Genomic DNA, 72,089 nt, shown 5'->3' on the forward strand with positions numbered 1-72,089 from the left:
AGTTTCATGTAGGAACCAGGGGCGTAAATATAGACAGTGCAGGCAGTGCGGGGGCCTGTAGAAAGTTGAGAGAAGAGCAGGCTCTTTCAAGTGATTTAGATTCAGACTACAAAATGATGTGCTTATTCTACATGAGGTATAAAAACCATTAATAAACTATAAAACAAAAACATTCAATTAAACAAATCATTTCTTGTTTTCAAGGAAATTTTTGTCACCTACAGATAATAGACTGTAAAAATAATGGACATAGCTACCGTGATGTCACCCACTGGATTGTGACTCCCGTTTTGAAGCCTCTAATTGAGTATTACAGTCCTCGCCATCTTGGTTTTTTGGAGCCAGAGGTGAGCCAGAGGGCCAGCGGCGACCGGATCTTTGCTCTCAAACCACAAAAAATGCTTTCTTTTGATTTTCATATTGGCTTGTCATCCTGTTTAATTTGTCTTCTGATTAAATCGGAACCATTGAAACAAGTTGTAGGAAGCCTCTGCAAGTAATTGGTTGCTGGCAGACACTCTGTGCTGCAATAAAATGGTTAATCAGCAGTGCCGTGCACTGTAGAGCCGATGTGCTGCTGGTTCTGCTGGCCTGAATAGAATATAATGTCTATAGCCTTACTGTTGTGTGTAAGCCTTTATAGACTGAGCTGAGTAGTGATGCGCGGGTCGACCTGTAACCCGCGGGACCCGCAAATGGACCTGCGGGTCGGGCAGCAGTAATCGGTCTGTAAATGATATTTTGACATTATTGGCTATTACTGTCATGGCATCTGAAGGTACTGATGCATTGACCAGGTGACAGTCCGCGGCCATTTTTAAAACACACTTGTGTCACGCATTCCAAAAGAAACTTGTTGAAACTCTAAACAATAATTTATTGTACAAAACAGGGGAAACAAACGTTGACAAAAACGGTTCTATAATTCATATTAAATTCAAAAGATAACGAAAAAACAGCTACAAGTTAGAGGGAATAGTGATAAAGTGGTAAAACTTGGCATTGATCCACAGCCTCAGATGGACGCGCTCAAGCGTGCCGTGCGCACAAGCTCCATTGTTAGGATATGCTATATTTTCACATTTTTAACAATGCAATTTAAAAGTTTTGATTTTTATTGATAACCTACATTTACCAACAACAAAAAGACTACATTTAGCACCAAAAAAATGTTAAAAAAAAAAAAAAAAGTAAATAAAAAAACAATTATCGAATACCAAATTTTCATAACAAATACCTACCCATAGAAACGAATATTCGAATATCCAAATATTTGGGTACAGCCCTAAAAAACATGTTTATTTCTGCTGTAAGGCTAGACATTTTAACATGGGAGTCTATGAGGATTGACTGGCTGCTGGAGCCAGCCTCAAGTGGACATTAGAGGAACTGCAGTTTTTGGCACTTCTCCATTGGCTTCATTTTTTCACTTGGTACAGATATGCAAAGATGATTGCTGGGTAATATGTATGTTGATGCTGTCCAATGTGTCTATTTGACCATTTAATGACATGATACAATATACAGCAGCTATTTAAGTGGCAAAATCAGGTAGTAGGGCCCGTAAAAGGGGCCTTTAAAAAAGGAGCTATCTACTTTTTTGACTGAACTACACCTGCCAACCACACCGAAGGAAGAGTGCATCTACTGCTAGCTCACCTAGTACCACTGAGCCAGCTAATGTTACAGTTCATTCGAGAAGGACACTAATGATGTTTATATCTCGCGCTGTCACAACCACAAGCCTCTCATCCATGAGTAGATGCACGTTTCCCTCTGCGTGGTAATCCGGTTGGTGGGGAAAATAGTTCCTTTATGAATCTGCTCACAACAAGGTCTGTGGATTATCTTCAGTAACCAGGTCATGATTTCTGTACAGACACATTGCTGTTGGGTTTTTCCAGCTCATTCGCAGGGCATGAAATACCAATGCTTTGTTACACCCTTCAGCGTGTGCTATTGATACCAAAGGCAGCCTTTGCCATGTTTATGAGACTCACTGGGCTTTCAGCTAACTCCAATATAAACCCTTCTGCGGCAATACTTGACGTTGAGATCAACTAACGTAGTATAAAGAGAGAGATACTGTGTGTAGGGCAGGAGGGAGTGAAGGAGGATGGGTCAAACAGAACCGGACTGTCATCCATGAGACCAGAGTTTGTGTCCCGTGTGAAACCAATGTAATGGTCATTGCACACTGACGTCAGTCATGTGACGAAATCTATCCAAGTACTTTTGTTGCCTGAACCTAACCACGACTGTTTACAACATTTACCAAATGCTACAACATGTTTCAGCTGTGCGTCACTTACTAGATATCCTCAAGGTTGCCCTTTGAGTCGCTATGAGATGCTGAGGGGTGTGACAAAGCATCGGTACTTGATAACCTGGGAGTGAGAATGGGTTAATTTTTCTTTTTTTCTTTTTTTTTTTTTTTTGGTGTTTTGAGCACCACCAGCTAAGTGACATTATATTTGAGAGAAGGCAGACAACTCTACAAATGATATCCCCAACCCTCGGCAACTCACACCAAACAGTCTAGATTGATAAGTAGCACTACAGGTAAGAAGATAAATGTGTATTTTTGAACCTAAAAGGTACATATAAGTCTGTGGGCCGAAAAAGTATCCAAAGTTTTCATGTTTTAGAGTCAGGACAGTCAAAAAAAAAAATTTTAGCTACAAAATCTCACACCCTCTCTGGATATTTCTATCTGACCTCTAACATTTATGTGTTTGCCGTTAGAGCTCAAGCTTCCCTCAGTGAGTCTTGGTGGACAGGGGCCAGATTTACAGCACAGGTCTGTGATGAGGAGGCCGAGGTATAAAAAAAAGGTATTAAACCTGGGCAGCAGCACAGAGAGAGGGGGTTGGAGGGGCAATCTGATATGGGGCTTCCTCTAATCAGCCAGAGGCTCCACACTCCCTCAGGCAAACAGGATGCAGAAAGTCTTAGAAATCACTCCCGATACACTCAGAAAAAGAAGAGAGAAAAAGAGAGGGGGACGGAAAGGGGGAGGGGGTTGGTTAGACAGCCAGAGGCATCTAAATAAACACAAACCAGATGCAGAGCATGTAGAACACGTGTGTGAACATGAAACAGGAGTGTGTGGATAAGTGCTTTTAGTAATATGTTTACTGCACATGGGGCTGACAGGTCTGATGATATGGGCTGTGTGCATGTCTCTGTGAGCATTCATGCTCTTTTATCTTTGTGAGGACCAATTGAACTTAGAGACATGTTTGGTCTTATTTGAGGGTTAAGAGGTAGTTTCATGGCTAAAGCTACAGTTGGTTACTTTTATGAAAATAACTTTTTGTCATAGTTGCTGAAACTGTCACTACAACCACATAGGAGTACATGAGACAGTAAGTTGATAAAGGAAATGATTAGGGCTGCCCCCTAATAGTCGACTAAGTGTTAGTCGACCAGAAAGGGCATTAGTCGTCAAGATATCATTGGTCGCTGCCTGCGGTTATTCCACAGGCTACTTGATAACATGTCGGGCAGGAAATCCAAAGTGTGGGATCATTTTGAGAAGGTGAAGGACGAACCCAAGGTGATATATTAACTCATCTTCATTGGTCGACTACAAAAATGACGTATCATCTGAAACATGGAAGTAGCTACATGCCCATTAGCCCACAGCGTCATTAACAGGCGGCTCGCTCAGTGTGTGACGTGCACTTGTAGATAAAATATAGGCCTATATTAATGAAGGTTCATTAGTACGGTTTTGTATTTCTCTATAATGTAGCACAGTGTTAACAATATTACTGATACTATTCTTTCTCACACCTTCAACTCAAACCACTGTGTTGGCCCGCCCAAAATATATCATTTAATACATTAATATCGTAAACATGCAGGCGACTAGTCGACTAATGGCCCTAAATGATGACTCTGGGATGACTGGGCAAATTCTTAGTCGGGAGCAGCCCCAGAAATGATGTTCCTTTGCCTCCTTATATTGCTTATGACGGCATTACCACACGTGAATGAAAACAACCAATCAGAGCAAAGTCTCTAACACAGATGTCAATCAGATCTTATGAAATGCTGTCAATCTGTCAAACTCGGCAGCGCTGATAAAATATGAATCAAGATTTTGTTACTGCATTGCCTATTTCTAGCCTCAGATGTTTTCAGAGACTTATTTTGGTGTACTGTTTAGCTGTACAATGAGAAAGTTGGTCCTGCCAGTGGGTGGTGCCTGGTGTGTTGCTCAACTTTTTCCAAGATGGTGGCCGGGATCGCAAATGTCTCTCAATGTCTGGCCATCTGTAAATGTCTATGCCCATAGTTCTGCAGTTTGTCTCTCAATGTTGGCCCTTGTCGGCTATTTTTTTAGCAGATTCAATCGACGTCGGAAATTGTGTTGGCAGTTCAGCTTAGTGCACAAGAAGAGAAACGGAAGTGGGGAAAGCAAACAAACATTTTATGTCAATGTAAATGGGCGTGAAATCGAAATCAATTTGTTGTATCAGGTAAGACTGTTATTAGTCATTGAGCTGGGTTTGTGTTATTGTTCGCTGGTGCACAGTAAACTTCCTTTGTTTTTTCAACATCGGGCTGTGTTGTTAATATGCTAAGTGGCTAACTAGCATCTGGAATCTCTCCTGTCGGCCTTTCGGTTTCCCTTTTTGAATAACAAAAATAAAAAATTCTTTCTTTTCACACAGGCGCAGAACCTAAATGCTAGCTGGCAGTTGGTTGTAGTCATTGTGGTGTGCTCAAGTGCAACTTTTAAGCCGAGACAAAGGTGACATCAGGCGATGCAACAGTCAGCCTTGGTCGCCAATACTTCTTTGATGTTGGTTTGGTGTGTCTGGGCCTTAAGACTCTGTCATCTGCACCCACATTGCAGTAAGCATTTACTTCCTCTTCATCTCCTCAACCTTGAGTGACTTTAAAGCCCTTTATAGTTTTCCTAAATCTCAATTCCCCAAAGGTTGCTTGAGTGGCACGAGGCCTAGCGTGGAGCAAAAGAGCAGTCGGTTTATTCTAATGTGACGCTGAAGCCTAATCCCGTCTGCCCTTTGATATGTGATTTAAAAAATGTTTGCTGAGTGATCTACAGCAGGGATCGAGGCCACAAGGGCGACTGCTCCTCGCTGCTGCTGCTTCAGTCCTTGTTGTGGTTCCAGAGAAGATCTGAGCCCGGCTGACGGAGCAGAAGACACAGACAGATAGAAATCAGAGTCATCACTGGCCTGAGCCTGTCTCGCTTGAACCCTTTCCTCATTTTCCTCAGAGGTTAGCTTGACAGCTAGTAATGATGTCACTGGTAAAGTAATAGCTACCGAGCATTTAAAGACAAATCTCCTGATAAGTGCTGTGACGACTGAGCTGCCATCACACAGAGGTCCTCGCAGGTCGTTGAGCGAAGGGTGTGGTGTGCGTGTGTGTTTTGAGGCACATGTTTTCTACCAACCAGCGAGCCAAGCAACCAGCCGGGCCCCACCCATCACCCCTCCTGAGAGGCCCGTGGTAATGGCTCTCAAAAGTGTATGAAATACTTGGAAGGATGACACACGCAAGGAAAAGAATGGCAGCGCCAAAGTAGCATGAAATAAACTGGCTTCGAGGAGAGACAGAGACCAGAGAGCAATTTGTTTCCCCTTCTGCGAATTACAGGCCGGAGCCAGCCACTGTCTCTAAATGGGAACCAGCTCGGTTCTGCCCAGACACCACTATTTGGGCACAGTAAGTGATTTGAGTAGAGAAAAACACAAGCCAAAACCCCACGTCTCCTCTGGGCTATGAAGCCTGCCTGAAAATTCTTGGGTGTTCCTTTTAAAACAATCTCTGAAAAGACTTATATAAGTGTACAGTGGAAATATCTAATATGGTGTCAAGCCTCTGAGGCGTCTGCTTTGTTTTATCGGTATCATATTTGTATAAGCAGCCACGTGTCATCCCCGGGCACTTCTGCACTGTCAGACAAAAGGTTCAGCTACATACACATACAGTACAGGAGTGCACAAAGCTCCTTCAGTTTCCTTAAATTCTTTTTTTTACCAATATGTTGATTAAAACCAGATTTCTCCTGGCGCTTGCTGATTTACATAAAATTGTGTAGATAAACAGTTTCTGTCTCTGGACGATTACACAACATTTTCAGCAACAACTCCACAGCTGAGGAGACTTCATTCCATCGCAACAAACTTCTTCATGCAGAACAGCATTGACGAGTTAAATCCCTTCATTAGCTGAGCCTATAATTTGTGCAGACGTGAGCCAACACTCTGGACCTCAAGATGAGAACACAGAAATGCTCTTTTCCCAAAACTCTCCTACCTTTTTCTGTGAAGTTGGGTTCGGCAAACACTCTCGCTTGCACAAACTTGTTGTAAATTGCTCATTTACCTTACTGAAGGCTACATTAATCAAGTTAGTTGGATGTTGGATGTTGGATGATAGAACAGAGGATGTTCCTATAGACAGAGACTTGAATTGAGACCCTGAGGCAGCTGCTGGAGTAAGACAACTACGAACTGTTGCCATGCCAAAATATGCCAATAAAATCATGAAATATGCCATGGTCCAGACCTCTGAATCCACCAAGTCGAGTTGATTAATTTGATATCAAACAGCTGTTTGATATCACACTGCCAGGCAGGACTAATGCCATTGTCAGACGGTGCCACAGAAATCAGTTAGAGTGGACGGAGTGTAACGAGTTGATAATTCAGTCTGATATTAAGCAATCATGAAATCTCAAAAAAGTGACATGTAGAGTTTGTAAATTTTGCCGAATGCTCGATAAAAGACTGCAACAAGATTTCCTGAAGTCCCCCTCCACTCAAATATCTGTTTTTTGCAGTCCAAACGTGGGTCCCGGGTCCATTCTGATGGGACCACAGGTGACTCACGCACGTGTCTGTAAGTCTTGTAAGTTTGCAAAGGTTTGCAAAAAACACTTTATTTTAGAGTACAGTGAATTTCCAGCACAGATCTTTTATCGTGAAGTGCTGTTTCCTGCTGTAGAGTGAGTGACTAGCTAGCTTGATGACATGTCCACACACAAGTATGATGCTGAATATTAACCTGTGTGGACCGAAAACTAATGACTAAGGAGAAATCTGGACCCTGTGGCTGGACCAGATGGGAACCACTGCCCTAAAATGTCTGACCTTGACTTTACTGACTTGTATCTGTCCAAAGTTCGTCACTAGAGAGGAGTTTTTACATTCCTCTACTGAAGGGGGCGATGTCTCTGCACTTCCATAAATGTAAGATTCAACCATAGGCCGGGCAGCTGGATTACATCACTCATACGAAAGTCGATTGCAGACTTGTCAGTACAGAGAGCAGAGTTAGCATTAGCATGGTGAAAGTTTTGACTTTGCATATATGACAGAGTTGTGCAGTTTTTGGATGTAAACCAGACCCTGGAGCTTCATTCAATGATCTACCAAACACCCCATCAGAGCAGGTATTACTGTATGTTTCACAACCATCGACGCTGTGTCAGCCACTGCCAGCTAACAAGCTAACAAACAACATAAACAAATTAAAGATGCAAACTACCCTTACCTTTCTGATTCATCTGCTAGTCAATGATTTTGGTGCAGAACAAACTCCTCAGCTGAGTCATGGTTTGACTGAGTCTGACGGCTGAATCTCTCCAATGTTCCCTCAAACGCTGACGCTGGCCATCCTGATGCACACTGTTCCTTCACTGGTCAACCTAGCATGAGTAGTGCTGAAGAAAGCAAATATGCCGGAGAACCATGTTAAACAAAGTATTAGTATTAGTAGGTACTTTAAAACATGTCAAGAGGGAGACTTTAAATCTCTCATGACAACAAATCTGTTTGTACGAATGGTTCGTACATGAGGCCCTTTGTTCTATTTGAAAAGTACTTGTTTATGGTGCCTGTAATGACACTGCAAATTTGAAAAACCCAAAACATCTTCAGAACACAGCCCAAAATCTGTCCTCATGTAGTACTGCCCTAAAGCTTTGAAAGATGTCATCATCCACGTTTATAATACAAACCTGTTTCAGCTGTTTTGACCCAAAAAAACATTAACATCATTTTAAAGTCCCAAAGTTGAGTGTTTTTAATTCCCTGCCCCCTCTGGGACGGACCTCCAGTCTGTCTTGAAGCCATTTCCATGAAACTTTAATTCATGCAGGGACGACAAATGTGCTGACGGCCTGCATCTTGTCTTTGAGGTTAAAGACCTCATCGCATAAAAGCAACATTAACGTTGTTCCTTATGAGGCTGTTATATGTTAGACACTGTTTTCTATTATTTCCCACACGCATGACGAAACCTGTTTGCTGTGGCTATTGGCAGATGGGTATTAGATGAGTCACTGGCTGGACGGACCAACTCAACTCCAGCTCTGCTGAGCGAGCATATCAGTCTGCACATGTACTACAGCATACATGTTGAAATAAAGCATGTGCTCATGTGCTATGGAAGCATATTAAGGACATAAGAATTTGGATTTTGAAACAGAATATAAGTATTTGAATTTAAACAGCTACTAAATACTTTGTATTGAAAATTTAAACACCAATTAATTCAATGCATTCAAATATTTTAATTTTTTTTAAAGCAACGTACCTGAATTTATTTTTTTCTGAATTTACCTCTTTGAACTTAAGCTATGAAATTTCTTGAGTTGCAATTTCAAAAAGCTAAATTTGATTGTATATTTTTTTTCAATTTTCACAAATTCAGATCCAAAAATTCAAGTTAAAAAGTGACCTGGATGTTGCGTGAAATTTTTGGTCTTGAATTTTTGGATCTAAATTTGATCAATCAAAACCGAGCAACCTGAGTCATTTTTGTTTCAATTCTGAAAGTTGTTCAGGGTTCTGGGGTGGCGTTAAAACAGAATTTGGCATTATATAAGGATATTATAAACTAGTATATTAGTATATAGTATATATTAGTATATATATAGTATACTAGTATATAACAAAATATATTGTTTACCTCTTTTTTTTGTTTTTGTTTTTTAAAGATATCATTTTTATGAGGTCCTGGGATGTCGGGGAAAGTTCTGTTATTTTAAAAAATTAAGCACTAAATAAAAGTTTGTAAAAAATCTGAAATTTGATTTTTATTTTATTTTTTTTTTTTTCAATTTGTGAACAATGGGAAAAAAAGTCCTATTCAAATTCGGCTTTCGAAATTGCAAATAAAGAAACTTCATATTTTGATTTCAAAGAGGTTAATTCAGAAACAGGGTTTTCAAAGTAAAAAAATATTTCAATGCTATAATATCAGCGGTGTTCAAATTTCTCACTTCGCTAACTTCTCACTTCAGCAACATTAGCTGCTCTGTTTCAACAATGTTCAGCTGGAAAAAAAAACGTGTATGTAGGCGGAAATTCAACATTACTGTTCTGTCAGGAGATGCGGTGACTTAAACCAACAGTGAGTAAGAAAAATAATAATGTTACACGTAATTTGTTAAGCACTGAGAAGAGAGAAAAAAGTCCTCTAGCTGCTAGGCTAATTTATGCAATGTAAACATGCTTAAGCTAATAATGGTGTCTCGCAAAAAAACAAATTTTTTGTCTGTGAACCTTTACAGTTATTACTGAGTTGAATTTAATACCTTTGTTAAACAATGTTGTTGTTAGTCCACATTTTTTGCTGTTGGGAGTTTGCCCTCAGGGTTTTAAACCAGACAGACCTGAAGTTTTAGAAAAAAGATCATAGTTGAGGTTAAAATGAAAATGTTATTTTAGAGAGGTCTTTCTAACAGAAAGCCCTGAAGGTTAACTTATCCCATGTCTTGTTTTATGTGTTAGTGGAGTCAGTTTAAAGTAAACTTTACTGCACTTATTAATTATGTGTTGTTTTTATCTTTTATGGCCAAAAGGAAAGAAAGGGGTGGCAGCTTCTTCTCTAACTGACTGTGTTAAATGGGTAAATCGTCTCATTTTGATCGCAGGCCCTCAAATCAAATGGAAATCATATCGTGGCAGACTTCGTAATATCGGCAAATATTGTATCGTTATCCAAATAATTGATATAATATCGTATTGTGATGAAACCAGTGATTTACACCCCTATTAACAACAAGCTTACAATTTGTACTGTGGTAAAAGCACAACAGTCACAAGCAACATTTAGTGTCCGGATAATCTGCTCCCAAAAATAGGCTTTTCTGGCTTAGTTGTGACAGTAGCCTATCAACAAAAGCTGCCTTTTTAACACCAGTGACTCTCTGAAAAGCTCAGAGAGTCTAGCTAGAGGTGTTAGTAGCAGCAGGAGCACAAAAAAAGCTGTAGCGCTCTGGGTGTGGCACTTTTTTCTAGGCACATACACTCTGTCCTCATTGGGATTAATTGAAAAAGGATGCAGGCGCTGAGAAAAAAAAAAACGCTATGTGGACCCTTACTTGCTTCCATACATGCAAAATGAAGTTGTGGCCGGTCAAACGAACACCAGCCGTGCCGATGTCCACACCATCATGACAGAGACAAAGCTGTGCAGTGTCTGGTCAGTGATGTCAACGAGCACAAGCCACAGCATCAAATCAAAGATATTAAAATGGGTCCCTGGAGTCTTTTCTTTCAGCAGCATGGGTGTTTTCCTGCATGTGGACGTGCGAGGCATGGCCAGCGTCTCTACTTTAGGCCGGTTTCAACCAATCACAGCCAGTTGGTTTGGTTTTCCACTCACATCTTGTGCCCCTGTGGCCACTTAGCTCATCTTGTCCTCTGGAAAGAGATACTTATTCAAATGGATTAATCACCGGAGGGGTCCACTTTAAAGAGACGCACAGAGACGAAATGAAGGGGTACAGTAGAGAGACGGTTGGAGGGAAGTGGATGTGAGGGGATAAGATGCTATGTCGTAGCCAAGGCAGCAGGGAGGACTTCAATAGCAAGCTGCTGGCACGACTGTGTGGCTTAAGATTCCTGGCATTGCCTGCATGTCTTCAGGGGGCCGTCTTTGCGTGCCCACCATATTAAGGTGGGCCAAGACCCCTCAGAATTCAGCCCATATGCTCCCCCTCTCCCTACCCAGCAGCACCCTGCGCCTCAGCCAAAGCACACAATCTGTCCTGATTACCCCCCCCCCATCTTTGATACTGGCCTCATCTAAAATATGCATGTGTCTGGTTGTCTCTGCTCGATCGTAACTCAGCTGCACCACAGACCCCACAGACCCCACCTGTCTCCACCACGGCCTTTCTTGATCTTTGACAAATTACGTGTCCAGCAGCTGATGTCAGATCAACAAAGTCACCTTGTGGTGCTGCGTTTTTAATCAGATTTACAAGAAAGGAGAATTTCATCATAAAGCTTTCATACGTTGGTGCCACAAACTATCTTCCCATGTCCTTGCTTTTTAGATCCTGTTTCCATGTTGGCTGGTCTTACATCCATCATCCATTCAGCAGGGGTGTGACATCACCACGCATGGCCCGGCTGTTTCATGCCAGGCCGAAGCCAGGGCCAGACAGACAGTAGCTGCACTTTTCTGGTGCCTACTGGCTATATTGGACATTCTTGGCTTGTCGCGGGGACGAGTGCAGCTGCAGACGACCCAGTCCGCAGCGTGCTTCTGATGGCTGTTTATTCAGTCAGAGTGCCCCGCTAATGGCCTGCCACATGTAACCAGGACGAGCCAGACTCGCACTGCGGTGGCCACATGTCTCTGAAAATACTGATACACCATATACAGCATCGAATGTGCACACACACAGAAGACTTAGGCTGCAACTAATAAATATTTCATCATAGATTTATCTCTCTATAATATTTTCAGTCAACTTTTGAGTCTATAAAATGACAAAAAAATGATAAAGGGTCAATTTCCTAGAGAGCACGTTGACGACTTCAAAATCCGAAATGTACAGATATTTAATCAGGCTTCATACATATTTTTCCTTAACTTTCATGGCCATTCATTCTCTGAAATGCCTGTGTATAATGTTACAACAAAAATAAGAGTAAGAATACATGTCAAAATTTACTGGTCTGTTTCCGAAAATGAGGAGTCTGTCCAAAAGTACATATCCTGTATATGAATATTTGTGTTAACCGCACAGAAATCTGGGAGCTGTCTGGCTCTGACAGGGAAACCATGACCTGAATAAGCTGGCCTGTGTCTTCACACCACTTGTATGAATAACATTAATCAGAAGTAGCCACCATTAGCGCCCATAGCACCTCTGCAGTTAGGGCTTCCTCTCTGGGCTCAGCACCTGAAATGGACCCCTATTTGATGGTGGATGAGAGGGAAGCGCTGCAACCAGCCTTAACATTAGCTCCTTTAGCACGTTTAGCATGTTCGAAATGTCGAAGGTTTGACTACGCAGTCCATATTCTGCACATCCTGGGTCCTGGTCTTTCTCATGCCATGCCTTATAGACCCATTAGCACCGACGTCACAATTGCGTCATTTTATTAGCTAGAGGCAAAACAGGACTCTCCACCACAGGGCTGTAGGCTACATAGGAGTCTTAAAATGTCATCTTGTTATGTTATTGGGAGCCAGAATAGAAGGAGTCATGGCTCAAAACTTAAACTTTATCACATACCAGCCGCCACTGCCCGTCATCAAAAACAAAGGACGGAGTGTGTCAGTCCAGTCAGTCGGAGGACGGACTGGACGGAGGTGATCATCTAAAATGCTCACATGTGCAGCGCACACTTCATATCAAGTTATGGAAAAAGTATTTCCTGTTGCAGGGATGAATAACTTTATGTGTATTAAGGGTTATCATGTCCACCTCATCAGAAACTGGGGAGGTATTAAGAGGAATATTGGAATTCTCTGTAACGCTGACTTTTTGGTGCATTAGCTAACGTTAGCTTCGTTAGCAAAACAAACTGGAGGAAACCGTTCAAGTGTCGTCCTCCTTTGTAAGATTGGCATAGTAATCAACCACAAAGCTTCCTGTGACATCATCCATCCACTGAGTGAGAGCATACGGGTCGGCCAGTCTGGTCCCGTTGGTCAGTGTTTACTTATTCAACTAACACTCGTGGTCCCGGAAAGCGAGTGACCTGACATAGTGTGTTCGTAAATTTCGTCTGACGCTCTACACTAAAATGTGAGCCCTGTTGGTGGAAGAAACAGCGCAGTATATTTCTATATAAATTAAAGGTTGGTTACGTTAATCAGGCATTCACTCTGCTAAGCGCTCTGCTGCTCCGTCTCCCTAAAGAGAGTGACCAGAGTACTCTCTGCTACTCCAAGAGTGCGGTACTCTGGATAACTGAACGGTACATTCAGGCAGCGCTCTGAATTTACAAATGGTCCAGTTTGTTGCAGAGTGCACTAAGAATGAGTATTTCTGAACGCACCACTCACATCATCTTCCTCCATTGTCTAAAACAAGCCAACAGAACTTGCTAGCCAGCGCTACCTAATGTCTGTGGACAATTGTTTTGCCTCCAGCTAAGCCCCGCCCACTGTAAAAACATACTGTTCACTAACACTAAAAGGGTCTATACTTGTCCAAGTGAAGCCAGACATTATATAACCTGCATTTTCCTGGCATTACACGAATTTATATCTTGATTTAAAAGAAGCTCTAACTCGGGTCGGAGTCTGGCAAGAGATCAACATAAGGTCAGGTGACTGATCTGCCCAAACATTAATATTGTATACTCTATTATACAATTATTTGTGTTGCAAATTTCCATGACTTTTCCAAAACTTTTATGCTTCTTTGTCAAGCCTTGAAATTGCTATTTGTTAAATTGACTTTTCCAGGTTTTTCATGACCGTACAAACCGTGCATAATTTATTTTTTAAGATAAAATGAGTTAAAAGCAGCAAAACGTCACATTTGAGAAGCTAGAGAAAAACAAAAACGTGGCACTTTTGTTCCATAAATTCTTTCAAAATGTCCAAAACGACTAATAGTTCTCACATTTGACAATCACACACATTCAAACAAACGTCTGCCCTCTCATTCAGGCACTAAAGTACACAAAAGCACACACACATATATAAAAAAGTATTTTCCTTACTTCCCCATATTTATACTATAAATGGGTTTATTGATTACATTTCAAAGCAACACGGAAGAAAACTCAGCACCTCAGAAACTCTGCTGACATGTTTACTCATAATTAAATTCTATTACAGTGCAAACAGCTGGAGTAATACAAAAGAGTAAGTATGACAAATATACCTTGTCCAACAAACCCAATACCACTTCTCTGTTCCTGGGGTTGTTGTTTACCTCTGCTGAACATAGCAACGCAAGACATGTTTGTCTTGCTTTGGAGATGATTATGGTGGCATAATAGACTCCAAGGACAACAAACAGCCTCACAAAAGCCAGTTGAAAAGGGCTAATGAGTAACTGCAGGTCAAACACTGGGGAAATATGGGCCCAGAGAGAGTGCTGTGTCAATTTTTTTTCTTCAGCTTGAACACAGCAGCCCGGTCCTGGCTCCCACCTTATGCCATGTTGAAATACTTGCTTTGCTTTTACATGCTTTCATTAGACTGTGAGTGGTCATTAATCATAGCACTCCTGTTGGATAAGCCTCTGTGAAGCTGAGGGAGAGACTTAATGATGTTTTATAGCAAGAGGAACCAGCACAGTCACCAGAGGAAAATGTTGCCTTTGTGTTCTTCTGCAAACTATGGATACGTTACATTTGTACGTTTCATACGTATCAATGTTTCTAAGGTGAAGCAGTATATGAGCTGACTGTTATCAGGAGGGGATGGTGGATGAAGTAGTCTGAGTGGGCGGAAGTTCGCTGCATAGATCAGCCTCTCATTGGGCGGAACGAGCCACCAGCTGAAATCCCGCCCTACCACCTCCGGTTGTGTAGCAGTTTTCAACACGTCCTTTACTAACTTTTGCTGTGTTTGATCTTGTGGGGATGTAGCCATTTTTCTGCCATGGTTCGCGTCCTGTAGGCGATATTTTTGTGGACATGTTACACCAAAACCTGTTTCACTCCAGCAATATTTTTGCAAGCGCACCGTTGCTGTGGCACCACCCAGAACGATTGTGATTGGTTGAAAGAAATACAAGCAGCCAGGGCGTTTTTTTCTCCAATCTTAAAGTGAGTCAGCCCAGCCAGACCTTTCTTTTCTTGAGAAAGGTCTGGTGAGTGAGACTATGGATGAAGTGACACCTCAGCGAGACGCCTGTTTGAGACCAGCAAACAACAAACCAGTTGTATTTAGCAGAGCATCACTGCATTTCCTGCCAAGATGGTGCCACAAAAGATGATTGCTTTTTCATGTCTTAAGGCTGTTATGAAACTGCGCCTACCTAGGGCAACAAAAAAGTCTATCTTGGGTGCATCTGTACAACCAAGAAAAGACAGCAGAGGAGATACCCACACACCAATACAACTGGGCTGGACAGCCACAACAAAGGTTCACAGGCTGAGACAATGCAAAAAATGCCTATGTATTTAGAACAAAGAGCACCCTGCTATTTGTGCAAGGACGATCTAAATAAATAGACATTTTTTTTGCATTGTCTCAGCCTGCGAACCTTTGTTGTGGCTGTCCAGCCCAGTTGTATTGGTGTGCGGGTATCTCCTCTGCCGTCCTTTCTTGTTTTTAACCAAGACATCACTGCATTTTCAGGTGGGATGGGATGGTGCCACGAGAAGCAGTTGTTTTATTACCTTGACATCACTGTGTGTCATAGCAGTTGCTTTTTACTGAGATATTGCTGTGTTTCTTGCCAGGACTGAACCATGAAAAGCCATTGTTTTTTTTACTGAGACATCACTGTGTTTCCTGCCAGGAAAGTGCCACAAAAGTGGTTGTTTTCAGTGAGGCCTTGCAGCATTTCCTGCCGAGATAGTGGCATGAAAAGCAGTTGCTTTTTCATTGAGACGTTGTGTTTCCTGCTGGGATAGTGCCATAAAAAGTGGTTGATTTTTACAGATGCATTGCCGTGTGTCTTGTCAGGATAATGTCATAAAAAGACATTGTTTTTTGCTGAGACATTGCTGTTTCCTGCCAGGACAGTGCCGCAAAAAGCAGTTGCGTTTTACTGAGACACTGATGCATTTTTTACCGAGATAGTGCCATGAAAAGCGTTTTTTCTTTTACAGACATCACTACATTTCAAGGTAGGATAGTGTCATGAAAAGTGGTTGTTTAATTACCAAGACATCACTGTGTTTCCCACTGGGATAGTGTCACGAAAAGCGGTTGCTTTCAAACTATGCATCGCTATGTTTCTTGCGGGAATAGTGTCATGAAAAGCCATTGTTTTTAACTGAGACATGTGCCATGGAAAGTGGTTGGCATTGCATTTTCAGGTGAGGTGGTGACACAAAAAGCAGTTTTATGTCTGTCTACCACTGTATACTTATTTCATTTGCTACTTACACGTTTGAAATAAACTGCTACTAACTAACTGACTAAAATTTTATGTTATTAAATAGAATGGATGTCAACAAAGTTTTCCTTTAGAGACATAGGCCTAATTAACAGTTGAAAAAATGTAATAAATCACAACGTATAGGCTATTGCAATACTCAGCATATCGCAACACATATAAAATTGCAATAATATTATTATGTTGTGACTTAAGTATCATGATAATATTGTATCATATCGTGTAAAATTGTACTGTAAAACCTCTACTTTTAAGCCAACAAAACTGGATATTTTTAATCCAAAACATGATCATTTCCTAACCTTTACAAAGTGTTTTTTTGTGCCTAGACACAGCATTGTTGAAACAAAGTTTCCATGTATCTGTTATATAATAATGAACAAATGTAGTGTATCTGTGGTTTACAAAAATGTACAATGCCAACATTTATTCTTGCAATTGGTTGGAAGAATTCCATCTACTTTATAAAAGAGGCAGGTACACACATGCATGCAAACTCTGATAAACACACTGTAAAAACACATACAAAATGTTGCACTATAGGATCTTTGCGTATGCTTCACAGCGCAAAGTCTTATCAGTGATGATGAAATGTCAAAGGAAAGATCTTTGTATCTGTGACAGACATCTAACCACCGTATCTGATGTGAAAGGTTCAGGTTTCAGTCTTCTGGGGAATTTCCTCCAACTCTTCCAACAAAACTCAAACAATGCTACAAAACCGACCGGATCAATGAGACATAATCGGTCATGATGTGAGCTGAGACAACATCTAGAGAGAAATGGCCAGACTCCTCAGAGCCTGACGGTGAAGCTTATTTCAAAGCCCAGAGATGACTTCTCCATACGTTCAAGCTGTTTTTGGGAAGGAATTCAAAATGAGCTTGTCTGTGCATCACGAGAAGGAGTCTGCGCTCATGCTGACACACCACGCCATTTCAATTTCAAACAGTGTGTTGTTGAGTCTGACGTCAGCTGCAGCTAAACCTTTTATGTGCCAAACCTGATGAAGTAGTTTTTTTATACTACACCCTTGTCCAACGCATTATTTAATGTTAAATTGTCAATTAAACTTTTATGCTCCAGCGGCAGAGAAAGCCACAAATCTTCAGCTCCATCTTTTATTCATCTGGCCTAGTTTGTGAGATACATAAAGACGTGCGGTATACAGCGCCGCTGAGCTGTCCGCTCATCACTGCAGCCATATTTTTTAACAGTCTGCAGTAATATCTTAATGTCCACTGATTGGATGGCCTCATTTAAGGTGAGGTGCTACATTTAGGTCACCTTGTGTGTACTGTAGGTGTGTGTTGGTGTGTGCAGAAGACTGTGGATGGATTACTGAAGGGGCCTACTGGGTACTGGCCCAGGGGCCCAAAGTGTCAGGGGCCCCAGCTTCAGCTGAAAAATGTCACTCACTTTAACACATACCCACCGGGAAGAGTCTCAAAATGACCACAAAGAGATGCAAAGGAACTACTAAGAGACACAATATAACAACAAGAGGGATAAAACATCTAAAAAGAGACACAAAAAATACCCTCTTAATATAAAATGTCACAAACACAGACATTTGTGTCAAATCTTATTGAAATTTATCAAAATCAAAGAAAGATTCTAATCATATCATCAGCGAGTCCAAGTGAATGTTTATGCCAAATTTTAAAAAATTCCTTAAGGCGTTCTTAAGATATTGCGTTCTTAAGAATGAGATCCACACAAGGTCTCGGGGACCTTGACCTTTGACCACTAAATTCTAATCAGTACATCCCTGCATCCAAGTGGATGTTTGTGCCAAATTTGAAGGAAGTCCTGGAGGCCTTTTTGGAACATCGCAGTCACAAGAATGAGACAGACATGAGGTCACACTGACCTTGACCACCAAAATCTAGTTAGTTCATCATTGCGTCCAGGTGGACATTTTTGCCAAATTTGAGGAAATTCCCTCCAACTGTTCTTGAGATACCATGTTCACAAGAATGAAACGGACATAACGTCACCGTGACCTTGACCTTTGATCACCAAATTCTAATCAGTTTATCCCTGCATCCAAGTGGATGTCTGTGCCAAATATAGGAAGAATCCTGTGGGCCTTTTTGAGATATCGCAGTCACAAGAATGAGACAGCAGTCACGCTGACCTTGACCTTTGATTAACAAATTGGAAGAAATTCCCGAAGGCCCTCTTGAGATATTGCATTCACAAGAAAATTTCAGGAAGTTCCCTCGATGCATTCCTGAGATATCGTGCTTAGGAGAATGAGATGGACCCAAGGTCACAGTGACATTGACCTTGATCTTTGACCATGACAATCCAATCATTTCATCACTGAATCCAAGTGGACATTTTGACGAATTTGAAGGTTTTCCATCATTTCTTGAGATATTGTGTTCACAGGAGTGGGACAGAAAACTCAACAACCTGACAAAATAAATGCCTCAGGCCACAGCTATCACCCACACGGAGGCATTAAAAAATAAAATAAAATAAAAAAGAGAGAGAAACAAAAAAACTGCCAAAAACAGACACAACCAACTATGGGCACACAAAATGAAGACAAACAAGAACAAAGGTAAAATCAGCACAAAGTCTTTTTGTGTGTTTTTGGTCCTATGTAGAAGAGGTGGTGAGGCCTTTAACACATCTGTGCCCAGGGGCCCACTGTCTCACGATCTGCCCATGCATAAGAGCGCTCCAGTGAAATGGAACAGAACCAGTGAAAAACTCCAGAGACAAAAGGTGGGAGAGAATCCAAAAAAACAAAAATCCCACAGAGGGTTTGGGAGTCACACCACATCAATTCAGAGCCGAATCTGCTTCAAAGCTGATACCTCACAGCTCATTTACCTCCACAGTCATTTTTCATTCAGGGAATCCATGACAGGCAGCGAGGAACACGCACGATACACACTCACAGATGGACATCCTCTGGCATTAAAGGAATCTAAATGTACTCCTACAGTATTCATTTTACCTTCCCCAACATTTAATAGCTGCCAGCTGTCACATTTATAATATGAAATGATTCTACCCAGATTCAACCGACCATAACGCTGATAATAAAAAATGCAAACGTAACCATGTAAGAAACATGGGCGCTTTCTACTGTACGAGAGTTTGTGTGGAAAGATTTTCAGTCTGCTAAATCTCCTGAAAATGAAAACACATTTGCAACATCGGAGGGTAGAATCAGTAAAAAAAGAAGAGAAAGAAGTTTGTTCATAGTTATTGGCACAGTAGGCCACAGGAAACAGAAACAGAGAAGTTCACATTCCCCATTTGGAATCCACCCGAAAGCCCATATCCATCCTTTATGTTGTCCAGCCATTAAAATCAAACTGGGAAATAAAATCCAGAAGCATTTTTGGAGAGGAATTTGAGAGCAAGAGCTGAAAAAACCTCTCCAAATGTTCCATTTAACTCTTTTTCCCCCTCTCTGAAACAGGAAAATAAAATCTTTATCACGCTTTAAATAGAAAGACACACATGCACAACATCACAGGAGGGCAGTTAATACCTCGGGGAGCTTCTGTCACCTTTCAAACCGCGTGAGACGACCAGAAAAATCCGTCTACTGCTAGCATATAGCACGTCTGTCAAAAAGTATGAGAAAATAATATGTAGGTTTTTTCCATCAGGACACTTCAGATCATATCAGATTAAGTTTTCAATCAAAAAACAGTCAAATAAATTGATTTTCCAGGGCGAAGCCTTCTGGCACTGTCGTTTGTGGCGAACCCCGTTCTCCAAACAGGTTAAACCAAAATCCATGAATCGTCTGCAAATACCATTTGCCTGGGCTCAAACTCACGGCTATATAGCACATTAGTGAAAAGTCTCCAATGGGATGGATCAAAAAGAAACACTAAAACATAACGGCTCATGTTAAGTGCAAGGTGCATTAAATTCTCCTTTTTCCCCCTTTTGTCCATCCATGGTCGATGTTACTTAGCTTATGCGTCACGCTTTTAGTGTAGCGTACGTGTGTGTGTGTATGAGGAGGAGAAAGCGCTCCTTGTGCACTCTTCATGGCCGTGACATTTCTTCCTCTAAAACCGTAGGCCGTATATTACTGGAACCATTAAAACCTGCAATGTAACTCAGGAGATGATCCAACAGCATTACATCCAGGCCACCCAGCAGAAATACCCCCTTTAACGATGGAAATGGAAGAAAAGAATGATCAAACTGCCATTGGGTTTTAGAGCATGCAGCGCCTTTGATACAGGCCAGTCGACTGTAGCGCAGACTGAAAGATCCCATTTTGCTCTAAGGAGAAAATAATGCAAACCAGCCACGGGAAGGAGGGAGGGAAGGAAAGGAGGAGGGAGGGACAGGAGTTCACATACGTATATGGAGATCTGCCACAGTGGAGAGAGCTGTCCATGCCTCAGTGTGATGAAGACGTGGAGATGAGGTACGGAATCTGGGAAGCGTCAGTGATGACGAGCAGCCACAGGAGCGGACGCCACGTAATTCATCTCTATTAACTCCTATTCACCTCGCCTTTGAACTGTCATTTGACTGGATAGAGTCTGTGCATGCATCACCGAAGCACCATGGGTCTGTGTATACAGCATCTACTCTGTGTGTGTGTGTGTGTGTGTGTCTGTGTGTGTTTGCCCTGTGAGTGTTACCAGCCATCTGAATTTAATTTGATAATGACTGCATGGATCTTCCTTAGAAATATGTTGTCTTAGATGCGTTTTCAGTTTTTAACTATTAACTTCCTGGGTACTTTTCTCAACAATGTATATTTTATATTGTTTTGTTGCGTTAACAATGGGCGCGAACACAACAATGTGTGCAAGTGACGCGACTTTCCGCAGGACAGCATGATGTACGCAATGCAAGTGACAATGATGCAAATAGTGTGATTTCATGTCATACACTTATTCGCAAGTTAGGAGAGAGTTACTGCCTCAAGCGAGGGCGTTCAAGTATCTCAGGGTCAGTGAAGGTGCTGCGCCGGACCGTCATGGTGAAGAGAGAGCTGAGCCAGCAGGCAAAGCTTTCAAATTACTGGTCCATCTACGTCCCAACCTTCACCTATGGTCATGAGCTCTGGGTAGTGATCGAAAGAATGAGGTTGCGGATTCAAGCAGTCAAAATGAGTTTCCTCCGTGGGGTGTCTGGGCTCAGCCTTAGAGATAGGGTTAGGAGCTCAGATATCAGGAGGGAGCTCGGAGTAGAGCCGCCACTCCTTCGTGTTGAAAGGGGTCAGCTGAGGTGGTTAGGGCATGTGATCAGAATGCGTCCTGGGTGGAGCTGTTCTGGGCAAGTACTACTGGTTGGAAGCCCAGGGGCAGACCCAGAACACGCTGGAGGGACACCATACCTCATCTGGCCCTCCTCTCTTGCAAAAATTCTTGTCTTTTGGGCACTCGTGTACACGCAATCTCATGCACGTATGAAGCAAGTCAACAGAAAATATTCTAGCGTTCAAACTTGTGCAAGGAATGCAACGCTAAAATTCACATCGCGTTTGGTGTGAACACAACATAATGTAATAAATAATCACAAAATAATCTACAGCTTAATTTATAACAAAACTAATCTTAAATTGCAGCAGTTTCATCTTATTATTGATAAGGGTGCTCCAATCAGTCAACCACCCATCAGTATTGGATGATATTTGTTCTAAATAGTTCAATTGATGGTCTCTATAAAAGCCAATCAGATGACTCAAAACATGCAAGACCATTTTTCTAATCGCAGCCGATATTGCTTCACTGGTCTGCTAGTTCAAAAAGACAACAAGTGTTCCACAGAAAACTCTCATGAACGAACGCAACCCAAACACCACTCAATCTATCCATCCATTTTCACTGCCCCAGGGCCAGGTCGTGGTAGTGTTGCTTTCTTCAACGAAAAGTATGACTAAATATCGTCGTCAACGAACCTTTATCACGTGACGAAAACCAGACGAGACGTAAATGGTGGTCAGCTTCCACTCTTCCTCATCCTCATCAGTACCTCATCAGATGATCATTGATAATTCCTGACCGTGTTTGCTTCATTTTTGCTCCTCTCCAGTTTGTCGAGGTCGGCTGATGTTACACAAACACACCTGGAGGTCTGCACAGAAGAGTCCTGGCTTTCCTTTTCCTCGTCCTCTCCTGACGACCTCTCATAATTTAATTCAAATGTAATTTTGGGGAAAATATCCATCTTCTTGGTGTAACGCTATAGTGTCCGTTTGCATCAATGTAGCGAGTGTGACAATTGGTTAATTAACGGTTGTATTTATATTTATTACACGGCTCTATTAAATGCTGTATTCTGATTGGTCAGTCGTGGCATTCAGAGGTCTGATATTACTGGCGTGTAATATCAGACCTCTGTAATATCAGCGCGTCAAGGTTCTATTCCCCTGTCGGGAGTTATTTTCCCAGTATTCACCGGCTCATTATACATTATCCCTTACTTATAACACCTGTGAGCAGAGTGATTTTACTGTTACAAGTCCCAGTGATGTTATACTCTGTATCAGCACTCACGGAATGCCTCTCGTCCAATCAAATTACTCGGTCGGAACTAACTGTTGTATAAATAAATATATATGTAGCTCTAACTAGGAGCTAATTTAGAAAAGAAAATTTTGGTTTGGTTATACTATACTAGGTACTTATACTATATTGACTGGGTATAATAGAACTGCATTACTAAAAAGAGACTAAAATACAATTTTCATTGATTAAAACTAGACTAAAATGTCATCAGTTTTCGTCGACTAAAACGAGACGAAAATAGTCATGGATTATTCTGACTAAAATAAGACTAAAATGCTCAGACTTTTAGTTGACTGAAACTTGACTAGACAAAAAAGAGTATGAACTAATGTATGACTAAAACTGATAAAAACTAAAATGACAAGTTTGACACAAAGACTAGACTAAAACTAAAATTAAAACAGGCCGCCAAAAACAACACTAGGTCGTGGGGCCCAATCACATATATAATATACAATATTGTTAAGAATAGTTAAATAAATAAATAAACAATGCTACATGATAAATAGTAGACTTCAAATAAAACCCATGATTTGTGATTGTATCTGGCAATAACAATTCCAGATATCAGTGATCGACCCTAAAAATCCTGACTGAAGCACCCTTAATTATTTCATCAATCCATCCATTTTCCACCTATCCAAGGCCAAGTTGTGGGGACAGCAGCCTGAGCAAGGCATTCCAGACGTCGCTCTCTCCAGCAACGTTTTCCAGCACCTCCTGGTGGATGCCGAGGTGTTCCCACACGAGATGATATATACCATCCCCTCAGCGTGTTCTGGGTCTACTCAAGGGCCTCCTAGCAGTTGAACTTCCCTGAACAACCTCTAACGGGAGGATCCTGATTAGATGCCCAAACTGTTTGAATTGGTCCCTTTCGACACGAAGGAGCAGCAGCTCTACTCCAAGCTCCTCACCCTATCTCTAAGGCTGAGCCCAGTCACCCTACATACACCCTGCAACTCATTTCGGTCACTTGTAGCTGCGATTTCATTCTTTCGATCACTACCCAGAGCTCATGATCAAAGGAAAGGGTTGGAACACAGATGGACTGAAATATCAAGAGCTTTGTCTTTCAGCTCAGCTCCCTCCTCACCATGACAAGGCGGTACAACGCCCACACCACCGCTGGCGCCGCAACAAACTGCATGTCTATCTCATGCTCCATTTTACCCTCACTTGTGAACAAGACCCCAAGATACTTATACTCATTCGCTTGGGGCTGTAACTCACTCCCAACCCTCAATTATTGGTTTCTTAAAATGTTAAAATTCAGTGTGTGGACCACTTCAGCCTCCATTGCTTGAAATACTTGCAATCTAGGAATTTCCACTCATTCAAGTCACTGTAGAGTAGAAGTCAACAGAACAAACTCTGATGTAGTGGTGCAGTATGTCAACCACAGTGTCTGCAGCCAGAAAGATGATGACATGTTAGTTGGATCAGTAGTTAGAGCGAGTGATGATCCCTGTGAACCATAATGGCCTCTTTTTCCCCCAGGACCCACTGAACAGGAGCCTAATGATCTCTGAGACCAGATGAGACTCATCACGCTCAGGCCTCCTGTGTCTGATCACACAAAACACACGCGTCAGCAAACACACAAGAAAAAAAAAACAATTAGAAGCATATGTGCATGAGAACACAACCGAAAGCTCATATCATAAGGGCAGTGAGCACTCAGGCTCTGTTATTTTGCACCTGGGTTATGCACAATTCAAGTTACATAACTTAGATCTGACAGCCGCTGGTCCCACCTTGGGTATCTGAAACGATCAGCATCAGTGGCGAGCAGAGGTCTGCAGTGCCAGTAGGAAAGAAGATAGATTTTTAGGGGTCCAGTAAGTAGACAAGTGCCCCAACTCCAGACATCCACCGTCTGTCTGCTCATCCGCTCCCCAGGATGTCACTCCATTCATCATCCTACTGCACGCCACACAGCTACGCTTAGCCGCATTCTTCAGTTACAATCAGGCTTTCATACTCATCCTCTGATGACTAAGCCAGACACTGGAACAGACAGTAGCTCCTCAGTTGGCTCTCAGTGGCAGGAGATTCGAGGAGGCAGATACTTTATCCTGCCAGCATCTGCCAATTCATGCATGCGAAAGTATATCTGCAGAGACTGTATGAAGAAGTTATCTGGTCTAATCTGGAGGAATCTAAAATTACTGTGAAAAAGTTTTAATCATACAATAGCCTGAGCGAGAGAGTGAAGATCCTCTGATAAAGTGCATGAGAAATCGGTGTTACAGAGAAAGAGGGAAAAGGCCTGAAATGCAAGTTTATGACTTAATGGAAGTTGGATTGATTTCCAGCTGAGAAAAGCTCGTAGGATAAAATGAACAAGACGCTTTTTTAATTATATCTAGGAAGATGGACGTCTAGTTGATCCTGGGGGTGTTTTCAGTCCATTTAACTGTATGATTCTCAGCAGTGAACCCACAAGGCCTGAACAGCATGAGGAGCTGCGTGGCTGCTAGCATTAGCCTCCTTCACATCTTCCACTCAAAGTAAGATCTGACTGGATCTGCCTCTTGGCAAAGATGAGTGAGGGCAGCAAACTTCGAAAGCTTAACAAGAGACAATTCATTAATTATATACTGATAAATGTTATTGTTTGTTTATTAAACGGCCCCTGGTTGTCTGTCAATTTGCAAAAGTGGCCCCCAGGCAAAGCAAGCTGAGTATCCCTGGTCTATAGGGTGATTTTGCCACTCTTCACTGCACACCAACTGGGTCAGGTGGGAGCTAATTAGCTAGCGTCACTGGCCATTCAGCAAATACCGCTACCAACACCACCCTGACCCATCAGTTTTGCTGTGAAAACGTTGTGTCCACCTTCTAATCTTCCCCCAGGTCGCTCTGGTGAGTAAGTGGCTTCATTTTGAGCCCAAAACCACCTTCAGCATCAGTTAGCAGTGTCTGCACAGCTACAAGTGCTAACATAGTTTACAATACTAACAGGGTTTTACAGCTCAAAATCAAATTGCTTACTCACCGGGGCGACCTGGGAGGAGACCAGAAGGTGGCTACCATGTTTTCTGCAGCAGCAGTATAGGTAACCAACCAGGTGGTGTGCAGCGCAGAACAGCAAGGGCTAACATTAGCTCATCAGCAGAGACCGGAGGGTGTGTTTCCATTGGTTTCTGCTTTCTGGCTTTATTGATTCATATTTTAGTCTATAAAATGCCAGAAAATCCAAAATCCAAGGATGTTTATTTACTGTCCTAGGGGATGAAGAAAGCCAATTGATATTCACTTTAAATGACAATAGTATGCCACTTCTTTTTGGTAATATCGCAAAAAAAATCTTTAGCAATGATCTGATTATTAAACAGGATGCAAGTTCATTTTCTGTCGATCATTCCTATGCCTCCCACATTTTGTTTATGCTGCCATGCAGTCAATTCAAGGTGAATTTAGGCCAGACTACCCAGTCTTCATCATGCAGTGCTGTTGTCTGATGGTTCGGTCTTTATTGTTCTCACTACCAGTGCTGTCACTTGAGCGTCTATGTTGCTGTGTTGTACTCTCTCAGTGGTGGACAGTGGTTGTCCCAAGTGCAACATGACATACAGTACAAATTGGTAAACTCCCCTGTTGACTAAGCTACAGAGTGCTCCCAAAGGGCCAAAGAAGAAAACCAGACATATTCTCCTTGCTGTTGTTGCGCCATCCATTGACAGGCAAGATGACATCAGTCAGTGGCAGAAGTGCAGAAAACACACAGGCGAGAACACTGTCAGAATCTGTGGTCATTAAACATGCCTCCCCTGTGATTAATAAAAAGATGAAAGTCAGCAGTTTTCCTTTAAAAAGAAGCTCTGTAGCCCACTGAGTCCTCAGAGCTCTGAAACAGAAAACCTGAGCAGAGAAAATCCTTCTTTGGATAAATCATTTTAAAAAATATGTCATCCAAAATTATTGTGAAAGCATTTTAATGATAGCCTGTGTAAGAAAATCCTTTGATGAAATACCTGCTGTGGTTCCTGGTCTTTCACACAGTAAACGGAGAAGGGAGCCGAATCCCCCTACCTGTCACACTAAGAGCCCTCAAAGCTCTCAGGATGTGTTTCTCAGAAGGTGATTCAAAGTTACAGAGCCAGCAAGCCTCCCGCAGACAAACCCAAACAAGAAGAAGATTTACAGATACCCCCGTAGCTTGGGTGAAGTTTCACATGAAGGAGGAGAGAATAAAGAGGCTGGAGAGGAGATTATTTCTCTCAACACTGATCGAAAGATTAGAGGAAGAGGTCTGGGTTTGAAGTCACGCGCTCTTTGTGCTGCTTCTCTCGGTGTCAGCGCCACATGACAGCCTTTGGAGAAATATCTGCGTTGGATCACCAAACCAATACAAGCTCTGACATTTCCTATCAAGAGCTTTAATTGATTGATTCTTCTGGAAAACAGGCCCCCAGTTTCACAAAAGGTGGAAACATTGAGTTTATTCCATGCAGCAGCACTCCATTCATATGACAAGAGTGCCATGATGATAAAAGACTCTGGAGCTTGTGCTGAAAACACTCCAGGAGTGCAGAGTAGGTCAACAGCTCCACGCTACCACCTCAGGAAAAGAGATTTTTCTCCCAAAGTCTTATTTACCTATGATTATTCATATATAGGACCTCAGCCGCTGGGAGGGGGTGTGCAGGGAGTCGGAGATACAAGGTGAAAAACAAGAGTAGAAATGGCCGAGGGAAATAATTACCAGCTTTGGCTTTAGAGGAGAAAAGGGAAATCCACAGTAGAATTCCTCGACTGGAAACTTTGCTCAAAGGGCTGTTCTGTAATTAAGGAATCTGCAGGAGAGGACATGTCTCTGAAAACATGGAGAAAATAAAAAAAATAAAATAAAAAGAAATTCCATCTCCTATCCTGACTTATACTACTTCTACTATTAGAACTACACTTCTGATAATAATAACTATAATAGTAGCCCAAGCAATGATGGATTTTTTTTAGGTCAACACTTGTATTGTTATCAGGTTTCCATTTTGATATATCTGCAGGTATTTATTTTTTTTTTTACATTAATCCAGAACTAAGTAAATATACATTAAAGCTCAGGTAGATAGTTTAATTTTGGCAAAAAGTCCATAATAAACTTTGAGTATATTGTAATTTAACTGATCTAGACTTCTGCATCTCCTCTTGGTTCCATTTTCAGGCTTCAGATTTCAGACTTTGGCCAATCACAGGTCATTTCCTATTGTCCGTTCTGCAGATGCAGATGTGCGTGCACGTCCCTTCGTGAAAGCCTGATTAAATGGCGGAGAATCCAGCAGAGAAACTTGCTATTCCAGCATTGGTAACAACTGCCTACACTGCAAAGCAACCCGAAAAAGGCAGATGGACTAATCAAAAAGTCTTAAAAAAGGGGTCTGATTATAAACTAAATAAATCGTGTCAGTATCGGCAAAGTGTTAAAAAGTTGAAAAGAAAATTTTGCTTATAGTTTAGCCTTTTGCTAACTGGAGCAAAAGGGTCACAGCTGTGGCTTTAAGTTCACTTTTATGTAGCTAATGTTAATTCAAGTTGCTACAGACACTGACTGAAGGTCTGTTTCTAGAGCTGCTGCCCGGTCTACTCCTGGCTAGGCAGCCCACAGTGGTGGGGGGCAAAGCAGAGGATGCTGGGTGTGGCTCGTTAGCTAATTCTTGTCTCATCTGTGGTCTGATAAACAGAAAGAGCTCTACCACGAAATAAGATTAAAGAAAATTATGTAGGCATTGATTTAATGTATGCACCAAGTGCATATGCCCACGTTTGTCTGCTCAGGCTTTTCCCATGAGCTGTTAGTACCCTTTTCTACGAAAAGTAAGGCACCAACATTCACACATGCCCCACTTAATAATGAGCCAGTAATTCATGTGTAACCCATGTATTTTAGAAGGCTGCGATCACGTGGCCAATGTGCTGACAGGAGTAAAGAAGAAAATAGTCCCAAGCGGCCCAGTTAGGAGGCAGGTTGGAGCAGTGGATGGGTCACAAAACACAGGACTTTCCCCCAGGAGGCTGGTGTTCAGGGCTGTGTGGACTTTGAGACATTTTAAGGTATGTTGTCACCATGTTTCTTTTCCTAAATCCAACCACAGTAACTTTTACACTTACACTAATTTCAACATTTATGACAACTGTACGGGGCTGAACTAATTAAGGGCTGAGCCTCTTGAGTGACAGCTGGGTGCCATCTGTTGACAAATTGCTAACAAGGCGACAATATCAGTTAGGTATTGTAACCATGGTGTAATGGCAGATTAACAGAGTTTAGCCATAGCTGTCTAGCTATTTCATTGTTTCCAGTTTATGACAGTTAACTAATGCTTTGGTCGCCTAAAAAAAGTCTCGTTCAGCATTTGGTTGAACTTAAAGTTCCTCTATGGCTATGATGTTCAGGTTTTACTGTAAGTATGTTTTGTTAATGGTTTTAAGCCTGTTTTTAACCTACCTTAAGTTAACTGTATAGCTTTACCTTAAGTACATAACATCATTCATGGGGTACTACTTCACTATGACCCTTTGTGTGTGCTTTTCAGTAGCATATCATTCTGCCATTTATTTTTTGCCTTTCCAGAAAACTACATACCCCAGCTTTAGATTAAACAGTATATGTTATAAATAAGCCTCACACTGGCAAAAGCGCCATATAATTTATCATTGTGTGTTCATGTACTCTTCATTTACAGCAATCTTTTGCACCATTGTGCACTACAGGAAATCTTTTTCCAACCAATGTTTCTGTCAACAGATTGAACTCAACATCTTTGGAGGGACTGGGTGGGAAACTAACTCAGTGAGCAAATTAAAAGGAGTCTATAGTACATGTGAGTGCAAGCAAAAGCTAGGGCAGCTTCATCGAGCCGACTGTGGCAGGTGGAAACAGTAGAAAGCACTTATCCTCTGTCGTCATAGCGATGTGCTGCTGCAGTAGCTGTTGACATCTCGGCTCAAACAGAATAACAGTAATAGAGCAGTTTTCCAGATGCAGCTTTATACTGTTTTGGAGGTACAACACATACAGTATCTAGGATCAAATACAGACTGATTCTACTTAATTCCTCTGGCACGATCTCTTTCTTTGCCCTGCACAACGTTTCACCTGTTCCACTCTTATTTTCTTTAGTTCTCTCTGCAAATACCTGAGTCTCACCACTTTTTCCTCTTCACCATTATCATCTTTCTCTTTGCTTCCTCTTCTCTGGCACCGAGACAAAAAGTATCTGGCTCTGATTCCAAACGTCAAAAAGAAGTGGATAAATGCTTTGTGAAAGTGATGTTAACCCCATGACAACTTCTAATACCATGATTTATCGCAGCCAAACATGTGTATATGGGCGTACGGGCATGTGCTGTTGGCCTGGCTCGCAGTCCGTGTCAGCTCTACTTACCATATCCTTTTCCTGATGAAAAAAAGATCCCATACCTTATCGATTGCACCGCTTTTAATGGCGTGCATGTGCGCAGAGGAAATACCTCATCTGAAAGCATCCACAACAACTGTAGACAAAATCAGTATCAATCACTTGAAGGAAAATCCACAAAATATCTGTGGGTTTTGGCCGTTCCCAGCCGCAGGAACCCCAAGAATCATAATAGACACATTTGTTCTTGCTCTGGCCGACACGGCAGCCAAATGTTGGGATCTCCATTCATTCTCTCGAAGAGTCCTCACCATTCTTTTGCAGTGTATGAAAAGCAAATAAAAAATGGCAAGGGGAATTTGGAATTTAGCTACTGTAGATCCATTAGGTTTCCACAGTATTATATTTGGTTTCTACGTCGTACTACTGAAATGATCTTTATGATTTAGGGCAGGCATGAGGATGTGGGGTGAGTTTGGAGCCTCTGGCACACAGAAGTGAAATAACTACATCGGAAATAAATTGTTAAAAAACACATAATAACTTCATATTTCACAACCAGAAAATAAAAGTTTCCAAAACCATAACCATAACCATAACCTTTTTGTTGTCACTTTTTATTTAGAGCATTTTTTTTTTTTTTTATTTTACAAAATAAAGAGGAAAACAAAGTGCTGGTACAAAGTGTGGTTTGCATTTCTTGGCCTACTGACTGTGTGTCCATATTGTTCTTGGAATGATCCAGATCCAGATATGATAGTGTCCCTATTGTTTGCAGTGAAGATAATCCATTTCTCCTGTTTGTTTGTTTTGTTTTTGCTGGCAAGAAGCGCAAATTCACAGAGATGCAGCCTGTGGCTCTGGGACCACATGTGGCTCTTTATCCCCTCTACAGTGGCTCCCTATGGTTTTGTCAGAAAAAAAAAGAAATAAATAACTTATTTTCTAACATTTTTACTGTCATACATCAATGTTGAAGGCCTAAAATAATTTCACATTCTCCGATTGTAAAATTATGTGGCCTTTACACCGATTAAAACGTTTCTTCAACTAAAATGTCCCGTCATACATCTACAACCTGGCACCTTTCCCTCTAAATTTTGCCAAACCTCAATGGCTGTGGCTCATCTTGAGTCTCTCAAGCCAGGCTAACTATGGATCCCAAATCCAAAAAATGCAAACAGAGAATTTAGTAGTGTGCGGACAGATTTGTTTGCTTTTGCTGCCAACGCTGCAAAATTAAAGTAGCAAATAATCATGAAGAGCCCACTTAATATAGATATTAATTTGGAGCCATTGGTAATGTTGATAGGATAATTTAGATACTTTCATTATAAGGCTCAAATATGTTTTGCGGCTCCACACAGATTTTTTTTTCCCTTTGTGCTGCCAAAATGGCTCTTTTAATGTAAAGGTTGCCGAGGGGTTAAAGATACATTCTCACAAGGATGGTAAAATACGATCTTCTAAAAGAAAAGCACACATTTACTCTATGCTACATAAAGTTTAATATTGACATTTTAATCATACTTGGAAGATTTTGACATGATGAAGACCCAAGTAGGACTGAAACCTTGTCTTTAATAACAGAGGTCCTACAGCTTAAGGCAAGTTAGATTTAAGACTTCTTTTTTTTTAAATGACACTTGAAATAAATTTAAGCACAACGTTCAAATCAAAACTCAAAAACAACAACAAAACATGAACCAACATAAACTATTAGGTTGAGTTTTTTAAAAAAAACGCCTGCATAAAACACACACACAGAGTGCTGTAAAGTCCTGGGTAAACAGCCAGTGTTTGTTGGTGTGTTGTTGGTTCCACTGTCCTGATCTGCCTAACACTGAAGCCAGAGGCATTTAGTTAATTAATTTTTTTTTAAAAATCGAAGTTACCAATTATTTTTGAGATTTTACAATGTAACGTCAGAAGAAAATATTTAGAAAATCCTACTTTCCATATCTTAACATTTTTAAGACTTTTAAAAAAATTGATTTTGGACATTATACACCAATTAAGGCCTTATTCTTATGTTAATGAATTCGATGCCTTTAAGACTTTTAAGGGATCCATGGGAACTCTGGTAGACTTTTGTGGCATGGAGTAAATATGCAAGCATTACTTTGCTTCATTTATTTGATAGCCGTGCACCTACGTGATGTGCGTATACTCTTCTTCTAAATATATATACATGAGCAGAAAATGTTGGAGCGATTCTTTTATTTCCTTAAGTTTGTAAATGTGTGTCGTGTTGTGGACACAGCCTGCCTTCCTCCTCTGATATTTCTACCTCTCAAAGCTTTTTTCAACAAGCACTGTATGAAGAACCAGATCAGACCCTGACTCCTCCGGTCCGGCTGACCCTCTGTCCTCCTGTTCAATCGGGTCCCCGGAGCCACCGGTTCCTGCGTGGGCTTATCAGGCCGATAAGAACCGGTGCCTCCTTCCCAGGGAACTCTGGCGCTGTCGGGCCCTGAGGGCTCTGGAAAAGGATAGAGGCTGCCTCTCAGGGCTTATCTCCCCTTTACCCAGCAGTACAGAGCCAGAGCCAAGGCCAGACAGGTGGGCATCCCTGCGAGGCATGTCAGCAGCATGCCAACCCCACACACAAACACACACCTCGGCTGCTAGCTCTGGGCCTCCTACCCCCTTCCCTTCCATCACTATCTCCACTTGGCAGCCAGGGTCAGAGCACAACATGAAGCGGATATTAGTGATATGTGGGAGGCAGACAGAGTGTTTCTTCCTCACCAACTCCTTTGTCTTCGTCCATGTCAATATTCCGACCAACTATTCTGCTGCTGCTGCTGCTACAATTCTCCCAGGGTCAGTTCGCCCAAATTACAATAAACATACTTTCTCATTCTCCACATTAAATGGAGGACAGTAGTTCCAAGGAAAAGCTGAGATACTGTTTTTTTTTTTTCTAAAGACAAACAGATGCAATTTTCAGCTAGAAAGATGCACTCAGTAGTGCAGATCTTCAGCAGGACACCGTCATCATGGCCACTCTTGACAACTCTTGTATTTCCAGCAGACGTGGTGCAGCACATTTCAGAAGCTAATAAAAATCTGAACCTCCATTTATTTTTTTTATTTTTTTTTTTGACAAAACATATCACTGAGCAGATCAAGATTTCCTGCCAACAGCCACTGTCGGGATAAATGTATTTTTAATGACTAAACCACAGCAAGAAATCTTTGATCTATGTCATTCATAACTGGACTTTTAACAGTATTAATTCTGTCTGTAGGCTGCAGCACAACAAAGAAGGAAATGGGGCAAAAATTAGGTCAAAAAAGAAACCATTTAACTTTGTAGCTGACTTACTTATTTAAGATAGAAGCACAAATATCAAGGAAAAATGACCAAATCAAGAAAATCTGCAAGTCTAAAATGATGCAAGCAAAATGCTCCACTTCTGAAACACTCCTGGTGTTTGTATGACCGCGTGCAGCAGACGGAACAAAACCGGGTCACAGCTAGGCTCAGTGAAATTGTCCCTCCCGCCTATCTTAAGATGACAGTGGTGAAGATAACAAAAACAGTTGACTTATCCATAAACTTAACTGTATCATAATATATCAGGTATGGAATTAATCTGCAGATGATCCATTTCAAAAACACAAACTTTTATGAGGATGCCACTTTTGAGCCATGACAAAGGCCAAAATTTGGCCTGTAATAGACGGTAAGGCTTGTTTTTAGCCGAGACAATTTTCTGAAAACATACTGCCCCTACCGACTGTTTAAGAGGAGTGAGCAGTCAATGACAATATTAAACAGTCATTAAACAGGTTTTTAAAAGATTGTAAGTTGCCATGAGAAGTCCTTGAGCATACAGTCATGACATATTAGGCTTATTGGTCCAGTAGTTTGCAAGATTAGCTGCAGACAGACAGAAACACACACACACACACTGAGCCAGTTTTTTTCATCTGAAATTGTCACACATCTAAAAATATTAAATACTAAAATTTTTGGAACAGCTTCGATTTTCTGTTTTTCGCATCCGTCAGAGCCGTTAGAGACATCTGATCAAGAAGAAAATGTGGCAGAGGAACGGGGCGCACAGAATCATTTCACAACTCAGACAAATGAAAGACAGGGAGGGAGTGGTGACAGCCAGATAGGTAACTCCTGTGGAGAGAGGCAAAGGAGGATTTGTCTTTTCATTTTGTCTCGTATTTTGGATTGAGCCTTTAAGTTTGAACTTATTTTTATTCACCTGCTATTTGACATCATGTTCCTCCATCTTGTCTGCACTATTAAGTCCTGTTTCAAGTGTGTACACCTGTATTTGTATTGTGCATTCAAAGCTGTCTTTGCACAGTGATTCCAATGTAGAGTTTCCTCATAACAACTAAATAAACGAATGGATGTACTTCCTGCTGAAACTTGAAATCACAACAATGTGCAGCTTAGTAAAAACAAGTGGACAAGAAGAAGGCGCAGCAGTTTCACTCTCACTGCAGAGTCAGCAAACCTCCCTTCCAGGCTGAAACTTCTCCTGCTTGCGGGCTCCTCCTCGATCTTTCTTAATTCCATGGAAATTTCCCTGAAAGTCTGCCGCTAATCAGATAATGTGCTGAATATTGGATTTTAGAGTGTGGTGAATGTTTACACATGTGCTAACACTGATTGGCCCCCTGGAGTGACTATTTGTGATTAGGAATGAAAGAGGTTCATTAGTGATCGTAACCAATTGTAAGTCTTTAGGGCAGAAGATGTTTTTCGCTGTGGTGTCGACTCAGCGGATCACCTGAGGTAACTACGGGGAGCAGATTCATAAAATATGAAGTGTTTGTTTTTGGTTTCCTGGAGGAGATAAGGAGCTTTTGTATCAAAGGAAGACGAATATAAAAACAACAGATCCCGTCTTCACCACCTACACTCACAAAACTTCATCAAGATTTATCAGGGACGCAATACCAATATTTTCAATTCTGACCTTTTAAATATGCTGCAAAGAGTGTGTGTGTGTTCCTGCAGGTTGACAATACCTGCTGTCACTACAGAGAGGAAATAGCTGTCTAATAATCTGCCAACAAATAAACACTTGTGCCTACACACTGTACATAAATCTGATATGCATTTTTGCACATTATACTCTCCCTCTGAATTATTACTCCAGCTGCAGCCAATGCCTACTACACCCTGGAAGACTTTGAAAAGACTTTGAGAAGACTAAAGTCTGACACCCTCTCACATCTAAAGACAATGTTTATGACACACTGTCTTTAGATGTGAGAGGGTGTCAGACTTTAGTCTTTTAAAAGTCTTTTCAGAGGCAGGGCTGCAGCAATTTCTGTCCACTTTTTTTCCTTCTACATTCTGTCGTGGGAGAAATGGGTGGACACGTCAAAGAGGCACTCTCGTTCACTCTGCAGCTCCACCAGTTTCTCCTCCGTTTACACAGTCCAAGAGGAAACCAGACTTGTTCATGTTCTTGCTTCTCCCCAGAGTCTCCTTCATGTTTACTAGCGACCCGGTTTGCTGCTTCCTGTTTGGTGTTGGAAAGAGCGCAGCTGTTGGTTATTGACAGTGTTCACATCATTAAACTTCACTATTTGCATTAGCCAAGACTATAAACTCTCAAAATTTGTCTGCGACAACGAAAAGTTGTTTGGTGTACGGCAGCGAATTCAGGCAATTTATGCAAAAATGATTATCGAGTGACCCTTCGCTAAGTCGAGTTGATTTTGGTTTTGGAACAGGGAAGAAACGTATATCTTTTTCCAACCTCTCCAGGTAACGAGTATCATTAATACATGACGTGCCCCAGGCACAACATTTAGCTCCAAATACACAAAACCAGCCTGAAAATGAAGGAAATCTGCAACGACTGCATTAGAGTCAATGGAGCACAGCTGTGTTGTTGTCAGACCCTGGTCTGAGCCAGCCAGATGCTATGTTATGATTGGTCAGTCTGCATCCGGGGGCAGGACTTGATGCAGGATCAATTAGCTGTCGAGACCAAGTTTTTTGTATCAGACTGTAAACCTGTATTTCTGCTGTGAAGTCGGGCATTTTAACATCAGGGTCTGTAAGGATTGGCTCACTCTTGGAGCCAGCCCCAAGTGGCCATTTGAGGAACTGCAGTTTTTGGCATTTCATCTTTGACTTCATTTTACAGCCCCAGAGAATGCAGCCTGAAAAGTACCCATGACAAAAACTGTTCAAACGAGCAAATTAATCACACGAAGAAAAAAAAAACACCACGGGTGTATAAGACCATATGACCTTGAGACAGAGACAGAGCTGTCCAATGGGCTTCTGTACACATCTAGAACAGTCAAGACACTGGTTATAGTTTGGTGACCAGTAGGAGGAGAATCATTCATGCAGTTCCATCACGTACCTAAAATACATACACACCGTCTGCCCCCTCACATGAAATTGCACATGTGAGCGCACACAAAGACCATGACATAACTCCTCACGCCGACGCAGCTGTATCCTCGCCATGTGCCACTACACATAAAGTGAAGCCAGGCAGAAAGCGTTCCCGCTGCCGTTTCAACCTGTGTTTACTTTGCTGCAGATCACATTTCCACTCTGCGGTCGAACAGAAAGCACATAAACCTGAGAAAAAGCTCAGGAGACATAATAGATCATAAAGAAGTGGCCTGCTGGTTTGCATATTTCAAGGTCAGCTCTGTGTATCACGCAAACTTTCTGTACTCACTCTTCATCTGGGCTATAAATACACATTAAGCTGATTTGGTTTGAGTTACTGCAACTAAAACAAATATACACGCTGGAAAGCGTGCGTATCTAAGCTGGGGATAACACATGAAAGTAATAAAAAATACATATTCCAGTATTTCCAGTGTAAACTTCAAACCTTAAACACACCACACTCGCTGCCAAGTTTATAAGGAGCTACTTAGAATATCGTGGTTATACTTAGTCAAGAGTGAGTTTCAGACAAACACGTGTTTTGGCTGCTTCTCTCCGCATCTCTGTGACCATTCAGGCTCTGTTGTTTGTCAGGAGCGCTGCCAGGCTCCTTACATGCATCCGACCCGTGTTCATTTTCTCAAAAAAAACAACAAGAGGTGAAGGGACATTTTTATGGTTTGTGTTTTTGTACCATGACGGGAAAAAACAACAACAAAAAAGCTGGCAAAAAACTGAGATTTTTCAGTGGCAATCGACGGCATTTTTACGACATGGCCACAGAGTCGCACCAGTGTTCAGTAACCAGTGGAAAAAGCTGCATTATTGTGCTGTGACAGAGCCAAGGGGAGGATGTGGGCGTTTGCACGGAGAGGATTTAATCACAGAACAATAAATTACGTTGTTTTCTTCGCTTTGTTTATGGAGAACAACCTTATTCCTCTCTAGGAACGACATTTCCTTTTTTATTTATCGCACAGTGCTGACCAGAGGAAGCTGACGCGTCCTGCCCCTGCACCTGCCAGAGCATTTCTCCAGTCAGTCAGTCAAAGAGGTGGCTGTGAGAGTGGAGGTGGAGTTAAGGGGCGCCCAAATGATGTAGAGGGTGGTGGGAGTGGGCGGTGCTTTTGGCAGGGTGGGGGTGCATGCGGTGATACCTCAGGGAGTTTGATTGACAGGTGCAGACAGGGATCGTGGCAACAAGTGGACTGCAGTTACTTCAGCTGCACCGTGGAGGAGGGGGGAGCAAACAACCTCAGCTGTGACGAATCTGTGGGCCCTCGCTGTTCAAAGGCACCGACTCATAAAGGGGGATGAGGAGGTTGTTTGTGTGTGTGTGTGTGTGTGTGTGTGTGTAGGGACAGAGGTGTTTTGAATTAAAGAATGGATGTAGGACAGATAGTGATCTATAAGGAAAGTCTGAGCGTTTCTTAGAGACGTAACACGGAAACAGCTTGTCTCTATTTAGGCTGAGGCCAATTAAAAAAAGGGCAGGCAGTACACGTTTAAATCAGAGTTTTACTGATGACTATGCTTGCACTCTAAATTCGATTAGGACTGCAATTAACCGTTATTTCCAACATTAAAGGAATCCGAGAACTAAAGATTCTTGACGAATTGTAATCAATTCGGTTGAACAACAGCAAAACTACATCAAAACATCTGCTCACAAACTCTCACACAACTCGTGCAGTATGATCCAAGTCTTATTTATCCAGTTGTATCCTCAGAACTTCCCAAACACTCGTATTTTTTAGCTAAAACCTCCACATAATCTCTCACGCACGGACAAACAGCATGCCTGGGCAAGCGCGCTCACTACTCATATGAGACTGAGTTTGAAATAATAAAGTTTTAGTGAAGATGCATGTGTCTGGGAAGTAGTGACTGAGTGACTGAATAACTCAGATGTGGATTATACTGCACAAACTGTACATGTTTTAAAATAGTTTTGCTGTTGCTGAACCAAGGTTCAACCACGTCAAAGTGATCAGAGAAACAAGCTGAGTTAATGTTAGCGGAAGGAATCCAAACCTAAAAACAAGCTGAGCTGATGTTAGCAGCAGCTCAAGTTTTCTCCGAAAGTCTGACACTTAAGTCTTAATTTCTCCTTAACTGAGGGACTTAAACAGTTGCACAGAATCCCTTAAAAGGCTTCCTTAGTTAAGAAAACATGTTACTTACTTTATTGAATCTACAGTGGTACAAGTTTCCATGGAGATTGTTTGTTTGCTCGGACTCATGCTTGTGATGCCTGTTATCTTCTCACAAAGTTGGCTTATCAATAGTTTGATAGGGAAAAAATGGCAGAAGAAAAGATAAGACTCTGGCATTTTAAGGAAACCTTAAGGGGAAGACTTAAGGGTCGTCCGTGCAACAGGCCCCAGGTCCGTTTGCAGGATTAATTAACCTCCTGAGGCGAGATAAATAAGCTAACCTAAGAGCTAACCTGCTCCAAAGCAGGTTAACTTCTTCTTATTTACTTATTTATTTTTTACTGATTTTCTTGTTTTTAACTCTCTCTTTTTACTGCGTTCTTACAAAATTGTTTGGGTCATTTCTTCTTTCGTTGCTCATTGCCTTCTTCCCATGTGTTTAAACGAAATTAAGCCAATTTGCTCAGGTTTTAAAGGGTTAACTAGCTCCCATGGCCATGAATGCCACATTTCAGTCAGACAAACCTCACCGGTCTTTCACTACTTTTCTCCTCTTCATTAGCAGAAACAGTCCAGCAGTAGCTTTAAGTGTTTTTAATGCGGCACTTACTTATACTTAAGTCAGTCACTGAAAAATGGCAGCCATAACTAGCATCAAAGATGGAGTTTGATGTCATGGAAATCCTCAGGATTGTAACTTTACAGCTCTGAACAACCAACATGTTATTGGAAATACTTTTGAACTGAGCTAACCCACCAAGACCTACTTCCTTTGAAGCATCCAGTCAGGCCGTATATATTCAGCTGTCCTCCATTTGCTTTACATTTGCAATCCTGAGTTTTAATAAAGACGTGATGTTTTCTTGTCATTTTTCTCACTGACGTGTAAAAAAAAGGGGGGGAAATCACTTTAATTTAATTAAAGAAACTATCACATTTCTCAGCAGACGTGCTCACTTTCCTCTGATATGATCAAAGAATAGCATACCGGCTCCTGCCCTCTGACAGTCCCACCGCATACCTCTCTGACACAGTAGTCTATCTGTTCCTGAAAAACACCAAATAACGCTTGAAAGAAAGGAGAATTTGAATTATCTGTTCAGACAGTAAATTTGGATTAGGGTTTTCCCCATTGTTTTGGTTGGCCAGAGCGACTTGATCCTGTTACAAAACCGCGCATACCTCTCTGTGCGGCGGGACGGAGAGAACCAGCGGTGGGGTGGAGGGGGAGCCAAAGCCCCCAGAGGAGAGACACCTGAGTAGGGGAGGTGGGCACCCCTGAGATCTCTCCCGTTCCAGCTCAAACACAGACTATTTAAGAAGGAATAATAAAAATGCCTAACCTTGTTAAGTGTAAGGGCAAGTATTCTCATAACATTCCCATTCAGAGGCATGGGGGAATTCAGTCATTGAATTGGTTCAGCCTGAGCTCGCATCACAGCAGTGCCTGCAGCAAGGCTAGATTGCCTTTCCTAAGCCTCCCAAATAATATAGGCTAGGCGGTGCAAAATGGCAAGAATGTTCCAATATGATTTGACATAAGGGGAGGATTGTTTCATTTCAATCTCTCTTTTCTTGCTCTCCCTCTTTCTGTCACACACACATGCAGACAGACATGGTGCCGCTCCTCTGAGACAGGCAGTAAAAATGGCTGGCAGTTGTTTCGGGTTTTTTTTTCTCATTGGTTTGGAGAGTTGTGTGGCGTGTAATTGGCAACTCTGGCCTCAGGATCTCCGGGCAGATAATAACTGTCTGTCTGAGAGGAGTGTCTCGGACCAAATGTGCTAAATTCATTACCTGGGACCATTATTCAATTACTGCACTCTATTAGGACATCAATTATTTGCCGTAGAACTGCACTGGAGCCAAGATAAAGATGAGCAGCCAGCTCACAGGAAGAATCTGTCTCCTATAAAGGCAGATTAGGGAATGTAAGAAGACTAATAGGTTTCGACACAGTGAAAAGGTTCAAAAAGCAACACTTTCCAAGTTTAAGTCACATATTTGCAGGAACGATCGTGCGATGGCTGCAGCAGCGCCACATGATGTTGTTCGAGGAAATGGCAAATGAGACCAAACCACAACTTGTCACACTAAAACAATCACTTCAGCCCAACAACACAAACGTACAAAGTAAATGCTTCCTGGAAAAAAACACAAACACACAGGAATGTGTGCAAGCAATAAGAAAAATCAAAATGTTTTCTGTAGGATGGAAAAATAATAGGCCTTTCTGAAGTACTGAACAAGGGAACTTACATTTAATATATATAGAAATATAACTTTAGTTTTACTCAAGTATTTTTCAAGCACAATACTTGTTAGTAGATAATTTGGGTTTACTTTGATGCTTTTATCTAGCCCTTCCTAAGTCCCGCCCCTTTTAGCTCTGTGCTCCAACAACAGCTGAGCAAGCCTGATCCGCATCAGAACCTTGGTCAACTTTCCCCTTCACCCTGTTATACATAGATATGCTATGTGCTGGTTGAAAATGGTAAAAAGAAAACCAAGTATTGAAAATGCTTAACGCCACGTTCACACTACACGATATCAGCCTGATTATAGCCCGACATAGCGGCGTACGGTGTCGGCTCCGATCATGAACAACAATGAGTGTCATAAGCGATAATGGTGTGATAATGGTGATTTTCTTGGCACACTTTGGGCCCCTTAGTACCAGCTGAGCATGGTTTAAACACCACAGCCTACCTGACTATTGTTGCTGACCGTGTCCATCCCTTTATGACCACAGTGTACCCATCTTCTGATGGCTACTTCCAGCAGGATAACGCACCATGTCACAAAGCTCAAATCATCTCAAACTGGTTTCTTGAACATGACAATGAGTTCACTGTACTCCAATGGCCTCCACAGTCACCAGATCTCAGTCCAATAGAGCACCTTTGGGGTGTGGTGGAACGGGAGATTCTCATCATGGATGTGCAGCACCTTGTTGAATCTATGACACCAAGAATTAAAAATGGGGTCCAACCTGGTACTAGCAAGGTGTACCTAATAAAGTGGCCAGTTAGTGTAAGTGGAGAGCATTAAATCAGAAAAAAATGAAAAAGCAAAAGCCATCCAGGGGTTGGAACAAAAAAATTTGCACATACAGTATTCTTACTGTTTGTTATCTATTATTATTGTTTGAGCTAAGTTGTTTATATGTGTTTATTTATCATTAGCTCTTGTTTGTTATAAATACAGTTAATATAAATAAAATGTAATGATAATACTAAAATATTTTTTTGGATGGGGGCACCAGCAGAAGCTTGCCCAGGGCGCCCAACATTCTAGGTCTAGCACTGAATACACTCACAGGTTTTGTCCGTATAGCCTCTCAGCAAATTATCGTGTTAGCTAATTTTAGGAAGATTAAGAGACATTTTTCTGTGTAACTGACATTACTGAGCACTGTTCAGAAAACATTACATGCTGGTGATTTAAGTTGAAAATTATCTGGAAAATGTCTGACACAAAAACAAACACATAAGTAGAAGGAAACTGGAGGCTTAACACAAGGTTAAATCTTTCTTTAAATACGCACCCTTCAAAAACTGGATCTGTCTTTTTGGGATTCAGAGCTGTGCCCAGGTGGTAGTTTTCACTTGTTTGGCACAGATATGAAAAAACAAGCTAATGGAGGCGAGAGGCAGCCTACTGGGTAAAGCTGTCTCTCTGACATGGAGCCCCAGCGGACTGCAGGAGGGAAGGCTGCAGAGGTGGGTGTGGGTTGTTGGGGGGCAGATGGCCCCGATGGTGCAGGAGCCACACAATTTCATGGCGTATTTTCTGCAGATGTGTCTGTGGTAACTCATGCGAGGGTGCAGTTTGGCCACTGACAGGGGTGATGGATAGACCCCGAGTCCCACTGTGGCGAAAAAATACTTTGCTGCTCTTCACGCTGACTTTCAGGCTGCGGCAGAGAAATACTTTTTATATATAAACAAAAAACTGTAAGGCAATATTTTAATGTCCTGTCATTAGGCAGTGATGTTAAAAAGCAAGAGAGACTGAAGGATCAGACTCCAGGTTGAAGATGAGTTGACCATAACAATGCAGGCGCAGCTGCCCCGGGGAAATGCTTCGCTCTCCCTCAGCTGGGAGCGTCACGGACAAAGTGAATTGCCTAATCAGTGCATTGATCACTTTTTAAAGCAGACCTAAATGAGATCCAGGCAACGTAGTAAATAATCCATAAACGCTGATGTAAACTGGGGATATTTGATGGATCTACAGCGGACTCTTTGTAGCATTAACGCAGTGATGTTTTCTCTGAAGCAAATATAAAGCAGCCATGGAGACATTCCTCAAACAACGTGACAGTTTTATGCTTTCCTTGGTGTGATTTTCATAAAGTTGGCTCCACTTTAGAAGTTTGAAAAAGTAATAATAACGCCATCAGGTGAGGGGGTGGGGGTTGGAATAAAAGGTACGCGTGAATGATTTCCCTGTTCACCTGAAAGCGCTGTGCAATTTCCCCTAAAAGGTGGGAATTTCCCCCAGGATGAGCCAATAACATGCTTGTGATGCATGATCGATGTGATTCAATGGCTGATGAAAATGAAGCAGATGTTTTGAAACTGAAACATTCATCTTGTGTTGGAGCTTTTCACGACATGCCAGCTTTCATCCGGCTCGCTTGGAAAGGAGGGGGGAAAAAAAAAAAAGAGAGAGAAGTGTTCTGAGGGGCTGATGAAATTACATCATATAACATGTGAAGGTAATTGCTCCGCAGAACGGGATGAATACATTTGATCAAATCAGACTCCAGCCCTGCTAATTTGATTAATGGTCACAGCATGAGGCTTTTAACGTGTCTGCGGGGAGTTACTCATGCAGCGCGTTCTCTGATTAACCGGTGGAGACGTATATGCAGTGCAATGCAACACATTTACATCTGATTGTGTGCAATCATACAATATGCAGACCCAGGCTGTTTGGATGATTTTCACATCCACATTCCTTTGTTACATCTACCAAGTGCCTCCGCTGTGTGACTTCTCTCCTGCCCATCTCACCAGGTGTGTGTGTGCTTTATAGTGCCACCTGTAGAGGCCCTCAGGTTGCCCTCCCTGCCTGCTGAAAACAAACTCTGGGATTCCCCACATTCTCAGCGCCGCCTCTTTACTTCCGATCATGATTCCTTCAGGCTAAAGTGGGACGATCCTCCTGTGTGTGTTTGCTTCCAGATTCAATTCATGATCACCTTGCCACAGGACCAGGACCACATACTGTACGCACACAAGATAAAACCTCACACAATAACTATTAATACCTACAAAAGTAGGGGGCCTAACGTCAAAGAACACCCTCTGTGAGTATTGAGAATCTTTTTTATGCTATTTCATACTGATGCTTCTGGAAATATTGTACTTTTTACTCCACTATTTGACCTCTAAAGTTACTTTGAACATCAAAAATCATGATAATCACATGCTGCTATTTTTGCCGCCACCTGTCTCCCAGAAGCTATAGATGTTTTAAAGGTAGAAAATGCTCCAAAGTTAGGCTAAATTTTGGCGAGGAAAAAACAACATGGCCATTTTCACAAATGCCCCTTGACCTCTCACCTCAAGATTTCTGAATGAAAATGGGTTCTGTGGGAACCCACGAGTCTCCCCTTTACAGACATGTCCACTTCCTGTTAGTCCCATACAGCAGTGTATGATTTGGTGATGTCCACACATTATTATTATAATATTCAACTGGGACTATACACAAAGTTAAACACAAATTTTTAATTGACTGTATCAGTATGTTGTGTGCAACCATTTCCTAATAAAGAGGCAAACTCTACCTAAAAAAAATCAAATTTAATTTGATTTAATTCAAAAAACTTTCACAGGGAACTTATTTGTTGCCGTCTGCGTGTGGGAATTATAAGTGTAACTTTTTCTGCAGGACTCTGCGCCATTAAATCAGGCTTTCATCGAAGGGACACACATCTGCATTTATAGGACAGCCAATAGGAATGTCCTCTCTTTGAAATGACCTGTGATTGTCCAGAGTCTCCTGTCACAGCTTAGATTTTCTAAAGACCGAAAACAGAGCCAAGAGGAGGTGCACAAGTCTAATTACACTCAGACCACTTGACGTACAATATGCCCAGTTAACGTCAAATTACACTGCCTACCCCAGCTTTAAAAATACTTTGCTGTTAATTCTTATCTGTACCTTCGCTTAAATATAATTTTGAGTGCATGACTTTTATTTGTAGTGGAGTGTGTTGTGATGTTAAAGATTGTAATTCTTGTTTCATCAAGTGTCTACAATATTCTCACCACTACACTGAAATCTGCCGGATCCATCCACACACTCTTCTGCCACACCTTTTGGCAGAGATCAGACCGCCATACTCTGGACACCCTGCCATTTATGATCTGTCCACAGTGATACATTACAGATATTTTGTGGTCTTTGTTTAATGCCCCGCTGCTGCTCTTCACCTGACTGATTCGTCTCCTCGGGAAGTGCAGATCAATATGGAGTCTCCCCGCTCTTTAAATCAGACACATCCTGATTCTTTATTGAACAAACATATTACGACGTCAGAGAGCCCACATCTGATAAAAGCCAGCCAGATTTGATTTAGAAATAAAAGCTTGATGTTATAGTGTTTTCTGTCATAAATCTGATATTTCTGCTCTTTTATCTCCGTCTCAGATGACCCAGATTGAATTGTGGTTGCTCGTGCCCTCTACCACACAGGCACGTCAGACAAAAACATCTTTGACAAATGACAGGTCACAGTTTCATACAGTGCAGAAAAGTGGAGAAAAGCACAAAACAAACAGAGCACAACACTGAATCGTTGCATTGGCTGGACTTGACACCATGAAGTCAGCACGCGTGTATCCTGCAGGGCAACACTCCAACCAAAACCCATCTGCCCCCATCAACCAAGGCCCACCAAGGCCCGTGCAATCTGTTGCTCGCCAGTCGGAGGACTGGTCAGTAATCTCCATGAACCTACTGGTCCAGAAACAGCCCTCAGCTCTCCACAGTACGGCTTCTCTGTGATGATAAGACTCAGTAGTCCCCCATAAACTGCCCCATAAAGCCACACTCCTGCTGCCTTCAGCAGGGGGCTAATCAGCCCGCCCAGGGGAGCTGAGGTAAGAGTCTGGGGCTGGAGGGGTAAGAAGACGGGGGTCGACTGGGGAGGGGAAGCAGCCAGACAGGAGACACAGACCTGCTGTAATCACAGAGTGAAGGAGATGACGACTGTGCTGTAGATTAAGTTTGAAATGACACGACAGAGATGGAAGCACGACAAAGTTTGCTGATGACCTGGGCTGACAGATAAGAGATTGAGTGACTGCGTACGATAAGAAAGGAAGGAGGGGCAATGTGAGGAAAAGGTAGAGCATTACAGGAAAAGAGGATATAATGCCAATCAGCGAGCCAAAGGGCCTGCGCAAGGAAGCCGAATTTCCTCTGGTGTTTATCTTAATGCCTAGATTTAAGGTTCAGGGGGCTAGGAAGAGTAAAGACTTTGAGGGGTTCATAAAAGGATAGTCTGGGAGGATTAGAGAGCTCAAAAAGGCCCCTGATGCTTCCTTACATAAGTCACAAAATGCAAAGTAAACTCAGATTACACTGGATCAACTATATGTCTTCAATAAAGAAAAAACCCATCAACCCAGCGTATCCATTACCACTGATCCAACGGGAGAGGAGGAAGCCTGAGAGGAATATTGATTATTATTTACCATAAAAACAAGCCTCAGTCTGCTGCTTAATTCGGAAGCTGTTGGTCCACATATTGCAGCGCCTGGGCGAAATGTGAGGGAGGGAAAGATTAACATTTGTCCCTCTGCTTGTCCATCTGTACAGCCATCTCATATCCGACATGTGCTGGCAGGTTCACATTCCAACCTGTTCGCCCTCCCTGAGATAACAACATGCAAATGCAAGTGGCACAATGGTGGTAACTGATTAATAGTTGAGGTCATTAATGGAGCGATTGTGAAAACCATTCTGTTGTTACGCCTTCCTGAATATGAGCATCTGCAGCTTTCTCTTTCCTGGGTCTCTAGAAACTAACTTTAACACCCGTCCGTCTCTTTACTTCCAGGCTGATGGCGTGGTCACTACATGTGTTAGGCATGCTGTATGTGGTTATAGTTAAAGTTACACTACTCAGAAATGCCATTATTTGGCACGTTACTGGTGTTATGGAAAGAAGGCAGGGGCGAAGCACCAAATTCTGGGTCCCATGGATATGCAGCCTCTGTGCCCCCCCCCCCCCTTCTTCTCTTGATCCATTTCTCTCTTACACGCTCTTTTTGACAAAGTCAGTTTGCTTTTTCCCCTTTCCTTTCTTTCTTTTCTTTTTTGAGTCTCACTCCGACCTCGTCACGTATCGATGACGTGCAAGGTACCCTGGGTGTGTTGGCTGTTAACCTCCAGGGACACCATGTCAAGTTCAAGTTGGCTTTATAATCTTACGGGACGCGAACATCACTCTCCCAGGTGAAAGTCAGTGTTTGCTGGACCCATCCACCACCCCTCCCACCTGCCCTGCACCTGACTTTTGGCATCTTAACTTTCGTCCATCTCCCGCCACTTTTCCCCGTCTGACGCCACAAGTCTCTGCCAAAGCACCGGATTTCAAGACTTCAGAGGGAGAACAACCGGGTTGAACTAAAGTATTTCGCCTCAGAGAGCTTCCACTAACTTTTTTTTATACATAGTTCAGTTTTTCGACAGATTTATTCAGCCACTTCTAATTTAGTTATGGCACTTATTACGTAGAGAAAAAAATGCAAAGAAAACAAAGTTCACTTTTCACTTTTCACAGGCCCCTCCCACATCACAGCCCTGGGTAATCAGTCCCACCTTTACCCCCATTACAACACCACTGGATCGAGAAGAGTTTTCAGTATTTGGGTGTCCAACCAAGTTCAGCGCAAATTTTAACAAAATTTTCAGGAAATAGATTCAGCACAAGTGGATTTGCCTGTTTCAATAACATATAATCGCTTTCACCTTTTTTTGAAACACACCAACTTTTCCTCCTCTCACAAGCGTAAAAACTTTTTTGTGATATTTTGAGATTCTTTTTCAAATTTTTGCTGTTTCCACTCAAGATATTTTATGTGCAAATTGAAGATGCACATTAAAAAAAGGTGGATGGAAACACACCTAGTGTTTTAGGAATATAAGAGCCATACTAACCTGAAAACCCTCGTTTTCTTGGGTCGTCCTTAATGTTTCTGTTTTATCTTATCTATTTTTTTTTTTTTTCATAGCTTATTATTCTGTGCTTTATTTTCTTTTTTACTCATTGATTTGTGCATGTTTTTTGGCTTGTCATGTTATTTCTCTTACTTTTTGGTTGTTTTTAAATGTGCTTTATAAATAAATCTGATTTAATGCTAATAGGACACTTCATAGCCTTAATTATGTATTTTATTTTAATTTAATTCATCTTATCTAATTCTATATTATTTTATTTTATTCTTAAGTTATTTATTATCTTAAATTTTGTTTTTAAATGAGCTTTATAATTAAAGTTGATTTGATTTGATGTTAATAGGACATTTCATAGCTTTAGCGGCAGTAGCTCAGTCCATAGGGACTTGGGTTGGGAACCGGAGGGTCGCCTGTTCCAGTCCCCGTCCGGACCAAAATATGGAGCGTGGACTGGTGGCTGGAGAGGTGCCAGTTCACCTCCTGGGCACTGCCGAGGTGCCCTTGAGCAAGGTACCAAACCCCCCAACCGCTCGGGGCGCCTCACCAAGGGCAGCCCCCTCACTCTGACATCTCTCCACTTTGTGCATGTATAGGTCCTGTTTGTGCATGTGTGTGTCTTTCGGACCTGTGTGTAATTGACAAGCAAGAGGGAAAACATTGAATTTCTCCTCAGGGGGATTAATAAAGTAAAGTAAATTAACTTAAACTTAAACTTAACTTAAGTCAAAAAGATGTACTGGTTGTGTAAAACTAAAATAAACTAAACTTTTTGGGGACTTTGTCACTTCTGTTTTTCTTTATCTTATAGGATGAAGGGTTGAAACATGCTTTAGGTGAACAGAAAGTATACCGTTGTCATGCTATCAGTGAGTTATGTTTTTTTTTTAAAGCTCATATTTGTTTAAATTTTGATGGATCTGCACAATACATTTATCCATAGATGTAGAGGAAACAACTGAATAACATCTGACTATGATTATACATTTGATTTTTCTGATGGAAGATGTGAAGTTATAAGAAGCATCCATGGTCTGATTTGAACTGAGAGAAGTTGCACAATGTTAAAAGCACATTGCACAGGATTACAAATATTTGGGTTTGGGACAAATCAAGTAATTAGAAGATGAGGCCTTGTGCTCTGGGAACTTTTTAAGAGGAAGTACATTCAGTGTAATTGGGTCCGGTAAGCCTGTGGGTGCCTGCAGGCCTGGCCAGATGGCTGTCCACCGCTCAGCACTTTCAGCTTGTGACAGGAAGTGTTTGCCTGTGGCCAGGATGTGATCAGTGTCAGCGCCTGAGCTTCACTCACTGCTCATCAGGCCAGCTGCCTGCCAGGAAACGCCTGACCAAACGGACTGCATGCGCTCCGCTTTACCGCACCAGCTCTGATGTTCCCGCCTCTGTTTGTTCTCATGGTTACTCTTAATGATGAACTCGCCGCCAAAAGGGATCAAGACAGTTTAGAGCTGGAAAAACAACACAAGTAATTTGAACTAAAGAAACTGGAAAGTTAGAGGAGCTGTAAAATATCAGATTATCATACTAATGTGTGAGAGTGTGCACGAGGGCCAGAAGTGACTGTATGCCCGCTTGTTAATTGTCTTGTTTTTTTTTTTTGTTTTTTGTTTTTTTTATGAAGAACACTGAGACGGTGCGAGAAACTAAAGGCAAAACTTTCCACCACTGCAGCCTGCACAGGACGGTGTCACAGGGCAGATGGGATGAGCTGAACGTTGCCGCTGGCTCGACATGGATTCAATTAAGAGTCCAGTTCAGTGTGGAAGCCACCTGCTCTGATTCATGTGTGCTTGTTTGTGTGTTTGTGTGTGTGTGTGCGTCTCGGCCCGTTCCCTTCCTGACTGTAATACGTTACAGATGTCGTATTTGTTGTGCGTCTCATTGCTGGAACTAAACTTCTGTGACGATGGAGGTGACTGTGCATGGTTTAATTTGCTTTGAGTGTTTTCGTCTTGTTCTGGTGCCACACGCACATGAACTGAAAGTATTTTCACTGATTGACACACATCTGTGGAACGTCTGCTCCATTCAGATTCAGTAATCAGCACCTCACACTAGTGTGTCGCAATCTCAAATTAATACAAAATTGAATTAATAAATACACTTCATAAAAGAGAGGGAAAAACATACTGGTTACTTTCTTTGGATTTGTCCTATACTACACATTAAAATTAGTTTTTTATCTTAAAGATGAAATTAGAATTTTATTTTATCATTTAGACTCTGTTTTAGTTGTTTGTGATTTTTTATTTAACACAAAAAGATTTTATGTCCCTACAAACACAAAAATAAATTTAACCAAAAGAGCAAGGTGTTTATAAATCAAACACAGTGTTGCCCTAAAAATGGTGTATTTAATTTAATTTAATTTTATTGTTTGTTTGTTTGTTTGTTTTTTAAACTGATTTATATACATTTATAAAACCACAATACACCTTTGGATAACACCAAAGCTTTGTACATCACTTTGTTTTATTTAAATGTGTAAATATATTGATTACTAGGAAAGTGCACTCAGTGGAGAGCAGATCCCCACGCTGCAACCACATTTTGGTTACCTAAGCTGCTCGCAGTCACTTGTTTACTCGTTGTAATTCCCACAGACGTGCCACAGTATGTTTCAGAAGATATAATTATGAGGATGAATGTATTTTTGATAAGCAAAACACAACCACAAATTTCTGATCCATGTCATTCAGAACATGACCTTTAACCTTTTGAAACCTCAAGAAATTGGGTTTCTTTCAAATAGGAAGTAGGCAATGAGCAATTACAGAAGAAATTACCCAAAAATATATATACATAAAAAATGAAATGTAGGAAAAGTAGGAAAAAAGAATGTTAAAACAAATACAAACAAACATGGAAATTATCTTGTTTGTATTTATTATTTTAAGGTTTGTTGTACCTTAAAAATCATAATAATTCTGCACCATAATTTTAAAAAGGTGATAATAATAATTATAAATCTTTTTATATATATCTTTTGCTGAATCAATAAATTTGGAATTTGTGTGACATTTCTTACCAAGTTGCTCATTGCCTTTTTTCCCATGTTTCTGTGAGGTTAAAGTTATTACCTTTGTGTGGAGGCTACAGCACAATAAAGTAGGAAATAAACACAATTTAAATAGACAAAGAAAGAAATGATTTAATTAAGCAGCCTTCTCACTTATAGTAGCAGTACAATTATCTCGATATCAATAATGCCACAGTATTGTAGGGTTGACTACTGGTGCTTCCACTAAGTATTTACACAATGAGATTTTTATATCATCAGTAATGTGGATATAACTACGTGGCTAAAGGCAAATAAAAGAACAGTCTGGTAAGTTCAGAAAAATATATGACTTAACTGTAATGCAGCTTTCAAAGCCAAGAAAAGTCAACATGCACAATATTATGATATCCAAAATCTAAGAATATATCTAGTCTCATATCACAATCAGGTATGGAATTAATCTGCAGATGCTTGGGTTCAAAATGAGACCAGACTTTTCTATAGATGTCAATTTTTGAGCCATGACGAAGGCCAGTATATGGCCTGCAACACACACGATTGTTTCACAGCCGAGCAGTTTTCTAGTCAAGAGAACTGAGGAGTCAGCGCTCAATAGTGTTATAAAACAGTCAATAAAAAAGGTTTTTCAACAATTCTGAATCACTGCAACCATCTGAGATCCTTGAGCTCATGGTCATAAATGTGCACACAAAATATTAGGCTGACTGGTCCAGTAGTTTGCGAGATTAGCTGCAGACAGATACACACACTCACACACATATGATCCCCTTCAGGCTTAAACCTAGCACAGATAACAAATTCTATCTTAGCATATAAAAATATAATATTTGTAATACTTACATTTTATATTTCACATATTACACATTTTATTTTTTGAGGTTTTTAAGGAGGGTTTTAAGGAGTTAATGATGCAGATTTGATTTATTTTTATATTTTTAACTGAATTCATGTGCAGCACACAAGACATGTAAGCCAAAGTCAGTGTAAGAATTAACACTACACTAAAAATGAAACTCACCCTGCCTGCAGTAAACATATTATAATAATAAGGCTTTATCTAACAGGAAGTGGAAACATATTACTGGGAAATGCTTTAACTGGCCCTTAAATCAAGAGGATTAGGAGCCATACGTGAAGTTCTCTAATCTCATTTGGGGGGAGCGCTGGGCTCACTCTGCTGGTATGTTTTACATTAACTGCATCACATGCTGTATGCCAGTGAGATGGCACACAGGTCTATAGGAAGCACAGAGAGCGTCTCCAACGTGTCAAGGCAGTTCAGATGAGAAAGTGTTTACGTAGACGGAAGGGAGGGAGCTTCGAATTCCATCGTTCCTCTTCGGCTTACATCACCTGTCCCCAGTGTCAGACACAACTGAGAGAAGCATTTAAATATTCATGGTATACACATATTAATAGACGATGTATTTTCTGCCTAAATTAACCGTATCTCATCTTGAGGCGTTCGCTCATGCAGAAGTGACTGCATGCTCTATATAAATATTTCAGTGAGCCTCACTTTCTCTGCAAGTACCCAAGTATGAAAACTTTGCATGGAAATTTACTGAGAGGCTAACGGTTTGCGTTGACGGCTCTGAATGCAGATAAGCTGAGATCCATTAAAGTTAATGGCATATACATGAATTTCAGATGAAAATGTATTGCTCGCTGCTCCTTTTTCTCCCCCCACGTCGTTTTGCCTGTTCCTTAGAATAGTGCTGAGTTAAAAACAGCACTTTGAATGAACTTTAATTTTAAACTGAACTTCTGCTGAACTTTAATAAGTTGTGTGCAGTATTGCTGAATTCCAGTTGATGTATTCCAGCAGCTACAAGACCAATTACACTTGGATACATAAATTTAGCCCAGCGACTTTACTGCACTTCCCTCATGCAGATGCTTTTTGCAGCTGTGTACGAGCCGACTGGTGAACGGATGGGCTGTGGAAAGAATGCAATTGTAAAGTTCTCGGATTAGTCCTTGGCATCTTTAACGCAATCAGCTCAAAAAGGGAACGAGTCAAGGGTCAGAGTTTTCGACCTCATAACTAAACACCGTTTCTACACTTCTTCTTCAAACGAGCTCACAAACGTTCGTGACACGCATCAAGCCCATGATGAGATCTGAAGGCAACTTAAAAGCCAAAGAAGCAATGAGATCTTCAGTAAGGAACAGATTAGAGTTCAGGTTTGTCTATCAACACACCAATAAATCTAAAAATGTATTCCTCTTGAAGATGGACTGCCAGCTCTATTAGTTCCAAGTTGTGAAATGAGCTGGAAAATCAGAACCATGTTAAAAAACTATTCTGGTATGTTTTTTTGCTTTTATTGGTCAGGAATAATTAGCTGAACGCCGTCGAAGATGACCAGATGATTCCAATGTCTGTTACGGTGGACCAGTTTGTGTATGGAAAATAGTCACAGTGGAGCCGATCCACAGTGCCATAAAACAACTCTTTGTGTAACTCTCACTCACACAGCTAGCTGTTAAAGTGCCACATTAAAGTCACCCTCTGATTTGAACTGCTGAACAAAGTGTATAGAGACACTTTAATGTGACATTGTCTGCAGACAGGCTACATTTTCGAAAATGCTTCCCGTCTCCACCTTCATCTTGCTGTAATATATGAGATTAGATTTCTGTATAGTTCACATCAAACTGTAATGATGCCTCGTGGGGGAATTGGACAGCAGAAAAGAATTGGATACAGATAAAAATAGAGCAGAAACAGCCACTGAAGATGAAACAACTTGATAACAGTAACAAAAGAACCCTGGAGATAATATAATGATCATCCAGCTTTCCGCACATTAGCAGGTGTTTGCAAATGAAGAGGATTTTTGTGAAGATAACCCGAAAATTCTAGGGACAAAAAAAGAGGCAGAGTGTACACATATCTTATTCTACATGACAAAACAACACGTTCTCACTTTAAGGTCGCCAAATACAGCAACCCTACACTTCAAACCATGACACTCTAGGTACCCCTCTAGCATCAATTTTGGGCCTATCAGTTTCTGCTTGTTAGATACTTCAGTGTCTTTCAAATAAATGTCCATCTTCACAGGAAATGTAGGTTTTGCAGCCAAAACTACCTCAGATTTGGGCAACAAAACTACTTGGTATGGTTTAGAAAAACGATCATGACTTGAATTAAAGTACCAACTTTAGTTAGAGTAACTTACAGGGGAACTACGCACATTTTCATATTTTCAAGACAGTCCAGAAATATTAGTTAACATGAACAACACAACTCCATCAACCCAAATCCAAAAACTAGAGTCTTAAACTCAAATTTGTGATGTCATAGAGTATGAAGTCTGGAGCTGCTCCACAGACTGTGAATGGTGAAAGATGTTTTAGAGCAGTGGTTCCCAGCTGGTGGGTCAAGGTCCATTCTGAATGGACCGCAAGTGACTCGCAAATGTGTCAAGTTTGTAAAAATCATACTTTATTTTGAAGTACAGTGAATTTCCAGCACTGAGCTTTTATTTTCAAGTGCCGTTTCCTAATGTTCTGGGTGGGTATATAGTTACATTTTCTGTTTCAGACCTGAGAACACTACAATAGAATTCTGTGGGTACACGAAATCAGGATCCCAATAATCGTCTATGGAGCAGCTCCAGACTTTATACTTGATGACATCACCTCTCTGGTTTCTGGCATTCAGGGAGAGGAGATCATGTTCACAAATATTGACTGGACTTTCCTAGGCCATCAAAATAACCTACTGGAATTCTTAATCAGGGTGGGGTTTCCCTTTAATGATTATGACTATGTCTATGACTATGATGACAACATCAATTGATATATACCAAGTTGTTTAGTTTCACATGCGTTCTCTATCCAAGATCGTCAAATAATGAAGCTCCCAGGTCCGCAAATACCGACACTTTCTCACGCCCCCCAGGGTCCGATACGGACGTCAAAGGCACCCTTTGGCGTCTCTATAAGACATTCCCTTTAACATCTGTATGCGACACACGGCTGTCTCCTGGGTCAAACTCGTAATATGTGGCTGAAGTTGTCAAACGGTCACAGCTAGGTTTAGGCAACAAAACTACCTGTTTAGGTTTGAAAAAAAAATGTTTTCTGTTAATGTGACGTGACGTAAATGTGTGACGCGAGTGACGAAAGTGAGGGATGGGCAGGCATAATTTACGTAACAATACGTTAAAACTTGTGTGTTTGTTTGACCTACCCACCTCCCCTCTCACCTGGACTTTCTTGCTCTTTATACTAGCTTAGGGGCGTTGAACATTGCTGTGGATGGGTTTACATTACAATTAACTGAAAGCCTTGTGTATCTCACAGAGACGCCAAAGGGTGCATTCTTTAATGGTATCACACACCGAGGGGCGTGACGAAGCGTCCATATTTGACAACCTAGGAATGAAAGCAGGATGATCTATCCACCACTCTGCCCCTCCACCATACTCTGACTTTTTTGCTCTTTTTATGACATTGCCACAAACAGGATTAGATTGAAGTTAACTGAAAGCCTGGTGCGTCTCAAACAGACACTGTAAACTGCCTTATATGTCACTAACATAAGCCATGACCCAGCAACCAGGCTGCTGTATTTGACGCCTCGGGAATGAGAACCGGTTCAATCACTTCCTATATCTAGTATTCAACACATCTACTGTATATCTGTACAACATGTACTGTGGTGTATGTGTACACTAGTTAGATTAAGAATAAGAATTATACGATCCTACTGTGAAGAGGAAGAAAATCAAAATTGTCCTTTACAGGGGAGGCACTGGTCACTGACATGAATAAAACAAAGCTACAAATAATTCCATAAGGGAAAGTATTTTATCAGAGATAATAAAGCGTTGTCTGGATGAGTTAAAGGATGTTAAGTTTGATTGGACAGAACAGGACACAAGGATTTAAAGAACACAAAGGGGGTACAGTGAAAGATCCGGCTGTGACCAAACCGTCTGGGCTCCAGAGAGCGAGGATTTGGGGATTCATCAGGTGTTTTATCCATTATGAGAGCTCCAAGACTGGAAAGGTGAAATGGCAGGAATTATAGCATGATCACAAATCAGTTGGTATTCCCATCAGGAGTGACAGACAGAGTGTGGGAGAGAGTCCAGTGAAGCTGACAAGAGTTTGGTTTCCACGTTGGAGTGACTGAACACAGTCACACGGTTGCAGCATTTTTACTGTATGTTTAGATTCCACCAACGATACTTCTGACCATGCAGACAGTTATCTGATAGCATTGTGATATACACTACATTTAAATGATTAATCCACCTGAGATAAGTTTAGAGTAGTTTTCACTGAATGTACACAACCCTAATCGGCATGATAGACAACATTTCATTCATAAATGATTCATGTGTACAGTGTTTTCTAAAGGCTACTCTAAGATGTTTACTTGACCCGTGGAGGAGACACTTGAAGATATAAAAAGACAGCTCTCTACACAAAGAAGCAGGGCTGCCCCCGACTAAGAATTTTCCTAGTCAACCAGCAGTCGTCATTTAGGGCCATTAGTCGACTAGTCGCCCGCATGTTTACGATATTAATTTAATTAATAAATGATATATTTTGGGTGGGGCAACACAATGGTTTGAGTTGAAGGTGTGAGAAAGAATAGTATCAGTAACATTGTTAACACTGTGCTACATTACAGAGAAATACAAAACCGTACTAATGAACTTTCATTAATATAGGCCTATATTTTATCTACAAGTGCACGTCACACACTGAGCGAGCCGCCTGTTAATGACGCTGTGGGCTAATGGGCATGTAGCTACTTCCATGTTTCAGATGATACGTCATGTTTGTAGTCGACCAATGAAGATGAGTTTACATATCACCTTGGGTTCGTCCTTCACCTTCTCAAAATGATCCCACACTTTGGATTTCCTGCCCGACATGTTATTAACTAGCCTGTGGAATAACTGCAGGTACCAGCCCTTGAGATTAACCTGACTCCTATCTGACTGCTGAGCGTGGACACTTCCTGTGTCTGTCCTTTCAATTTTTCAAATTCTGGGACTAAGCGACCTAAGAAATTTGCCGGCTAATGACCTTTCTGGTCGACTAACGTTTGGTCGACTGTTAGGGAGCCGCCCTACATCCATCTGAGACAAGTTTACAGTAGTTTTCCCCCAACGTACACAATCCCACATGACATGATAGACTAGTGTTGTCACGATACCAAAATCTTTGTTTCGGTACCAATACCAATATGAATTTCGATACTTTTCGATACTCTTCTGTACTTTTCCTAAGGAAAAGTCCTTTTGGATACAAACCTTTAGAACAATAAATAGTAGGGGTGTAACGGTACCAAAAAATCATGGTTCGGTAAGTACCTCGGTACGGATGTCGCGGTTTGGTAACTCAAATGTTCCACGAAGTTTGTGTTGTCTCGTGTTGTCTCCCTTTGCGATTCAGACTTTCTCTTGCCTTTTTTCACGTGCGCCAGCTGCGAATGTTGATACAGGTGTTGTCATACACACCACTTGCACAATCTGGGCTCCAATAGGAACAAGAAAGGCGTTTGTGTGCATAAATGAGTAAAATAAATTAACTAAATTAATGAATTGAATCAATTTCAAAGTACCGGTATTTTCCAAATGCAGTATAGTACCGTTTGTAATACTGTAGTACCGCGGTACTATTTTAGTACCGGTATACCATGCAACACTATGATAGACACTACCATTTCATAAACGATTTATTGTGTACAGTGTTTTCTAAAGGCTACTCTTAGACTCAGTGTGAGATGTTTGCTTGACCCCTGGAGGAGACGTTTTAAGATATAAAAAGACAGAAGAGGTGTTCAGGTGAGGAAAGGATGAAAATCGTATGCATTTCTGATGTCAAATGTCGTGTCCTGTTGTGATTGATAGCTTGATTATTGGATTTGTGAAGTGGGGTTTGAAAGAGCAATGGCCCACAGACACAGCCCATATTCTACATATGTCTTTTACATGTGTTTATTCTGTACTTCCAGAACGTGTGGGGCAGTTAAAGGTGTGAACTGACAGGTATGTTATGAGTACAGGAGAAAAAGAAGATCAGATAATGGCGTTAAAAGCTGCGTTCAGCTACTTCTATGTGTCAGAAAAGACTAATAAATGACAGCAAATGTATTTTTCCTTCTCCTTCTCATTGTGAAACCGTCCCAACCACGATCACTTCTGTCACTAAATCCGTTCCCACAACCACCCCCATCACTGACCACTGTCCATTATTCTGCATACCAATAAAGAGTGGGTCACTGCTGGCCACTGTCCATTCAGGACACTGTGACCTCGTCCACCCCCTCCTATAGGAAAGATGGAGGCTGACCACAGGCCATTGTGGCCCCATTGTGGTGGTCTCCAGAGAGGGACCAGATCTGTGTGGCCCCCCCCCCCTCAGTGATTGATGCTGGTCTGACCCCAGCCGTGGCCTGTCTCAGAGACTCTGGTGGACATGCAGCTGCAATTAGCCTGAATTTGTCTCTGTGAGTGTCCTTGTCTGCTGCAAGAGGGATAAAGATCAGGGGATGGATATTCAACAAGGGGCTCTTCTTTACTTCTGACTTTCCTTCTCTCCCTCTCTTCATCTTTCATTCCTTCAATTCTTTTCTTCTTTAGTTCTCTTTACTTCCCTCTTTCCTCACCTCTTTATCTACCTTCCTCGCTTTCCTAACATCTTACTCTCCTTCATTCTCTCCTTGTTTCTTTCCTTCCCTCTTTCCTTCTTTCATTCCATCCTTCCTTCTTTCCCTCCCTCTTTTCTTTTGTCTCTCTTTCCTGCCATTTTCTTCTTTCCTTCCCATTTTAAACCTCTTCTTTCTTTCCTTCTGTCCTTTTGTCTTTGTTTCCATCTTTTTTTTGTCTCGCCTCCTTTCCTCTTCTCTCTCTCTCTCTCTCCTTCTTCCTTTCCTTCTTTCCCTCTTTCATTCCTTCCTTCTGTCTTTTGTTTCTGTCTTTCCCTGTTTTTATTTCCCTTTTTCCTTTTGTCTCTTTCTTTCCTTATTTCTTTCCCTTTCCTTCCCTCTTTCACTTTCTTTCTTTCCTACCTTCTTACTTTCATCTTTCAATCTTTCTTTACCTCTCTTTTTTGTGCTCCCTATTTCATTCTCTCCCTCTATCTTTCTTTCCTTTCAGTCTTTCCTGCTCCTGTCCCTTCCTTCTTTCCCTCTCTCTTTCTTACCCTCCACCTTTCCTTTTGTTCCTTCTGTCCTTCAGTTCTGTTTTTCTTTCCATCTTTATTTTTGTCTCCTTGTTTCCTTCTCTTTTTCCTTGTCTTCTTTCTTTCTTTCCTACCTTCTTACTTTCCTTCCTTCCTTCTTCCAGTCTCTTTCTTTGTTCTCTCTCTCTGTTTTTCTTTCTTTACATCTTTATTTCCCTTTCTTTCCTTCCTTCTTTCATTTTTCCCTCTTTTTCTTACCTTCCACCTCTTCTTTCTTTCCGTCTGTCCTTTTGTCTTTCCGTTTTTCTTTCCTTGTCTCTCTTTCTTACTCTTTTCTTTACTTCCTTGTTTCATTTTCCTTCCCTCTTTATCTAACTTCCTTTCTTTCTCTCCTCTTACCTCCTTCCTTCTCTCCTTCTGCCTCTTTCCTTCCTTTCCCTTTCCTTCTTGTCCTCCCTCTGTATTTTCTTTCTCTCCCTCTTAATTTTCATTCTCTCTTTCCTTCCTTCCTTCTTTTCTCTTTCTTAACTTCCACCTCCTCTTTCCTTCCTTCTGTCCTTCTTCTGTCTTTCCCTGTTTTGTCTTTCCTTCTTTCTTTTTGTCTCTCCTTTTTTTCCCTCCCTCTTTCCTTGTCTCCCTCTTTCTCTTTCTTTCTTCCTTCCTTCCTTCTTTCTTTCCCTTCTTCCTTCCCTTTTTATCTTACTTCCTTTCTTTTCTACCCTTCAACTTTCCTTCACTCCCTCCTTCTGTCTTTTCCTTCTTTCTTTATTTCCTTCCTTCCCTCTTTCCTTCTTTCTGTCCTTCCTTTTTTTCTATCTCTCTCTCTTTCTTCGTTACTTCCTACCCTCCACTGTGCCACGTCCTTCTGTCTTTCATTTAGGGCTGCAACTATTTTCATTGTCAGTTAATCTGTTGATTATTTTCTTGGTTAATCGTTGACTTGTTTGGCACAAAAATATCAGAAAATGGGGAAAAATGTCAATTAGTGCTTTTAAAAATGAAAAAAAAGATAACGTCCTCAAATGTTTTGTTTCATCCACAACTAAAATATATTCAATGTAGTGTCACAGAGAGTAAAATAACAAAAAAAAATTCACATTTAAGAGGCTGGAATCACAGACTTTTTTTCACCCTGATAAATCGATTATCACGTTGCCGATTAATTTAACAGCTGACAACTAACTGTCTCTAACAAACTGTCTCTCGTCCCTGTTCAGGTAGAGACACACAGAAAATGGCTAACTAGTTCTTCTTAAGCATAATCCGACCCTTATTCTCCTCTTCTTCAAAACCACAGATTCAGACCTTCCTCTCACAGCTCCCTCCACTATACTTAACTCACTGAGTGATTCCTGCATGCTTTTATCCAACAGGACTTTTTGGCAATGTGAAATTTCCTTGTAATTTCCGAGCCTCTTCTCCCCCTGAGGAAGTCCTACAGGAAGCGCTCCTATCTGCTCCTGTCTCCTGTCCTGCAGAGACCTGTCACCACTCCTCTCCTCAGCCTCTAATGCCTCCTCTCTCTGTGTTTAACGGGGTGATAACACCTCTCCCGGTGCCTGTCGACGGGGCAGCTCCGCAGGGTGCGGCGTGGCTCCCCGAGCTAACTCCATACATGGCTGTAAAGTGATGGAGAAGCCCTGGGACTGTCAGCCACTCTTGTAGTTTACTTCTCCCCCATTTCTCTCCTCATCCTCGCCCTCTCCCTCCATCTCTCTCTCGCACCCTGTCATACATCCTGGCACCTTTATCAAGGGACACTTCAAAAAATAAACACCGGCTCTTCGTCCCGGCCTCGTTCTGTTTCTCAGCAAGGGGGGGAAAGTACCGCGCTGCAGTCGCTGAGGAGAAGCTGTGTGAGGGTTTGTTCTATAAAAAGACGACACTAAACTTTGCTTAATAAAGTGAATCAGCTGGGAAACAGGTACATCTTTTGCCTAAAGCAAAAAAAAGTGTGACAAGACTGATTCAGCTGCTCTGACATGTCTTTAAACTGAGCTGTAATCAAAAAACTACTAAGCAGCTTAAAAAAAGTTAATCAATTTTACTTGTTTCTTAGATTTTTTGACCACTTGAGGCACTGTAGAGCAACGTTTAGATGTGCCACTAGGTTGGGTTAGGGTTATATATCCATGCCTGCCGACTGCGCCGGGCAGCAATGCCTGTCGACAGTCTGTTGCTGCAATGTGCCAGAAAAGATACCAGCGAAGAAGAGAAGAAGCCTGCAAGCTGATGTAAACAATGCTGATTCCCAAACATTCACAACAAGTTTTGTCCTGACGTTGTTAATGCATCCAGCATGTATTCGGAGGCCTTGAGGATACACAGAGTGTGTTTTGGTGAGAAACACTGAAGGTAAACAGAAGTGTTTGTTTACACGGTAAACTCCTCAGGGCACCTTCACATTCGCACATTTACATATTTCTATGGAATTGGTTTCTACAGAAGTTTTGGTTGAGATCAGATGGTTGCTGATGTGTGGTTTTCTTGTGTTGTTGTTGCTCCTTATGTTCTCCCAATATACGAGGCTGAGGATCCCACATGTTGGTCCTGTGTAACATCCACATCCATCAAGGATCAAGAAGACCTCAGCTCTGACATGACAGATTGAACCACTGACACACAGAGCATGGACTGGGTGCTCTTACTTGACCTTCTATTGGCTAAAGGTCCGAGCAGTGGCGCTCAGGCAGCTCTCTGAGGGCCACACAGCATCACCGATATCACAGATCACACATGGTTCAACAAGCTAAGATCAAATATTTAAGAACTACAGAGCAGGGTGGCAACTGTTCATTATGTCTATGATTGCTGAGTCCTTTTAGAGGTGAAGAAATATGCCTGGGATTTTACAGTGGACTACAATAACTTCTTCCATCTGCCTCCTATCTGATTATTTTATCTGAGGTCAGGGTGACAAAGTCTCTCCTCAGGGGCAGAAGATGGTGATTTATTGAGCAGCTCCTGTGGCTTGGTCAACTCCTTTCTCACATCAACAGCTGGCTTGTTTGTTTAGGACTGTCAGTAGGCAGCTTAATCACCTTGAGCTTCTCGTTACAGCTTTCCTTTTGCTCCCCTCTCTTCTCTTTTGCTCAGTGGGTGACCTGACGGGGAAAGAGGGGGATGCCACCCCGCTTGTTGGCAAAAGCCTTGTTTCCAACAAGCTGGCAGGTTTGCTTAGTTCAGTTCGTTACATATTATAATGGTTATTTTTGTGTTTCCATTGTCAAAAGTTGGTACCAACACAACCACTCCATTATGTCCTGTTTTTTCCTCACCCGTGTTGAGGTACTCAGCACACTGATCCGATACTAAAAGTTGGCATTAGAAACACTGCAGTCTGTTGACTGCTCAAGAGACACTAAATGCACAAGCCACAAACCCCCTATTTTCAAATATCCAGTCGATTGCGACAAAGACTCTAAATATACCCTGTTCTTGTTTGTTCTGAGGCAGTTGCACAACCCCATTCCCTGGATAGTCAGCAAGGCACAGACGTACCTCTGCATTTTGAGTATAGAGGAAATACAGCGAGCGCTTGATAGAGCAGTAACACAGATGTAGGCAGGGTTGTAACAGGATGGAAATAACTAAGAGTACTGTCTGCGGAGGAAACGGAAAACAGCTTTACGGTATGGATACATGTCTGTACGGGTTATGTACGGTTCTGAGGGTACTACACTGAAAGTGTTTGGTGAAAACGCAGCTAAAATGACCAAAATGCTTACCTCTTGTTTAGTTAACATGCCATCCCTTGGGTTGGGACTCACACACCATCCTCTCAGGACACAGAAATATAATCAATAAAAAATTTAAAATAGTTAAAGAGGCAACAGATAGGATTCGGGTTTTTGTTTTAGCTTGGCGCCACCTAGCGTCAGCAGTGTTGCTGGCACTGTCGCAAAGACCAAATTGACCGTGGGGATCAGAGATAATCAATCAGATGTAGGCTGTAAAGCCACCAGTATACCTCTATGTATATGTAGAATGAGAAGGTGTGTGGACACTCTACTAATTAAATGAGCAAAGAGACCGAGCAACAATTATCAGATTTATCTGAAGAAAAAACAAATAGTAATGCAAATAATTATACCAGAATGCACAGTACCAGTACAAACAACAGTAGACATGTGAGGGATAATGTATAGTGAGCCGGTAACTGTTGAAAAATAACTCCCGACAGGGGAATGGAACCACTGACACGCAGCAGAGTTATTTTTCAACAGTCAGGGTAATCACTGTCCGAGGGCTGCCGTAGAATGGCAACGAGGATGTCAGCTGACCAGTCCCTGGTTGCAGCGATTTGCGATGCTGGCCAGCTAGGAATGAACTAGCAGCCAGTACAGTACAGTCCTCTCTCGTCTAGCTAACATTTAGCCGTGTTACTTGCTGATCCATTAGAAAGAAAGCTAGCTGGACACCGGTGTTGAAGCCTCTTTGGTCACAGAGCTCCCTCCATCTCTTGAACACCTGACTGAGGTTTACTCTTGTTTTTCCTCTTCTTTTATCACTCTCCTTTTTGTGCATCTTCGCCTCCTCACACAGATTAGCTCGTTTTCTTTTGGGAGGCCATTTTTCACTTATCTCCAAACTTTGTCCATCTGCCATTGTGCTCCTGACTCAGCTATCTCATGCCCTGGCCAGTTCCTCATAAGGACCAGCTCCAGTCCCTGATTGGCTGACCGACCAGTTTGGCAATACATGACGCTTTCCTGCCATAAAGCAGATTTTTTTCCGCGAAAATTCGTCCCCGGTGGCAGAAGCTTATTGCAAAGTCACTAACTAACCTATGTAAACGCTGATAGTCTGATTTTACTGTGTATACTACCCTGTGCAACCCACATTATTTTCATAATGATATATATAGGCGAAAATGCTGTCTGTTGCTTCTTTAAATTTTGACAAAATGTTTCTCTTTTAATGGGCGCAGCATTTGTAGCACTGGTTTAGCAGACCAACTGCATGCGTTAAATCATCTCACCTGATGCGACTCAGCCAATCAAATAATAAGTAAGAAATAGGGGTGGGTGATATGGCCCTAAAATAATATAAGGTTTTTTGTGATAACAATATTCTTGATATATGGATAATAGGATATGACACATTAGTAAAAAATATATAAGAATTTTATTATTAACTTAAGAAAATAGAATTGCAGCAAAATAAGTGAACTAGTTTTACAGCCTGCTTCAAATATTCAGTAAAAACTAAACAAAAATGATCTCTCATTTCTTTAGTTTGTGAAGAACAGAGTGAGATTCAGATTCTGTATATAATATTAATAGTTCAACTTAATAAAATCTACCACAAATTAAATATTTAAACAGCTCCCAAATACAAAAAAATGTCCCCTGGGATCTATATATATATAAATCAACAGGTGATTTCCTTCTTTTAGTACTTCTTTGAGTTTTTTTTTTTCCACCTGGACCTTTATGCTCTGCCATTTCTCCTCTAATCATCACGCTGTAACCTGTGACAGGCTGTTATGATACCACAACTATCACACATTCACATATATGGAGTTTTTTGTTGAGCCGCGAGTGTCACATTACCAAAAGTTTATGACAAAAGGAAACCGACTCCTGTGTGCGCACGGCGAGAGAGGAGAGGGAGAGACGCTGTGCTGCTGCCAGAGGAGCCGCTGAATGAGTTCCCTCTGAGCAGTAAGTCACTTAAAGAGTCTGAGAAGTCCGGGCTGTTCATAAAACATTCAGGACGCCACAGTTTATTCCACACTACTGAAGCTGCTCCTCTTTTTGGAACCACCGCGGAGTCACTAGTTGAAATATCGCAAGTATCATGATATGAATTTTTCCTATGATATTAAAAATTACACCTGTATTATCAAGAACGAGATGATATGACACACCCCTAATAAAAAATAATAATAGAGGGAGTAATTTCACATGGCCTGCTCTAAAGAGAGGAGAATAAAAAGAAAAACAGAGCTTTTAATAAAGAAAAAACAGACTCTTAAATGTTTGAACGGGCAGTTAAAAACGACCATATCCTACCACATGTGCCAAGACTGTGGCGATTTGTAAAAGCTGCAATGTGAAGTGCCACCACGAGACAAAGAACAGAGCATCTTCTAAGCAAACACACCCATTCAAATCCCCGTCCCCCTGTTAAAAATGAACACTGTGCTTAAAACAGAATTTAACACAAGTCAATTATTTTCTAATGTACAGCCAATTTCTCACCACATCTAATGCATTTAGAGCGCTGGCAACATCTGAATTTTGGAATTAAATGCTCGACAATCAACATGCTTGTTTCTATAGCTTCTTGGCTTTGTGCTTCTGGTCGTGTTTTTGATGCAAATGCAGTTGTATATTGATTAGATATTTATCTTTCAAGCTGTTAGGGGTCTTGGCCGAGGTCTGCGGGGGCATCGAGAACAGAGGCCCCACGAGGCAGAAGAGAGGGCCTCCATCCCTCAGGTCACAGATTGAATCTGTTATTTCAACAAACAGCCACACACAAACACAAGCCTGTTGATCACCAGGGTCAACACTGATCAGCAAATACATCACAGCCTGTTAGTCCCACGTCTCATTTACATGATGTAAATACACAATATGTGTGATTATATTTGTGCATTTTTGTTAACACTCTCTTAGAGGAGCCTGTATGCACATCATGAGTGTTGAACATGTGAGTCTTGGTGTTACAGCTCTGTGACAAGATGTGTAACTCAGCGAACATGCAGGGAGGAAGAGAAAGAAGAGGAAGACGAGACAACAGGGGGGCCTTGACTGTGCTATGGAGATGCAAATGACCCGAGAGACAAAAGTACGCTGAAATAAGTGTAAATGCAAATAAATATGCAAGTGTGCTGCATGTGCAAACACACACACACAAACGGACGGGCATCATCTGACCTTTCATGCCAAGCCACGAGGGACTGAGCCCCGTGGTGTTGTGACACGACCCTCAGCATCTTGTGGGGATTCCTTTGCTGAGTAAAAACAATCAGCTCCCACTCCCACAGATCCAATCTCATATCTGCCCTGAAATTAAGCTTGAAGACAACAAAGGGATAACTGAGTGGGAGAGGCGAACGAAGAGGGGCACGTGCATCTATGAGGGTCCCAACTCAGTGTGACATCCTTTCTAATGATCGGTGTGGCAGATGGCGAGAGATAGACGCACATATGTGCCCCGCACATCTCAGGCTTGTGTCGCCGTCACCCGCTGCACCGGCGCTCTGTTGGTTGGCTCCTGAATTTATCTGCAGGATTACGCCCTGTTAGGCCGGCACAACAGGAAAACACTTCAACATCTTTTCCTATCATTTTCTATTATCCAGAACAGACTCTAAACAGCAACAGTGACCTCCATCTAGGCATGAATGACAACTGGCATAGTTTTTCACTTCAGCTTTAGAAAACAGCCAAACTTTAATGCATGGAATAAACTACAGCTTAAAAAATATAGCTGATTAACAGATTAGTCAATTTATCAACAACATTTCTGATATTTAACCAATCCTTCAAGTGATCAATAAGACAAAAATGGCAAATGTTTGTTGGTTCCAGCTTCCCAAAACAAATACATTGGATATCCTTATTACACCATTATCTGTATCTATGTCTGTATGTGTAAAACCAACTATCTGTATCCGTATCTGCACTTGGAATGGGCAGGGTTTAATTAGAAGTGGGTGGGGTCTACCGGGAAGTTGTTATTTTAAGACTGAAATTGATTTGGATTGATCAGAAGTTGCTATATTTATTATTCATTTAAAAAACTATTTACACAACAATGTCAGAATTGAGCTTCGCATTTTTTACAACAAGTCAGACATTAAACACAGCTATCTAAATAAGGATGTTCATCTCAGGTACAGATAGTATAGTATATTATTTGGATCAACCCTAATCCTTTTCTTTAGGACTGTTGTTCAGCTCTGGGTAATTGTAGCTCTGACATTTTATTAAGTGATTAGGGAATAGTCAGTTAGGAGAAACTGAACAACTGACAAATTAATTGTTGATGGAAACAATCATTAGTTGAAGCCCTAGAATCAATAAATATCAAATTACATTGGGGTTGTGTCGGTGTAAAGATTTTCAAACGTGGAGAAAATCTGTTCTCGTGAAAAGTGGATCTATACAGAATTATAATTATACTCTACCTGTCATCTAAATTTAAATTATCTATTGCTTTTTTTACTAGTACTATCAACTTAATCATATGAATTACTGATTTGATTCTACTAACTTTTTATGTCCTTTCTTTTGTTCACTTTGGTCTGTTTGTTTGTTGTTTTGTTCTTGTTTTTCTTTGTGAGACCATATTGTCATGTCATGTTGTGATCTGTGCTTTGTGTATTATTATTTCCCTGTAATTTAAAAAGTATATATTTACTGGAAATGACAAACAATATAGCCAACAGCGAGTAGCCTGGGTTGTTATGTGTAGTAGTTATTTACCAGTAAGCGTCCTGGTGATCTCCTTCCAACTTCCAACTGCCACCTTATTTCTACACTGCAATGACATAAGGAGTTATCTTATAGATAACTCACTTGAACCTAAGGAATCAGCCTTCCTTGTCCATTGCGGCACTTTCAAAATGAGAGACAGGATTATATAGAAATAGGACATCCGACAAAATTTCTGCTCATAATGGCGCACCGCATCACTCGCAGTTGGGGCGCCTCTTTCATCAGCTTCATTCCAAAATGTTTTTTTTCTTGAGAGACTAACTCTGCCAATTTGCTTTTTCTTATTTTGCACAATGAATGAATATTAAATACACTAAAAAGCATTGTATTTCATGTCTCCACCTACTGGTGGGTCATCACGATAAGATTATTTGTGCATATTATGATGTTAATTAAACCACAGACGAGACTTGATCACTAAAATTAGGTGGGGGAAAAAGGGAAAATTAGGTGTTACCCATCAGCATATCAGCTTATCAGATATTGGCAAAAAATTCAATATTGTGCACCCCTAATGACAAATGCCTGTTCAGTCAGTTTGCATAAAATCAAACTGGTTTAAGCTCATAAACCGGTCCAGACCAGCAAAGCCAGAAATCGACCCATCTCTATATTGCATGTCCCTAAAAATCTACTGATAATGTGTTTAGAATCTGTGATCTCAAAGGACAGATTATGTTAAGCGTGAGGGCTAAAGGTCGATATGTGGACGTGTTTTAACTGAGTCAACAGCTTGACGTGTTTGTTCACAGTGTTTACTTTGAACCTCAAGATGCACACACCAACACACTCACACTAAAACAGACAGCTAGCACACAGAGGAAGGGTCTGATTTGTTTTTGGAAACCTGATTCGTCTCTCTTTCTCTCCCAGGAGAATCCCTGCAGCACATACAGTGAGGATGAGGACGAAGAGGAGGAGGAGGGAGTAAGAAGAGATCGTTTCTGCTTGGGGTAAATGTGGGGAGAATGGGAGGAATGTCTTTGAATAGGGAGGGTGAGAAAGAAGAAGATACAGGGAGGACAGCGGATACACAGAGCTAGAGGCCAGACCCTGCGTCTGCCCCCTCTCTGCTGGCGTCCCTGTGCCACCAACAGACCAGCAGACGGGGCCTAGGGAGCGCAGGGCTAAAGCCTGCCAAACCCCCATAAAACCCCAACCCCGCCCCATACCACACACACACACACTCTCTCTCTCTCTCTCTCTCTCTCACACACACACACACACACACACACACACACACACTGAGTGGCAGCTCCGTCTGGGTCAACAGTGCACCCTTTGACATTCCAACAGTGAGAGAGATATGGGGGTGTCGGCTCACCTGGTGTTGGCTGTGTGGCATAGCACAGGACAGTAGGAGAGCAGCGCGGCTGTCCACAATATTTGTTTAGCTGTTCATGGTATCAGTGATGTCTTAATTTACCCCCGTTTGCAGAGCTTGCAAGTCAAACTGCGGCCAACACTGAGGCGGTTAAATATAAAATACTTTTTTTTATTTTGGATGCTCTTTGGCCTGCTGTTTTCAATCACAGGTGCAAAATGGTGAATGCACTGGAAAAAAACAAGTGGTGCATTTGAGAAATTGGAGCTCTAGAGTAGGACTGCAATCAATGACTATTATCACTGATTTTTTATTTGATTTTTTGATTATTTTGTCAATAAACTGAGTATAGTGTACAACTGCATATCACGATGAAAAATCATTTTTAAAACACAGAAAAGCAGCCACTTTGATAAGCTAGAAGTCACAGACATTTTTCCTGATAACCAACTACAACAGCTAATCACATCAGCTCGTCTTAAAGATACAACTTTAACTCTTCTGCATTAAAATATCTAAAAACAGTTGGATCAATGTTATATATTTTGTCGAGTTGTGGACTTAGATTATCCAGAACTTTTGCACTAACGTTCAAACCCAGAGAAATCTGTAATTTTAATCAGGGACACAGTCATTTGGTCACTGTTGCCCGTCACTGGTGTTATATCCTCTTTGTGCATGCATCAGAGTTACATTAATTGACTCTTTATCCAGTTTCAAGCCATGTTTTCAGGAAACACATTTTAGATCTTGGTTGTTTTTGACTATATATTTTAACCGGATGAAAAATTTTAGTCATTGGACGACTTGATTTTAAGTTATCATCAGGTGACAAGCTGAGCAATTGTTAGCAGCAACTCGGCTCCAGCTCCTGCTTTCCCAAACAGCATAAGAAACATAATGTGAAGCTGCTTTATTGAGTGTTTTTGCTGATTTAAATCATCAAGTCTGTTTGATTTGAAAAGGAAGAGACCTCTGCAGATAATTCAGCGCCTGGTAAAATCCTTCTGAACATCTGGATCTTGAATTATTAGAGGAACTAGAATGATCGCTTTGCAGATGTATGCTTCCCTGAACTGGTCAGGTTGCAGTTAAGGTGTACATCCATGTCTGTGAAAACATGGATGCTCCAAACACATCTTCCCAGCATCACAGGAGAGCTACACAATCAGCACAGTTTTAAGGTGTACACCCAAGACTAGAGTCATCAATTCAAAATCTAAACAAATGTCTCCCCTTCTGTTCCTGAGTTATGGCGTTGAATAATGGCCAGAAAGGTGTTTTTGCGGAACATTATGATGTCACAGTGAATTTGACCTTTGACCCTTTGGATACAAAATGTCATCACTTCATCATTTTATCCTGTTAGACATTTGTGTAAAATTCTGTCAACATTAGCTTATGAATTCCGGAGTTATGGCCAAAAACAGTGACCTTTGACCACCAAAACCTAATCAGTCCATAACTGAGTCCAAGTGGATGTTTGTGCCAAAACTGAAGAAATTCCCTCGAGGATTTCTCTTTGACAAGAATGAGAGGAACACTTTCACAGTCAGCTCACATTAATTATATTATTGCCAAAATGAACAGAGGCATTTCAGTCATCAGGAAGTGTGCTAATGTTCAAACAGAGATGACAATTAAACAAACAATACAGGCTTTAGTTTTATCACTCTTGGCCTACTGTCCGGCAATCTGGTCTGGTGCCTCGAAACAAGAGCTTAATAAAATTCAGCCTGTTCAAAACAGAGCTGCCCATCTTGTTTTTCACTGCTCAGTGAGGAACAGTGTGGAGGAGATGCATGCCAGCCTGTCATGGATGAGAGTGGAAGACAGACTGACATACAGCCTGCTTCAGGACAGAAGAAATAACTGTGCCTTAGGCAGACCTACACACCTATAGTCACAGCTGACACACACTATTGAAAGACACCATCATGACACCAGACATGCCTGCATGGGAAGCTTTATGTTACCCTTACTTGAGATCAGTGTTGGGTAGGGCTGCACGATTAATCGTAATAAATCGTGATCTCGATTTATACGCGATCTAATTTTTCAATGACGGCGATTCTGCCGGCCCTGCCCGTGCCGGGAGTCGGGACATCATCTGCATGAAAACAAGCACTCCCAACAATGCAGCGTTATATCACATGATGCAGAGCAACAGCCGGCTGGCAGTTTGGAAAGCAGCGAGACAGGGAGGAAACACACTTTTAACTGTAGCCTCAGTTTGTGCCTCATACAGATCTGCTGGTAAAGTTAACTTAGCATTAGCAAGTGTGATAAAAGACGGCAGAGAGGCGACGTTGTGCAAATAAACCAAAGATTTATTAATTTTCTGTAGCAGTAAACACACGGGCCGATAAAAAAAATGTGTTAACTAACTATGCTAAAGCTTTACAAGTTATTCAGGGCTGCCGACGATAACATTAACATGACAAACAGCAAGGCTACGGCAAGTTAACGTACTGACACTCCTCAGACAGACACACACACACACACACACACACACACACACACACACACACACACACCGGACAGCCTCTCAGTCCTTAGCCGCTAACGTTAGCTCATGTACAACAAAGGTACCACACAAAAACTTTTACAAAGGGTCATAATGTGCTTCTAGTGACTGTCAAATTGCCAGCGAAAGATGTTTACACTGCGGACACGGAGAGCAGCTGCCTGCTCTCATGGGACAAAGATCCTCTGAGAAGAAAGACGGATCACTCTGCTCTGTCGCCAGGAACAACAAACAAACAAAGAAAGAGGGCTCACTTTGCTGCAGGGTTCACCAAAACGGTTTTTGGTTTTTTTTTTTCTTTTAATAAATTAAACACACATTAAAGAACATACAAGATCCTGTAGAGAATTAATACATATAATACAATACGATAAACATTGTCAAATTAAATGAAGGAAGAGGATTTTTTAAAGGCAAATAAAATATTGGGGATTTATGTAAAAATATACAAAGAGACATATAAATAATTATATAATTAAAGATATGTAGGCTATGTTAGGTGAATACTCCTGTCAAATGCATGGTGTTGAAACGTAATTTTGACTTAATTCCAGGCCTGGAATACCTACCTCAGAAAAATGTTGTTCAACATTGATATTATTGTTAAAATTGTTCAAAAGCTGTAAGA

This window comes from Epinephelus lanceolatus, chromosome 21, assembly GCF_041903045.1.
Source record: "Epinephelus lanceolatus isolate andai-2023 chromosome 21, ASM4190304v1, whole genome shotgun sequence".
In the NCBI taxonomy this organism is placed as follows: domain Eukaryota; kingdom Metazoa; phylum Chordata; class Actinopteri; order Perciformes; family Serranidae; genus Epinephelus; species Epinephelus lanceolatus.